The 72089-nt window shown below is 39.3% G+C and overlaps 1 long non-coding RNA gene across 1 annotated transcript; it reads right to left on the bottom strand.

Annotated features, from left to right (window-relative positions):
- Window positions 1-14985: 14985 nt before the first annotated feature.
- Window positions 14986-56107, bottom strand: LOC142361721 (uncharacterized). The gene is made up of 7 exons (XR_012764344.1): window positions 56055-56107; window positions 55387-55564; window positions 54789-54961; window positions 25130-25210; window positions 17639-17827; window positions 16705-16870; window positions 14986-15737 (listed from the first exon to the last, which is right to left on the bottom strand). It is a non-coding gene; the product is annotated as an uncharacterized LOC142361721 (long non-coding RNA).
- Window positions 56108-72089: the final 15982 nt, after the last annotated feature.

The following is a 72089-nucleotide window of genomic DNA, read 5'->3' as shown; positions in this document are numbered from 1 at the left end:
TTCAATATTTCTTACTTTCTGTATTAGTTTGTCAGCATAAGCAACCAAGGGCTTTACTCAGCCCACAGCTGATCCAATCTCTTTTACCTTCTCCATATTTAAATCAAATTATTAACTGCTTCAGAGATTTCTCCTACCCTCTGGTCTCCTCCCTGAACATGTTACAAAAAGCGTGAAGTTTGTCCACTGATGATATGAGCTCCAAATCAGAATACTCTGGTCAGCTAATGATGGGCAGGTGTTATCAAGGTCTTAACTGGATGATATCTTGACAGCAGATATGTCCTTTTGTCTGTCTCGCATCTAAAAAGCTACTATGCTGTTGAGGGCTTCGTCTTTTCTGAGCTGATTTCTGGACTTTGGCTTCAGAGACAATCAATTTAGAGACATTTTGTCAGAAACCTCATGGAAGTAAAAAATCTGGAGATGCTTATGCTGTAATCTCAGCTATCCTATATAAAAAACCTGCTAAGCAAAATAATTTTTAGAAACCTTGACAGTTGATCAGCATTTTGTCCCAAAATAAGTCTAGCCAATGGCTACTGAAATGTACAGACAGCAAGAAACCAAGAAATTCAAAGGAACAAAGATGTGGCAACAGATTAACATTATTACTTAAATTGCACAGGATTTTTCCCATTCAGGGGGGTATGTGAAGTTCACAAAGACCTGGGATACCACACCACCGTAGTGCAGCAATTGGCAAGAAGCACAACAAGAATTTCACGAACATTTCTGAAATATACTGAAAAATGCTTGGACTAGCCATCACGTCTGACAACCTGCTTATTTAGCATCTGCTATATACCAGCCTAAAGTCAATGAAACTTCATTTGGTTTTATGCCCACTGACTGAGCGTACAACTAGCAAATAACTTTCACGCTTAAACTATTCTGTGATTGAAAAGTAGTTCTAATTATTCATCAGCACTTGTGGTTTAGCCTCAGCTGGCAACACAGAGCCACGCAGTTGCTCTCTCACTCCTCCCTCCTCCTCAGTGGGATAGGGAGGAGAATCAGCAGGAAAAGGCAAAACTCATAGATTGTGATAAAAACACTTAAACAGAACAGCAAAGGGAGAAGAAAATAACAATACTGATAAAAAGAATATACAGCATGCAATGCTCTCACCACCTGATGCTCAGCTGGCTCCTGAGCAGCAAATCCCCCTCCTTCACCCAGCTCCCCACTTAAATACTGAGCCTGATGTCACATGGTATAGAACATCCTGTCTGATTGGCTGGTTTGGGTCAGCCAACCAGGTGCTTGTGAAAATTAACCCTATCCCAGGTGAACCAGGACAGCCCTGTAGCCACATCAGTATTTCTTCAGTTTCTATCTGTTGCAATAAAGTTACACCAGGTCAAACAAGCTACTGAATATACAGCAATTGTAATTCACTTTCACTTTTACTGGCTGTATTTTGAGGCCGTTCTGTATCAATCCAGTATTTTTGAGTAATTATTTCTCTGGTAATTCTCTAGTAAAAGTTTTCTAAGTTTTATGACAGACTGCTTATATCTGCACCTTATCTGACTTGTTTTATGCTTCTTACATTGCTTTACACTTATTTACACTGCTTTCAACCAGTTGCTCACCTTAAATACAATGCTTACAGTTACATCTTTGGGGAAAGTGGTGCTTCAGATGACAGATGAATCTGGTTATTTGAGAAAAGATATTGAAACAATGCTCATAACCAAGAAGATGAACGTCTCCACATGTCTATGTATTCCAACTAAAGAGTTACCTGAGGTCCACTTCAGTTGGTCTGTCAATCAAAAACAATTCTCACTACCCTTTCAATGTTTTAAAAAATACACCCCTGAAGACATTCTCCAATCCAAATTACAGTTGAGTTATGACGATTTGCCAAGTTACTTTTTTTGTTCAACCATACACAAGCCCTCCCCCGACAGTGAAATGTTTTGCTTTATCCTTTGTGTTTTTTAAACTAAAACCTGTTAACTAACGATTGCTAGCTAAAGGCTTTGTCATCAGATTCCATAGCTGACCTGCCAGGAATATGACCATACCTGGCATTGGACTAGACAAGAATTCCCCATTCTTTTTAAATCACACATCGGTAAAAAGACATGAATTACAGTTTTATTTCCACTGTATTTCTGCGTAACACAGGGTATCTTATCAGACTGACTCTGATGACTCCATTTAACAACAAGCTTAATCCTTGGTACATAGTAAGTTTAGAGTTTTCTAGACCTTGGAAATACGTTTGATGTTTGAAGCAGGAGTCTGAATTTAGGATAGCTAGATCGAGTTTATGATTTTGTTGCATAAATTTAAATCAACTTTTCCAGCATCTCTCAGTTTCCCTTCAGTACCCTGATGATAGTGAACACCCCAAACTTTTAAAGTGGATTTGAGATCCCTACACAATACGCCCTATAAACATAACATACTATTAATAATGCACTCTTATTTAATATGCATAATACATGTTTCACGATCCTGACATTGGTTCACACTCATCTAGCATTTAATTGGCACACAAAGTAAAATCACAGCACCAATTCACTAGGTGTAACAGTGCCTGATGATAGTAAATTCCCTTGTATTGGAACTAAACTGAAGTAAACAATTTAAAATACACCACAATTCCCTCCTGGACACTCGATTAGCAGGGAGACACTAAGTATCTTCCGTCCATCATGAAAACCCAGGCAGCTGTACACAATTAAGCTTTCAAACAAACTGAAGTGAAATCACATTGCAGTGCAAACATATTATGCAGTCATTAGCACACTTACTCCACAGAAATGTAAAAAAGCAGCTCTGATTAGCATGCTTTGATGCACTAAAAATCCTTTTATTTAATACTCTTTCACAGAGTAATGAACAACTGCACAAAAAAACACAGAACAACACATTCAGCTTCGCAAGCCATTGGGAGCAAGGGATGTGCACAAAGCGAGTTTCCAAAAAGTGCATAACCTAGCCTCCAAAGGTTAGTGACCATTTTAAACACTGAAAAGACAAGCATTTTTCTAAAGGACTGAGCTCCTAGGGAGAGTACTTGAAACTCTTTAATTGGTCTTGCTCCAAAACATGATAGACGATTTCTGTTTACATTTGCAGAAGATTTTGATTTACAAATTATGTTTTGTGTCTTCCTCCTCAAGGACTTAGCACATTTTCAGCCTCCATGGAAATAATCATCCTGAAGTAAATGAGATGTGCCAAGTATCTACCGAACTATATACAAAATACCTGGCTTTTATTCAACTGTTCCTTAAGTAATATTCCATTTCCTTAAGAAAAATTCTAAACCCTTCAATCTTATCCATGCAAGACAGTCAATAAAACAATGGTTACGCAATTAAGAAAGCACAGGAATCAAACTTTTTAAATGGCACAATGCAGAGCAGCATGAGCAGTTAATAGAAAGATCCAGAATACTAACTGTTGGCATAGCAGTGAGAAGAAACTGAAAAAAAAGAAAAATGCAGTATTATGCCTCTGAATTTGTTGTGTTTCATAGAGGACAAAATGGACCTTTTTCCTTTATAAGTGCTGAAAACAGAATTTGCTAAAATGCAACTGATTCCTGTTACCTAGCTTTCAGTGCTGGAAAAAATTAAAGGCTGTACTCAGAAAGAGTATCAAAATTAGCTATAAAGCACATTACACAAAGCAATGGTGGAGGAAGACTCCCAGCTTTAAAAAAGGTAGATAAACTATGGTATGGTGGCGTGTATTATTAGGTGAAGGCTGGAAGGCACCTGCATTACCACTAGCCTCACAGAAGTCCTATAAACTTCACAGCTTTACAAGTTCCACTGTCTGAAATCAGGTGCTGTGAGTATCTGTCTTTTCAATCATCAAATCAGTGCAAAACATATTAAATGAACCATATTGACTTTTAAGTACTGAAGCTCCAAAGTGGTAATTTTCCAGTGCTAATTAAATGCAGTTGAAAACAATTACAGAAATAAACAATATAAATGTGCTCTACAGAAAAGAGTTTGAACTGGAAAACTGTTGTCTCCATCAGTAGTGGCTACAGATGGTTCTTAGGTGCCGATATGGTCCATGAACAGGGCCAAAAGTCTTTTCAAGAAAAAGCTGTTTATAAATACACACTCTGTTTCAACTAAGCTTCTCATGCTTATTAGGAGCATTAATTATCCTGTGTTCTGCTAGTAACTGAAACTTACACAGATGTGATTATCTCTGAAGTACACAACCTGTTGATCCCTGTTCTGCAGAGACATTAATTATCAGGAACTGTCACAACAAGTCCAACTGGTGACACAGCTCATGCAGATTTCCTTCACACACTCTCCAGAGTACAGAGAACTCCTTTTCTCTTACCTGGTTTGCTATGGTAGTTAACAGCACTACAGAAAGAGAGAGATTAAGTATGAAGATTTTCCCAGAAGGGTTTACTTTGTAAACCCAAACACAAATCAAACAAAAAAAACTTCTTTTTTTGGCCTCCTCCACTTACAACAGTGCACCTACAGATACTGAGATTATGCAAACAACCAAAGCTGTAAAACCATTTTAACAGAGAGACTGCAGGTTCCTTTAAGTGAGCAGCAATATTTATCTACTGTGTTGACACAATATATTGTCTGCATTAATCTACTGTCTTATAGTGCATATAAACAGGTGTTTAGGGCTTCCTCTTTTCAAGAACGTTAATTACCTTGTTAGAAAACACATTCAGTCTTTAAAAAATTGCACTATTGTGCATGGTGCTGTTTTCAAAGTATCATCCTTCTAATCAGTTTAAAGAAGACACTCCAGGGAGTTTCTGACATTTACCACTTTGCAAATAGGACCCACTTAAGGCTCAAATCTGTTCCCAGTTAAGAGACCTAGAAGGTACTGTGGATGTCTATGTAATCAGGTCAGATCCTACAAGAAGTTTTTTTCTGTAGCTGTGTTCAGAACATACACCAGGACAGATTTGGTTGAAAGATAATGTTCTAGTTCATGGAAAGGCATCTGTTTTTTAAATTTTAATCTATCAAATAAAAATAATTCAAGGCAGGAGAAAATCCTGTAGAAATCCTGGGGAAATGGACATTCTGCTTCATTTAATCTTAATTACTTTCTTCTCAAGTCATTCCTGCTCCTGGAGACCACCCCTGGAGATTTTAAGATTTACTGATTCCTCAGTCCTGACAAGTCTAAAGACTTCCAAATTTCAGACCAACTCTACAGCAAGCATTGCAAAAACTTGACATTTCTAGAGCTTTTAGATGCTAGCTTCTTCATAAGGCTCCAGAAACACTGGGGCTTATGTTCTGATTCTAGCCCCTTTATGTCATGGACCTAGACGATTCCCAAATCTACCTGCAAGTAAAACTCTCAGTCTGACTCGGGACTTCTAAACTTCAGTACTTTGTTCATGACCACAAGCCTAGAAAGCTTACCATCACGACTGCTCCAGAGTCTCACACCAGAAGGTATGAGGGTCCTGCAGCAATCCACTTCAGTTTAGTGGTGTTTCGATGTAAAGCCTGTCTTTGATTCAGGGAAATCTTGGGATGTTGATACATATTTCCATTTACAAGTAATAATAAAATGTTTTAAAAGTAAATTTGCTTTGCTGAAAAATTTCTTTTGGCAATAGTTTGACACCAATTCTGCTTTAAACTGAGTTTATCCCTTTTAAAGCTTAACGTACGGATAAAGGAGGAAAATTAGAAAGAAGGTAAGGGATCCATTTTAGGTAAGAGAAGGGTGTAAAGCTACAAAAAAGTCACTATGGTGTCAAAGGAAATGGTAAATTTCACTTTACGCTCTTCTCTTAAACAGAGGTCTTCTAGCAGTACAAAGATAATCTTGTTACAATATACAGCAAATCCTTCAGCATTTTAAAAATCAAATACCTCCATTACTATGTTGAGTGCGATTCCAGTAAAAACCCATTACAAATGGTTACAATGAGAAGAATCGAATACATCTCTAATTTTAGTCCATGCCTGTCATTCTTTGACCTGTTTTCCAAATACCCATGTTATCTGTTCCACATCAGTTTCAGCAGACAGATTCTCTTCCCCTCCAGATCATCCTTATTTTGATTTACAATGTGTCCTTCCACTCTTAGTGATGGGGAAAATTCACAGAGTCATGACAGATGTTCTCTCAGTAGAAGCTACCTATTTTACATGCGCATGTATTATTGTCAAAGTTGTCTTTCATTTTTTCATTTGTCCTCTCTGAAAAAAAGTCTGTAAACTTTGTAAATATTTGGAAAGTGTGTGCCAATCTAGCCATGGAAAAGTCATGTTATGACCAGTAAGATGTAATGACAAAGCTCATGTAGCCACTGTATTTTAATAGATTGCAATCACGCTCAGACTTTAATATCACCCTTGTAACAACAGATTTGTGAAGTAAACATCATCATTAATCTTAGTCTCTACAGAATGCAGATTCATGTCTGAAAATCTCGTCATTATAATTCCACTTTAAATGACATTTCCAAATGCATCAAGAGTTTTCTGGGCTGAATCAACGTCAGCAGAACTGTAATTTTTCTCCAGAAAAACAATTCCTACAAAATGCCAATTTCTACCCTTTTCAAGTGAACATAGAATGACATTGTTTACCCTGTAGTAGCCAAATTTTGCCAAACTGTATAGTTTGGTTTAACATATTAAACAAACCAGAGGGCTGGAAAAGCATCAGAGCTCTAATGCAGATTGTCCAGATAACACTGGACAAAAAATATTCAAGGAAATTCAAGTGTGCTACAAGAACTTGGAAAGAAAACTCCATTTTGGAGTGGAAAGAATGTGCAGAAAACACTTCCATTACTGAACACAGACTTGTTTGAACAAATAAACAATATTGCTTACAGCAATCCAGTGTGACTTCTAGTCTGCTGTACAGCCTGATCAAGAGACCTCTCAATGCATGACTTCTGTAATTGCTCAGATCAAATTAATTTGCATTTTATTTCCTGCTGAATTCTTGTTTTCCAGCAGCTAATTTAAAAAACTGTCTTGCTTTCCTGTTTCCATTAGGCACACACACACTTAGCTTCTGAAACAGCAGGAATTCCACCAGTACAGTAAGACTGTGAGCAAAGGTAAAGGACTTTGACAACTAGACCTGATTTTGTTCTCTTTCCTTGTGTCAAGTCTTTTCAAAAAGTTCTGTTTTGCATATTCTCTGGAAGTACAGGGTCTACATCTAACACTTCTGAGGGTATCAGGTGTGTGTGAGACCAGAGCAGAAACACGACTGAAGTTTTGCTGCTGTGCCAGCGTGACCTGAAGTACACATGCTACACTGAGTTGTACTAATGGGGATCAAGCAGGTAGCGGTTCTCTGCCAGAGGTGACGCAGATCTGCAGTAAACTTGAATCTCCTTTATTCAGCCTAAAAAGAGTGTTTCGTATGTTCTTTAAAAAAGAAAAAGCCCAGATGGGCTTCAAGTCCTTTAATGGAATTAGAAAGGCATACTATCAAATTTAACAGATAGTTTCACTCAGTTATAGAAATTAAGACAATACTTTGAAAACAATGATGATTACAATATCAATATCTTTATTATTATAGACAATAGTAATTCTATATAATTTTAAAATATTTTCATAGATTTCACGGTCTTTTCCCTTTCAAATAGCCAGTTTCAAGGTTTTTTGCATTGCAAAGTCAATGTTAAAAATCAGCAACTTACTACTTTTATAAGCACTACCCAATAGTATATATTTACCTTAAACACATATGTATAAAATTAATAGGGCTGAAAGATGTTGCTAATCTTCTTGAAATGTTCTAGAGTGCTTTTTAATAAAAAGTAAATAAAAGAGGTCCATCATCAAAGCCAGAAGAAAAGTCAGTGCAATGTTTTACATGAACACAGCTCACATCTGATTGATCTTGCTCGGGAATGACACACCAGCTGAAAACAACGAGGTTATTTGAACTGTGATACCTCTTGCTCTGTTTGAACTGACGCAGAAGGAGATTATATGATTTTTTTTAACTCCCATTGGCAACTGCGCCACCATGTCACTGCAGATCAAACACGCCGGGATTTAGTTTCACGCCCCTAAGATAAATTTCACCTCTTATATGACAAAACAGTAAACCAGATAAATCAGCTGGCAGAGTATGTGACCTACGTGGCAAGCAGGCTAATTAAACTCAATCAAGTCTTTACTCAGACTGCATGCCAGCACTTACCTTAGCTCTGCTCACCCTCGTAGAATTCCTGGTAGCTTGCAGCTGGAATTATGGGACCTTACAATTTCTGTCTTAGTGTGCTGAGAATCCCCAAAGGTGCTAATAACATGTGTTTTCACAAGTTCTAGAAGAAAGTATTTTCTCTGGATTTGTCACTGTTGCTTACCTTGTGCCCAAGGTAATCCTTCAGCATTCAGGGGAAGGATAATATTTCATACTTAAACTACTTCATAGCTTGCATTGTGAAGATCTGCAAAGCAATTCTTCGTTTTGTCATGTCAATAGATAATTTTGTAATGCTTTCTGAAGTGATAAATACTCAACAGAGGAAAAAACCTTTCTTAGTGAGGTCCGGCTATAGTGTGTGAAGGACAGAATTACTCATTTTAATAGAGAAGGTTAGGAAATGGATATTTGTTCATTTTTCCAAGAATAATTTGAAAATGCTCACTAACTGAAGAAGTTACAGAAATAGGATAAAACCAAACAACCTATTTATGCAATATTACTTAAACAGTTTCAAAAGCACTTTTTCTATGTCCTGTTTGCTGTCCTGTGGGAATGGAGCAGGACACACCTTAAGGAAACTAAGACATGCAGAGGTCAGGTCTGTTTTCTGCCAAGCTGCAGACCCAGTCCTTGGAGAGAGTGGAGTTAGTGACTGCTTTGGAGATTAATCCTGGAGCTGGCATGGTAGAAATTTGTGCTTTGTTCACTATTTCAAACTGACAATCTCAAAATGATTGAAGAAGAGGCCTCATTATGATAAAACATTGCAGAAATTATTTTAATTTTTTAAAAAAAACCCAAAAACCTAAAAAACTTCACAGATGTTTATAGATGTGCACACATATATTCTGAAATGAAAAATTATTTTATAGTTTGCACACATTTAAGTAGCCTATATTAGGCTTAATTTCTTTAAGCCATCACTTTTTCTTCTGTTTTTTAATCCCCAGCTGTGGCGGGTTGATGCTGACCAGCAGCTAAACACCCACCCAGTTCCTTGCTCACTCCCTTTTCCCACAGGATGGGGGAAAAAAGTAGAAGGAAAGCAAGAAGACACATGGATCTAGAGGACAGTTTAAAAGGGAAAGCAAAAGCTGCTTGTGCAAGCAAAGCATAACGAACTTCTTCACGGCTTCCCCTTGGGAGGCAGATGTCCAGCCACTTCCTCGAAAGCAGGACCTCAGCACACGTAACAGCTGCTTGAGAAGACAAACACCATAACCACCGCCTTTCTCCTCCTTTCCCTGAGCTTTTATTGCCAAGCGCAATATTGTATGGTACGGAGTATTATTTGGTCAGTTCAGGTCAGCCATCCATCAGTGTCCCCTTCCAGCTGGCAAGGACCCCAGTGACTGGAGAAAAGGGAATATCATACCCGTTTTAAAAAGGCTAAAAAGGAAGACTGAGAACTACCCGCCAGTCAGCCTCACCTCAGTGTCCAGTAAGGCCCAGTGTCCTTTGACAATGGAATGGCTGCATCAGTGGACACGGGAAGAGCAATGGCTGTCATCTACCTGGACTTCCGTAAGGCCTTTGATATGGCCCCCCCACAACATTCTTTCCTCTAAACTGGCAAGCTATGGATTTGATGAACGGACTGTTAGATGGATAAGGAACTGGGTGAATGGCTGCATCCAGCAGAAATGGCTACCATCAGCAGAAAGGTCTAAAAGACCTATAATTATTTAATATTCTTCCATTTAGAAGAAAGAACTGTCACTAACATATATACAAATATGAGAAACATTACATATTGACAGCAAAGCTAAAAGTCCAGAATTCTGGTGGCAGCCTATTTTATAAACCAAAACGTGAAAAGCTAAAAAACCGAAACAAACCCAACACACAGCAATGAAACAAACCCTCCCTCCCAGAAAAATGAATAAACTTCTACGGTCTTTGTAAATTCAGTAGGGTGAGACTATCACCTCTGAAGCTGCAAAACAAACAGTTTTCAATAGACTTCTATTAAAATTAAGGAACACACAAGATATTATTACTGTAAGTTGCCTAGAGGAGTGGGAATGGGTGAGTTGTTTGGTTTATATTTCTTTCCTTTTCAGCAATTGGGAATAAGATTTTTTATGTCTGCATAAAATATAAATGAACTGTAACATTCTTATAAATAACAAAATTCTCAAAGGCCTCTCAACAAATTGCCTACAAAATGCAATTCTTAGAAACCGGTAGATTAGTAATATATGCCCAGTTCCTACGGGCTTTTCTGTTTGGTGGTTAATTTAAAGCATTTGTCGCCCCAAGAAAAAACAAGGAAAAAAAGTAAAAACATACCTAATATATCTCTGTTGTGCCTGGAAAACAGCTCTGCGAAGTTTGGAAACAACCTGATAGGAAAAAACCCTTGGCTTGAACAAGGACATCATATTATCAACACTACGTTAACGCAAGTGAGAAGTATAATAATTGCATTACAAGCTTTGGCAAAAAGCGGTATTTATCAGGCAGAGCATGTTACCAAAAAAACTGTGCAGAACACATTTTTGTCCAGAAAAGAAGGATGGCAAGAAGGAAGGAGGGAAGACAACTAAGGAGATACTGCTTGAAAGTCCCTTACAGTAGCCCTGAAGCAGTTAGATAAGGAGGAGGAGAGGAAGAAAACCACTTATTGCCTGTAAGAATAACAATTATGCACTCCTCCCCTCTCTATCCTCCCCAAAAGAAGGAAAAAAAAGGCAATAAAAAGAAATAGCTGATTAAGTGGGAGTATCACTTTACACACAGTTGTACCTAAACGTGTCAAGAAGCATGGACCAAGAAGCCAATTATAATTAATTACACTGTAAGGTGTATAATTTCAAAAGACCCTCAACATTAGTCTTGTCCTATTCCGTGCTGTTTTGAAATTATTTTGGCAATGTGTACTTACACCAAAAGTTGAATGATTTTTTAAAATCTCTATGTACAGTTAATTCTAGAACCATGATGTGAATATAATTTATTGTTAACTTACATCAGCATTTTTCTTTTGCAGTTAAACAGGCAGCAAGAAATTGCGTACTAGGAAATGAAGCCAGTAAAAGAAAGGTTTGCCTGGTAATTCAGACTCCATATTTTTTCATGATTAATAACCATATTGTTCCTGCTGATTTACCACCAGAATTAACCCCACACTAATGCAATGTTTCCTCAAAAGGGACACCTCACAAGATACCCTTTTTCGGAGCCATAAGAGTACAAAATACAACAGGGTTGGTAGATCACATAACTGTAAAGAAAAGTGAAAAACTGTGACTCTCATCCACGTCACCAGCAGGACTTTGGGCTCAGACCATTCTAAACAACACCTGACCCCCCAAAAAACAACAGCCACAATCTTTATCAGTTTAATGCACTATATGGGTATATTTTAGAAGAAGCAAAAATCTATACAAACATTCTCAGTTCATTCAAAACATGCTTTTCTACAGATTTTTGAAGTTAATAACTATTTTGTCATTATTTCCTTATTAATGCAGACATAAAAAATTATTGCTTCAGTCAGCAAAAATAGTTGGACCTGAGTGTTCTCTCAAAGCTTTAGGCAAGAGTACCCTACCAAAATTAAGCCAAACAGAGTACGTGGTGCATCTGAAATGGAAACCAACAGCTTCAAACAGCCATTTTGCCCTTTTCTTCATTACGCAACACGTGAGCGAGCTGGTTTTATAGCAGATCAAATGCAGGATTGACGACTTCAATGCAACTGTTTTAGAAAACAATGCTGGTGTAACCGTTATATCTGACAGCATACAGGATATCAAGAGAAGGATGGAAGCTCAATAAACAAATTCACCTGACCGACAACCTGCTCTGTGCCCGTGTCTGCAAGATCATGACCTGAAGGAGGCTAACTGAACTGCTCGGCACATGCCTAGCCTTTTCCGAGGGCAACAAGGAAGCATTTAAGGAATTCTATTTTTATAGGCAGCTACGCAGAACAAACTCAGCTCCTCCACGAAATACTAGATCTTCCTGGCATCATGCAGCAGGTCCTTTAACAGGAGGGAGATGACACTGCTCTGTAACACAGCTGTGCCTTGGGTGCCAGCTCACCAAGCGACATCTGCAGAAATGGATTCAAACACCCTCCGGCCGGTGCAGAAAGAAACACTGGTTACAGATTTGTTACACATAGGACTACTGCTAGGTTGATGCGATCACCAAAGAGCCAGAGAAGGGTTTCTTTCTCAGCCTTGAGACTTCAGCACACCGAGTGCTACTGCCTGTGAGGCTTGCCTGGGGATGGCAGGGCTTCCATCTGCAACCTCAGGTTACTGCAGGGTCGGACCACCGCTCGCACAGGACTCTGCTGCCTCAGGACCAAGTTTCTCCCCCCTCCTTACCCCAAGTTGCTTCGTCCTCCTTGGCTGCGCAGTCTTTATAGTGATGCTTAAATGAATCGTTGCACAGGAGACCTAATTAGAGAGGAAACTCAGCTTGGTCTCCATAATTTACAGACTGCTTTGCCAAAGGAGCCACGAACACGTATCTTTATACTGTGCTCATCCCCAGTGAATCTGAGGGCTATGCCGTGCTTTTAGTGCTCCTTTGGAATGTTACGCCGTTGCTACTCAAAGGAGCTCAAAACCATGCCTCCATTATTAAGGGGTGATTCCTATTTCTTTCCGTTCAGTCCACCAGGAGTTCATCTCTATTGTGAAAATCAAGATGTTAAGATTTCAAAATGCTCCTTTTGAGGACTGGGTCCTACTTTTCATGGGTATCTTGTAGGTTTCTATGTTTAGATAGCTGATACAACTACTCTTGACAATAATGTAAAATGAAGATGTCCCTTTGATTCATAAATAAGTTTAGAAATATGATTAAGTCCATGTTCACCTGATCTTCTACCTCCAGTGAAGTAAAAGGAAGGGTCCACAAGGCATCATACATATATGTTCTAACTAATAAGAAGCTTTATCATTTTACAGTGTTGCAAATTCAGCAGTGCTTGAGTAAACAAAGGCAATACTCGTTACTGAACTTGTTTCTGGATTAAAAATTATGACAGAAGAACAATAGAGTAATTTAGAAAAATTACAATGAAATAGAGTAGCAAATATATTTCTTCTTCAGTTGAATTACAAGAAAGCACATCAGTGAAACAGATGAACCGCCAATATTGTTTTAATAATACCATAGAGTTGTCTAGGGGAGACAGAAATCGACATGTTCATAAATATGTTCATCACAGAGTTAGTTAAATATCATCTGATATATCAGATACTGTATTCATAATGTTATAGCAAATGCTACAAAATCTGAAAATGTTGATCATTCTTACAAGATAAATAAGATCAAATTATGAACAATTTAGTCAAAATGGAAATCAGCCTTAAAAAAGTATTCAATATTAATCTGAACCTAACTCAGCCTAAAAGAAAAATATGACCTGGAGTGTTTGGGTTTGCTCTGAAAACCGGAAGGATAAAAATATGAAACCTTCACTTATTCTTGGGTGAAAACACAACTGTGCGGATGTTTGAAGCAAATGGATAATTCACTGTATGTATACTGGTAACGGAGTATTGAGTAAGGCCAGCATGAAAGAAAAACAAAAATTGAAATCAGGGAAGCGATCCTAATTCTGGGGTTCTAAGTATATTTAAGTACGAACTTTAGCAATATTTCATTATGCGCCAAGCTGCCTTACTAAGTCAGCAGCATGAATTTGCTCTAGAAGAGTAATAAACCACATGCAAGAAGCTAAATGCTGCTGGCTTTATTCTGGCAAGAAATAATTTTAACTTCATTGGAAATTACTTAAAGAAATCAGGTGGAATTCATAACCTAAAGTTAAATTTGAACATCCAAGGGGTAACCCAGTTCTTCTATCACACTGTAATTGCAGCACTGGACTCCAGAAAATACTAGAATGCAAAATGTATCTACAAAATCTGAAGATGGAGAACTGCAAATAGGAAATGTGGGAGGTGGGTTTTTTTGCCAAGAATAGCTGTAAAGATAGAATAGACTCTGATTTTATTTGACATATGTCAGTATCATAAAAATGCTCAAATAAAACAGACAGTCATCCCTGATGAAATGTCAGCCTGCTCCAGGCGTACTCTGTGAAAGGCCTCATTCACATGGGCCAGGAGTGAGTATTTACTTACGGTGAACTTCAGCTGAAAATATTTACAAATTACTTGAATGCCAAAAAAGAGTATGTAAATTCTCTCAAAAATCTATCTTGAGAAACGTCTTGTGCCCCGCCAAAATAGTTAAACCGTAGAAAAAGAAAACAGGAATAAAGTTAAATGTCTGAATAAATGAACTCTACCTTATGAAAAAGACTGGAAGAAATCATATAGCTCATAATCTCATTTAAAATATTGCTAAGTTATGAACAGTACAACATGGTATCTCGAAGAGTCTAAAAACCAAACTAATCCTCCAAATCTGAATATATACTCAGTGAGCCATTAACTGGTTGAACTTCACCTACTCTATTAAATCAACTACGAACTCCACAGCGCTGTACAAAAATCTGCAAAATCTGTATTCCCTTAAGTAAAAAATGCTCTCTGTCAGTGCCACTTCTTATCACTATGTTGGTGTTCAGACTCCATACGCTTCATCTGCTCACAGACTTGCAATCACCTTCAGAATTTGAATTAACTACTTAAAACTCATATAGCTATTACTATAGACCAAGATTAACTGTGGACTTTTTACTTCTATACCACTCTTGAACCAGCAATCAGGCATCAATCCCTTGTTTATCAAGAAGAAAAAATAATTGTGAATATTCTCACATTTAGACCAGGCCTAGATAGTCAAGCAATTAAAAATTCAATTTGAACAGACCTGACAACTAAAATTCTTTCCTCTGGATGTTTATTTCCAGTGGAATATGCAGGAAACCAATAAATAAATGTACTATTTGATAATGGGGACACCACATTTTGAGAGAGAGAGTTCTAGAGCATTTGGTCATTTTACTTAGGGCTTGTAAGTAAAGAAGATAGTCAAGGACGCCTTGAGATCATCAAGTAAATCTCTACGTGAGTTGTTACTGTCCTTTGATCTCTTGCAATCCAGGCTTTACCTGGTGGTATTGTCTTTCATTAATAGTCTGTGTCTGCAGATGGTACGTTATTTGTAGTCCTCCTGTTCTTTTCTCACTTTGTTTTCCATAAATCCCTTATTAGATTAAACCAATGTAATTATACAATAAACTACTGAATAATCTTTTCTACATTATCCACAAACTCTTATAGAACAGATCTATTTCTGCCACATCCAGTATCTCTCTGGAAATTACAAGGAGGAGTCTAAGTATCTGTCACGGCCCTTAAAGCACAGTGGGGAGTTAAAAAAAGAGAATAAAGAGAACAAGACAAAAGCAAGAACAGAAGAAAACACTTTATGGCAGATAGCATGCTGTTTTGGTGTTTTAAGAGGTGAGCCTGGAGGTCCCATTTCAATGGAGCGACCATAGTGCAGTTCCCAGCAGTATCTTTTAGGTCAGATATTCCAGACACAGAAAATAGGACAGGCTTTGCAGATCGCAATGTGTCAGGTAGGACAGTGGATTCTCTGAGCGACTTCTCCTGCAGGGGAGAAAACCAGAGGAAAATAAAATCCCACAATTTAATACAGATTAGCATGAGGTGACTCCGGTGAATACCACTGACACTTTCGCATTATTATTTCAAAGCACGCGTAAAAATCCACTCCGGGAAGAATACTGAAGAAGTCCCTGTGCACACAAACATTACTGTCTGTGATTGCTGGCACGGAACATTGAGTTAGAGGAGTAGGAATGAAACAAGCTGAGGAGCTAAAGCAACTCACTGGAAAAATGAAAGCTACTACTCCTGGTAGTTTAATTGTACTGTGTTTGCTTCAGAAGCTGAAATATCTCTAGCCTGAGGCACAATCACTGAAGATATCTAAATTGCTGACAGAATAGCTGAGACATCACAGTCTGCAGGTTTGGTACCTAAAGTAATAATCTAGAAAGATCTGCCTAAGGTTTAATTGATCATTCTGACTCCTGAATATAATGCAGCTTGACTGCTTCTGCACAAAGGATAAAACAATATAAACAGCACTAGTGCTGAAGATGAGAGGTGATAAAAGCAGCGATATAAAAGATTGTGTTTGCTAGCTGATCGGAGGAGGAGGAAAGGAATGTCAGCTCACTGATTTATGATGGAATTTGATGATCCAATGACATTCACAGAACGCCTCTGTGCCCTTAACACCTTGACCGTGCTGCTTCTTCTGCATATGAAATCAGAGTGATATAAAAATCTGCATATTTTGCTCATCATTGTAATGTTGAAGTTTTTTCCAATAGTGTGACAGTTTGTGTCACTGCCAAGCCTTTATAATCAACTTTTTGGTATGTGTGCCCCGTTTCGAGGGCTTACATTGTACAGATCTTCTGTAATGGCCCATTAATCCATTATGCACACATGAAGAAAACAGAAAGTAGAGTTGGAAAATGTTATACTCGAAAACTGACTATTGGCAAAAGGGAAAAAAAGCCTAGATATAAATCTAGGAATTTACTGTTTGTTCTGCATCGGCGCTCGCTGAGTCACTCTGCTCCGTTGCGGGCGTTCAGAGGACGGGTTGGAACCAGAGGAGTTCCTGGCCCAGCTACGGCTCAGGCCCGTTACCTCCATGGGCGCCTGCACCAAACCACCGCCAGTCTGCTCAAGTGCACCCATCACAGCTGGAGAAAAGAAAAAGGAAAAATAAAACAAATATTTCCTGGAATTTTTTTTCCATTTTCTGAAAATTGCTGAATAAAAGACTCATCGATCCAGAATCATATCCATATTTTTGTGTCAAATAATCTTCATCGAACCTTTCTTCCATAAAGTTCTCTAATCATTATATTGTCCTAGGTATACTGCTGGTATCCAAGGCACCTATAATAATGAAATCCAAAAGGTGTTCAAATATTGTTTCCTTTTTATTGATTTTAGAACTTGTATGCTACAGTTTCATTGGATGCTTCCTATTTATTACATTACAAGAAATACTGAATTCACCTTCTATTTGAGATTTTTTAAATGTCTTCATCATAGTCTTCTTGATACCTTTTCCAAGCAGAAGAATCTCAGTTTATTTAATGTATCCATTTGCAGAATGAAATAGATTAAATTTTGTACTTGCAGTCATATTTGTTCCTCTTCTACATTCATTATTTTTAGTTCTTTTATGCCCTTCTGGTTTTACACAGTGGAACAGTAATATCTTCTGTCTTGTTCGCTGTTCTTTTCCTAACTTTTAACATAATACTTGCTTTCCGAACCACCACAAAGCACCAGAGCTGACATTTTCACATAATTATTCACAATGATTTCAAGAGCACTTCTCTGAGTGCTAATACCAGTTTAAAACCTAGCACGTGCACAGGCAGAGCTGTTTTTCGCTTTTCTTTACATTAAGAAAATTTGTATCACTCAACCTTTGCCACCTCTACTGCCCACAGTACCTTCCACTCTCTGTGCAGAGGCCAGTCCAAGGAGCGGATTACACAGCAGGCTGATAACGGTGAATTACCATTTCAGACCTCGCAGGACTCCTCTGTGGACACCGTAAGGTATGGTGACTTGCTCAGATGTACTCCGCAGTTTGTTCTGAAATGAAAGCTCAGCTTTACCTCAGTCTTCGATCTAGTGCCCTGTCAAGAAGAGGCCAATGTAAGAGACAAGACGTGCGTATTTTGAAGCACATGTTTTCATTTCTAATATACTGCTATTTCACTGTATCAAGTTTATGCAGATGTATCCATTTATGTTTTACATTATTATTGATAAACAAATTGTTACTGCATTTTTACTTACTATCACAAAAGAAAAGTACTGATATTCTGGCTGTTGGTTTTTTTTCTTTTCCAATACCATAAACAAAGGAAATTTACCCTAAAATCTGAAAGCAGACTTGCGGGGTTTGTCCTGTATCATCACTTTTTTACCTGAGATTTCTATCCCTGTAGAAAGTGACAGATTCTAAAGCCATCTCACTGCTATTTTGCACCACTTGGTAGCCTAAAAGCGCTGTAGTACGTTTGCAAACACAGAATGCAGCCACCTCGATGTGATAAACTCCTGGCTGGCGAAGTGTAACAGTGCCAGCTCCCTCACGAGCTCCGGATGTCTGACGCTGCGCTCTGCCATCTGGGCTCACCATCCCCAACGCTGCCTGCAGCCATGCCCTGGGGCCAGGGGCTGCACCAGCCCCTCCTCCTCTCCTTCTGCACCAGAGGAAGGTCTGCTACTGGAGAGAGTTGTAATGGTGCTTTACATAGCAATGGAATCAGCATAGCTACACTTTTTCAGCTGAAACAAGAGAAGTTTTTACTTTCCCCGTAATCTTTAACAGGCCATCAAAATAGCAGCAGTACCTGTGCAGAACTGTTCCAGTCTCTACTCTAATTTGCTGCGCAGTTTCAAAACACAACCTCAGATGTATTTACAAATAGCATTTCTTGAATGGAACATCAATTATTCGTCTTTTATTTCATACTCACTGTTTAAGAACAGGTAAGTTTCTAATGAGATCTTCCTTGTTTCTCCTCTTCCTGTCTTCATATTGCATAATTTTACTTTTCACACCTGCTGTTCCTTTTATTCATTATTAATGTTTCTTATTTTCACCTTTATGCAGACTAAGGTAGCATTTTTTGTATTACTTAATAGTAGTTCATTCATCTAGGACGTGAACAATGTGATTATATTCACTTTTCAGCAACATCATTAGCTATTATCTGTATTATGTTTTCTCTTGGGTTTACTTGGATATTCTTCAGTAATTTCGCTGGTACTTCAAATTTCCATTTCTGTCAGCTTCAACGCTAGCTCGTACTATTGCTCCCTATTTGCTAAGATGAAAGTCATTAAAAATTATGATAATTTGTTGATCCTTCACTTGCTGTGAGTATGGCTGGACTGCGTGGCAGTGACAAATTCATGAGCCGTGCGACTCGTGCTTGGGAGGCCTCTGGGAATTTGTACTCTTGCAAGAAGGGACCTGCCACGCGTGGAAATCCTGCACAGGAGTGGTAGATGCCTGTGCCCAGCTTCCATTTATTATTTAACTGTCCCTTAGGGACCACAGTGACCTGGAACACTGTGATGAGGGGCTGCAGAGCAGGGCTCAGACAGGTCCTGTGGAGGGTCCCCAGGGTGCTGGTCAGGCTGCTGCCCGTGGCTGGTGCTTGCAGTCTGTGCAGCAGCTCTCATCTCTGCTTCTCAGTCTTTGGAAACTTCTGGTGGAATGTTCAGAGCCAGGCTGCTGCTGGGAGACTCTGACTCTCGGCCAGGGAATGACAAGAGTCCGTTAAGCTAATGCTAGAGAGAGACCGGGGGGAGGGGGAAGGAGAGAACTTCCCAGTCCTGAGCACAGCCCCCAGGAGCAGGATTTTGCAGGGCAGGTTGTACAGAAGGGCACACACAAGGCAGCTGCAAACTGCTGAAGGTAGTGTGGGACTGAGCAACATCAGTGGTGATACAAAACGGGGCATGGTCCCCAGCACTGACGGGAGCAACTGCTTCAGCAAGTCAGAGGCTTCTATTCATAATTTCCTGATAGAGGATGAACTTGGATCACTAGGAATGATGGAGCTGGGGGAAACTACAGCCTGCAGCTAAGTGAAGTAACCATCCACAAAGGTCAAAAGCAAAGAATACAGAGTGATGAGAAGAAAGAGGAATGAGAACAATCAAATAGGGCAAAGACGCATCCACCTCAAGTGTGCCCATATAGCTGGAGTGCTGCGATGGACAAGCTCTCCAGTAAAGACAAGCAGGGATGACCAGGAATGAGCAATGAGGCCCTCTTGTGTGGTTAGTAATCAGCCAGCGGAGCACGAGCCAGCAACGTGCCCTGGCGAGGGGCAGCAGCATCGTGGGTGGCATAAACAGAGGCATTAGCAGGAGAGCAAGGAGGGCGTTATCCTCCTCTGCTCAGCACTGTTAACGCAGATACTGCACCCAGTTTTAGGCCCCCCAGTACAGCAAAGGTATTGACAAACTAGAATGAAGTCAGTGAGGCCCACAGGGTGGTCAGGACCGGAGCACCTGCCTTCAGAAGAGAGGTCACAGGAGTGGGGCTTGGTCAGCCTGAAGCAGGGAGGGCTTCAGGGGGCCCCACAGCAACTGCCCGGCCTGTGGGGAGGGGATGGGGAAGAGGGAACCAGGCTCTTCACAGAGGTACATGGAGCAAGGATGGGACACAATGGACAAAAATTGAAGCAGAAGAGGTTGAGACTGGATGTGAGGAGAACCTTTTTCCCCACAAGGACAGTAGAGCAATGGAAGAGGCTGCCCAGTGAGATTGTGCCATCTCCATCCTCAGAGGTTTTCAAGCTCCAGCTGGGTCAAGCCCTGAGCAACGTGGTGTGATGCCAGTGCTGCGAGCAGGAGGTTAGACAGAGACCTCCTGCGGCCCCATCCAGCCTGCATCATCCTATAAGCCTGTGACATCTTTCATCTTAAAGCACACTGCAGCTATTAGAGAAATCTCATCACACTCCTATAGACAAGAAAATGAAATACGTTATGATGCCGTGAAAAGCCGGAATTGAAGACTCAATAGTCGGCAGACTATTAAGCAGGTATTCTTTATTGCGGCGCCGGGCACACGGGGGATCTCTCCTCCAAACGCGTGCACCGAAGAGACACAGTTACTAGGTATTTATGCTATGTTAACATACATATTAATTACATTTCCAAGAAATGTTTATCATAGTAATGGCTTTTCTGAGAATTCATTAATATATGGTAATGTCCATCGCACATGTTTGTTTGGCGTCTCTCGGCAGGGGTCTTCAGATTATCCTGCAGCCTCCTTATCTCTGTAGTTTGCATACCTGTTCTCCCAAGGCCCAGGGCCTAAAGGGATTATTCAGGAGTCCCTTGTCTTGCAACCGTCCGAATTATTCACAAAGTACCAAGACTTGTTTCTGACCACCTGAAGTGATAACATTCCCTACATGTTACATTTGTTACATTTACAGTTATCAGTTATGCTTAATACTTTCGACATTCTCCCTTTCTGTTTCAAGCAGAGATCTCTTTTTCCAGCTGACAAGAGATGGGTATGGATAAAGACATACACACACACACAAATTTCCTTCTGAATAGAAACTAGAAATTACAGATGTAGAAAATAAATTCTTTTTTTAGCAAATCACTCATCACCAGGAGGCCCAGAATACCAAGTTTTGGTATTATAAAACAAATTTGTAAATTGATTCATCAAATTAAACATCACGCCTAGTTTGATTTTTTTGGCTCTGATAGATTTTGAACATGATGTTGAATATTGTTTTCTGAGGATTTTTGTCCCTGTTATAAATAAACCAACACAAGAACAAGAGTCCAGGACACGAAAGGTTATTCCCATCTCGCCTGCTCTCACCAGGAGCATTTTTTGATAAATTCATTTCCTTGAGCCAGCAAAACTTTGCCTCTTCCCATAAATTCTATTGGAAGTTATCTGTAATCATGGGTTATGTGTCCAGCCATCTCTGATCTCCTTTCAAATACTGAATCCCTCAATAAAACCGCACATGTTTAATGATGACACCAATGGTGATATCATTAATCAAAATTATTTTTCAAGGTGTGATAAAATCAAGGTTAAAGCACCGGAGACCTGTACTTTCACAGCTTACAGAAGTAACCAACATTTTTATAAGTCACACTAAACACATCATACAAAATAATACAGAAGACAGAATACTCATTAAATTCCTTCAAACTCTTGTATTGATTAGTAATCAGACTGTCAGGGATCCGACCTATTCGCTCTCCCATATAACATCCTTCTGACATTTACTGTAAGAAGGAGAAATGTGGCGGCTACTCCTCCAGTAGTACCTTGGTAGCAAAAGAGGAAAAGAAGTGCAGGAGCAAAGAAAGTCGGAAACTGGGAGGAGTGATAGACATCTCATCAGTGTAAGCTAGTACCTATTTTATGTAAAACAGGCAGGTACTGGCTTCTGTTTCTGGCTTTACTGCATAGAAGAGTACGGTAGCATTCATATTCATTGTGAATGACAGTTTAGGAAATATAAAGACATACAAAGCAATTGTTCTTCAGATAAAGGATTTTTTTCTCACACTGCATTTCTCAGTGTCATGACCAGAGGGATGCATCTGGCTCTGTGCAGCGTACAATACCGAACAGTTTAACCGTGCATTTTCTTCTCTGTCAGGTCAGATATTTTTGCCCCAGCAAAGATGAAGCATAAAGGAAAAGCAGTGGGATTTCAGTTAACAGAGCACCCTCTCAATTGCACTATTCACTTTAAACAAGCACACCAATTGATGCAAAAGAACTGGCTAAGACCAATGAGTCATGCACTCCTGGGTATGGCATGAAATTGTTCTGTCTGTATCAGAGACTGGAGTATTCTCTCTGTACTGTACATGTAAAAGGACATTAAACTGGGTCTATTGTACTGTGACATTTCTATTCTAGACAATTGCAAGTTAAATCAATGAACATTGTACCGTGCCTTTGAATGTCTAGAAATAGTTTGCTGCACAGTACCTTGTCCAACCCTTTGGCGTGAATATTAACTCAGGAGAGCTCTGTAATTCTGCATAAGCTAATTTAGACTGTGGTGTAAAAAAAAAAAAAAAAAAAAAAAAATCTCTGCTTCGGAAACAATGCCATCCATACACTACTCTTGCTCCAGCCTGGGAGTAATCTAGGAACCCTCTCTAAGTCCTAGCAGCAAACACAAAAACAGAGTAAAGCTCTTCCCAGTCCTTAACTGACACAGGGCCTAGAAGGAGGTCTGCAGAGGACAGCACCAACTTCTGACAGCAGAACTGGATTCAAAATCTGAGCGGAACAAGAATCTGGGGCTTCACCATCCATTCACCTCAGTAATAAAGCAGAAACAGGACAGCAGTGAATTCCTTATCCTCATCACTACTTAGGCCTTAATCAGAATGGAAAAATATAACAAAGACAACAAAATCATGTTTCTCTAGTAAAGCCAAAACACTGAAATTACAGACAATGTCAAGCCCAAGATACCTGCAAAACGTATAGTTTATGGTAGTCCTTAGATGAATGCATTTTGTGTCTGAATTTAAAAACACCATCTAAACACATATCTAAAACATAACCCATGACAGCGACAAGGTTGGAAATAGGCTGTAAAAAGGAGAAATAACTGACTAGTTAACTAACAATCATCATGTAGCTAACCTAGGATTAAACAGAACTGGCTCTTGTTTTCCTATTTAACATTTCTTTGCCTGTTTGATATCACAGGACTAACTACAGCTTTTAAAAGTCAAATAGAACTCATTTATTAATTTATTCTTAGCACTTTAAGAATCATTAATGATAATTTTCTAGTTTTATGTTGCCAGTGTTTAATAGACAGCTATTAGAAAATCTGTGCATAATTACACCACTAAAGTATTAACTGTTCTAATAGCAACAGATACTGGTGAGAAAGCTTCTTGACTCATCAGAATTTGTTCACATCTAGCAATTAACTATGAAAGTTGTTAGTGAAATAGATTCTTTTTCTTTTTTGAGTAAATGGAAGTAATGTTTTTGGAGGAACATATTTGCTTTTTGACAGTACAGACATTCTCACATAATCCCTAATGGTCGGTGTCCTCATTTTGGCTGGGATAATTTTCCTCCCAGTAGCTGCTGTGTTTTGGATTTAGTAGGAGAAGAATGTTGATAACAGCGATGTTTTTAGTTGTTGCCAAGAAATCCAGGACTTTTTTGTTTCCCATGTTCAGCTCATGAGCGGGTGTGCAGGAGGTGGGAGGGAACACAGCCAGACAGGCAGCCAAGCTGGCCAGTGGAAATATTCCATGCCATGGATGTCATGCTCAGTTTATGAATGAGGGCTGGCCATGGGGTAGGAACCTCTCCTCCAGGACTTTCAACAACAGAATGAAAAGACATCAGATCTTGCTGCCAGTCACTCATGCTATCAATCACCTACTTATCTGTATGATAATTGAGCAATTTCCTCTCTTCTCCCCAGAAATTGTAACAACCCCCAAATGTTATATTGTAAGATTCAAGCAACCACTGTCTCAAAGCTGTTTCTTGGTCTCAACAGAGTATGAAGAATATCACAAAACTACACTAGCACAGTTGGATTCCAAGTACTCCTGTTCATTAACTTTGCACAAATACGCAAGTGCTAATAATGGACAGTGAATCACTGTTTTGGCAGTTTCTAGTAACAGAAGACAGAGACATTCTACAAAGGGCTTCCAAGGTATTTACAGGAATAACATACACTTCCAATACATTACACTCAACAAGTTCCATTAGTGGTTAATTCAGAAAGAAACATCATTTGACACTGTGCATAAAAAACCCCATAAATTCTTTTTACCTGGAGTTTTGACCACATCCAAGTCACATCAGTCAGCGAAGAAAGACAAGAGTATGAGAAATGCTACAAGCTCAAACCAGAAAGTAAGCCTTGATTTACCCTTAAAGATACTTAAACAGAAATAACTGATGTAACGAGTGCAGAATGGGGAGCAGCTAACTGAAACCAGTTCTTCAGCAAGGGATCCTTGGCTAATGAAAATATTTGTATGAGTCCGTTACTGTGTGACCTTGCTTGAAAATTAAAGTAAAAAACAGATCTATATAGGTTTCTCTGGGCTTCCTTTCCTAAGGTCTTCTTAATGGCTTTGTGGGCTTATTGTCAATCAAAGTTAAAATAAATCAATCACAGAACAGGATACCATAATGTCATGGTAGTGGAAAGGCAGACATCATACAGCAAATGGGAAGCTGAATACTAAATTCACACGAAACAGCTCTTCTCCACTCAGTCAGAACAAAGCCACAACAAAACAGCTGTAGAATATCTTGAGAAAATACAGCAGATGACAACAGTAATGATCAGAGGTCTGGAAACCATGACTCAAGAAAAATGACTGAAAAAAATACGAAATTTAAGGAAGTGGCTGACCTTTTAACAGTCCTCAGCTGCATTTGATGGAGGAAGGTGAATGCATTTTTCTGCATCCACATAGCCAGTACAAAAAGTAATCTAAAACGAGAAAGACACAGATCAGATATTACAGAAAAAAAGCCCACAATTATTTATTACAGAATGTCATTAGCAAGGAAATACTGCCCTATAATTGTGGACTCTCCACTACTAAACATACTAAAAGAATCTGTCAGGAATCACATAGATATTACTGATCCCAGTTTAGAGGAAAGAAATGAACTTGGTAACATCTTGAGATCCTTTCCAGCCTTGCTTTTTCATGACTCTATTACAACAAAAACTAGAGAACAGAAACATTATTAGCACATTTACTGGAAAGCTGATACGAAAATCCTAAATAACCTTATTTTCCTTGTAGGCCGGCACACCTCATTTTACTGGGATTAGTACAGATCAATTACAAGTGCACAGACTGCCCCACTTGAAAACACACATGCTCTCTCTTTCCAAATGTGTGGATTCGTACAAGATGGCAATTTCTTTGTGTCTTTTCTCAAGATATATTTGCACGTGTGTGTCACTACGTATGGTGTCTTGATGCTATTATAAAAAAATGGAAAAACCAGCTACATAGTCAAAGAGCAATTCAAGAAGAGTGAGACTGTATTTTCACTGGTCTGATTAATTAATTAGATTTGACCACTGTAAATGTGGTAAAAAATAGTTTACGTTAAAACGAACCGAAATTAACTATGAGACTTCAAAGCACAAACCCGTTCTTCAGGTTTATTCAGGAATAGAAAGGAACTCCAGGGAACAGACACACTGCAATGATCAGTAAGCAACCAGGAAGGAGTAAGTCTAAGTCCGCCTGAGCATGGTCCATTTTACGCGGTTCTCAGAGCACAGACTATCTTTCTGTTGTGTACTTCTACTGTGCCCAGCACAATGAATTCCTAAGTGAAGAAATCAGTTAGTAAGTAAATGCAAATGCAATTAGGTAGAAAACTAATGTGCTACTGTTGGATGTCTTTATTCTACAGGCTGATAAACTGCAGTATGAATAATGTATTTTCTCTTAATATTTTTTGGTCAGAAAGGACAAAATTTCCTTTAGTGCTTATTTTCCCTCAGTTGAATGACAGAAAAATTCTGATAATATGCTGTCCAAGTATTTCATGTCTCATTTAGCATTTCTGTACTGCAGTCAAGAGTCGTCTTTACCTACTGTCACTAAAAAGTGACACTTCCGAACACTGGATTTTCTAAATCTAGAATAAAATGCCAAGATTACTTAAAATAGAATAGATTTTTACACCCTTGACTTTTGAATGATGGCAGTAACTTTGAACTGTAATTCTCCTATTCCTTGTAAAGGGTAGAAATGCACAAATATTAATGTCTGAATAATCAGTAGGATGGCAGTATTCACAATGCTTTATCTTTGCTTTCTATCCACATGTATAAATGTTAGCTTTTCACTCCACTATTCAAGCATCTTAACCATTTTTCATCAGAGGAACAAACCCGTAATTTCCACTGAAAAAATTATAGTAATTCAATGGGGAGAATCAATAGTTAAAAAGATAACCTATCTGTCAGCATCCCCATCTTCGACCGTTGTAAAGCTTAAAACAGCTTCAGGAAGTTGCCAGAAGTCTGTCCTTAGACCTCAACAATGTGTGAGCAAAGCACGTATAAAGATTGGCTAGCACAGCTATGAACATAGACACATTTATAACTTGCTGCAGCAAAGCAAAAATACCTAACAAAAGCCTCATGAGTATTCTAAAAGGCACTTCTGATGAAGTTGATCATCATCACTGAAAGTACCCTCTCCAGTAACAATGAAGAAAAAATTGCATTTGAGGGAGCAACTTACAGTATTACAACAAGAACAATATAATCTTCCCGTTTACCCACAAAGGGGAAAAAGTAGTGAGCTACACAGAATAATTGCAGATTTTCTATTCTTTGTGGCAAAATAGATGCCACTTTATAAGTTACAGTGACAGTTTTCAATTTTCTTTTTATACTAGACATGATCATTTATAATATGTGATCCATAGTTCAAGCACCTGTGATTTTATGTTACTCCTAGTTCAAATCATACCCAGCTGAAACACTTGAACATTTTTATGGTTACAAGCCTTGATAACAGTCTTTTGTGCAATGCAGGAAAATTCTGAGATTCACGTCCTCTAAAAATCCCTGCACATAGAAGTCTTTGCAGGAAAACAACAACAAATGGTTCACTGATGAAAACCACCTGTTGCCTGCACACCCTTATTGGCCTAGTACAATATTCCTGCCTCACTGAAACGCTCCACTAAAGTCACTGGCAGTTTGAATGCCTGCAGACTGGTGGCTTGAGCCTCCATTGCATTCTCAGTTTTACAGCCTTTTTAAAAATTTCTTTGTGCTAGACCCTCAGAGAGCCTTTCTCTACAGTTTGAAATGTTAACTTCCTCAATAAATGTTGGATGATATACATGTGCAGTACTTGACATAAACAGAAGAGCAGTGATTGTTAAAAATAATATCAAGACATGTTAGTTGAAAATAAATAGCTTAGTTATCATTTTAATGGATCTAATCCATTACTAGCTATGGTACAACTTCTATCCATAAATGCTTTCAATTAGCAGTCCACTGAAGAAAAAAAGAAAAGACAAAAAGAGATCTGCTGGTGTTCATCTTTGCATATAGTTAAACCGCCAAACTCTTTCCCAGTTAATGCCGACCATGTTGTCAAAAACGCCTTACCTGAGAGTGATGGCCAGAACCCCTGCAAAGTGTATTTTTGCTCTTCGTTTACCTGGTTTACTCAGGAAATTGTGATCAGCACATTATTGGTCTGGAGACAGGCTGAAGGCTAACACTACAAAGCCATGGGTAGCTCTTGCCTCTCACAGTGCTGTAAAATGTTAACATATCTTCGTTCGGACCATCTTGTTAAAATACTCGGAGATGGTGGCTTTAATCTATTACTAGCAAGCAAGTATTGAACATTATTTTGCTCTAACAGCCTATTTAAAGGCTGATTTAAAAATTCTTTCTGTTCATAATTTCTAAGGTATAAGAATACTAAAAATAGTTTTTAAAGCCCTGGTTACTTCAGAAACCAATCTGCCTTTTAACCCATGCCTGGGCATGTTTATACAATACGCCTAGAACCGTAAAAATGGGCTTAACCCCATCACTGTTTTCAGAAAACTATTGCCTGGTCACCAGATCTGCTGCCACTGAGCATACCCATCAGCTACAATAATCTTTAATGTCCTGCATCAGAAGCTGTGCCATACATGTATCTACTAACACGTCTACTACGCATAGATTAGAAATAAATTTAACTCAAGGAAACTTCAGTAGTCAGATATCTGGGGTGACAGCTGGCAGTCTGGCATCTCCAGATTTTTTTCTTTTTGTCCCTGAACGCTGCTGTATCTATAAAAGAGTATCTATATCTAAAAACAGGTGGTACCTCACCACTAAACATACAGAAGATTGTGTATTGACAACTGCTCCTAATCATAGAAAACTATGTGTTTTTCTCAGTAGGATTAATACATTTATCTTCATTATTTTCAAAGGCTGAAAGTTAGGTTCTTTTAAAAACAAAATCAGTTCTGCTGTCAAAATTGCAGTAAATGACCGTGTACAAGATGAGATCCAGGCAAACAGACTTACTGGTCTTGTAAGATAACCTAAAAGAACTGTACAAAATTGAGAAGCGGATATACTTCAAGGATATCAGTAATGGAATTCTAGCTCAAACTGCTGAATGCCTTTTAATCATCAACAACAAAGTTTATAATTTCTACTCCTTTTAATTTAATTCCAGGGTTTTTTTCCACATAGATTCACTTTAACGAGAAAAACCTGGATATGATGCACTGTATTTTTACTTTCCTGTAACTGTGTTTATGATGTCACAACTGATTTTCCTCTGAGAAGCTGTTTTTGGAGAAACAGATTTCCAGTGTTTTTTTGCGCAGCGTATTTTCTATATCTTTTAGCTCTGGTGGTTTTGCCAACAGACCTTATTCCTGGCTAGTACTCTACTTTTCTTATCTCTTAAGTTCTCACTAATATTCAAAAGCTTACACTGTGTGTTGATAAGCAGACAAAAACACAAGTAAATACGTTCCTTTAAAATATATAACATGAAATTTTTGATCTTCTAAGAAAAAGAACAGTTTATCAAATCTTTCTTATTGTAGACACCCTAGTGCAATGGTAAATTTTCCTTGGAATCTTCCTTGCAGCAGCTGTGGTTCATCTACACTGAGTGGCACAAATCAAACGCAGACAGCAGGAATGGAAAATTTCAGTCTTTAACAAACCGAGCATTGTTTGCATCACTAGCCTCATACTGAGGCAGAAACAGAAGTACAGCACTTCATACAGGCCTTTAAACACACCACACCTTCGTGCATTATTATTCCCTTTAAGCCAACCTGAGCCCACACAGGACTATCCAAATGCAGAGATGCTAAGATGAACGACCTCACCACACCTGCATCATTTTCACATTTGACTCTTCTTCACTGCATTCCTTGAAAACATTTCCTTCTCATTGATGCGTATCACCAAGGAGGCTTACTGAGCCCCTCCAAAATGCCCATCAGCGACCGACTAAATGTCCAGAACATGGAACAGAGACAGTCAGCAAATTTCATAGGTCTTAATTCAGGATTGAAATTTGTAGGGCCACCCAAGTCACGGTGCTAACTATGATTTTCTCATTTCCTCATTCTGAAAGTTAGTAAGGTCAACAGACACCGAGCAACGGTTGGCATGGGGTATTTTTTGAGGCAGTAACCCAACACCAAAGTGAACACAGTTACCATCTGGGTTTTCCTCTGTGTATCCAGAAGGTAGGGCAGCTCAGAAGCACCCTGACTGACTCTGCATAGTAAGAGACACACTTTCTGCAGATTTTCCTCCAGAGCTTTGTAGAAACATTCTCAGAGCAAGTATTAAATTCATTTCATTATTATATTCTGATACATTAGCAAGGGCAAGTATTTCACATTCCTGAAAGTCATCAGCAGTTAATCATTGCTCAGGTGACAACAATGAATTATCTCTGCTTCACTCAAACTACCAAGCAATAAACTGGCTGCAATGATCTCATCATCTTACCAGGGACTAAGTCCTAGGCAGGTGACCTACACCACCGCTGTTAGCAGCTAGGGCATCAGAACAGAGCAGATGCTGTTGCAGCTAAACTTTATTCAACACACAGCTCAGACTGTACCTAGCAGTCCCTTGGAGAGTTTATAAAAATGGAGTATCTAGCTGGACACTCATGCTTGCTGCTTTTTGGGAGGCTTTTTTTGCTTTGGTTTGTTTTGTGTTTGGGTTTTTTTAAGTTAAGTATGATTAATGAATAAGCAGGAAAAAAAATCTGGATTTAGCACCTGAATAATATCAGTAAAAAATTTTTTGTCACGTAGTTTCTTGTTTTCTTCTACTTTCAGTCTTATGTCTTATTCAAATATAGCTGAAAAAAATCTTTGGATCAAAATTCAGAGAGCATTTTTGAGTCTTTGGATTAATCTTGGGATTACTGTTGTAATCATTACATGCGATTTTCTTTTGTTTTGTTCTTTTGGAATAGCAAAGTAATATCTTCAAAGGAAACAGACTACTGTGGCTGAGGTGGATACTTAATGGCAGGCAAATCTGGTGACTATGCAACATTTTTCCAAACACAACAATGGTATGACGTCAGAATCTAAAAGGTATGGACAAATTACACATTTATTCTAAATAAAGTGTGATATCAGAGCATATTGTTTAAATGTCATTAAATGTTTCCATGGGCAATTTACTTAGCAAAATTAAGGCCAATCTTCAATGATTTAATGCTATTTAGAAACAAATTCAGATTCACTTTATCTTCTTCTACAGAATAATTTTACAGTAATCCACTATTTACAGCAGAGGTGCACGCACACACACAAAATTCCAATCAAAGAGGTGCCAGTACTATTACGTCGTAATAAAACAGCTGTTATTAAATGCAAAGTAGGAATTTGGAAGTAATACTTCAGTCTGAAGAGTGCTATACCCAAAACATTTCCTAAGAGGAACCCAAAAGACTGCAACATGAATGTTCCCTTTTGTTTCTAAAAAAGACAACAAGAATTTCTCCTTTTTCCATAGGAGAAATGGATTTCACATACAGTGATTCTAACTTATTTCTCTTAGTCACCATTTGTAGACTTAAAAACACAACAAAAGTCTCTGAATTTAAGCACATCTTTCCTCTCTTTATTTGGTACTATCTGGAGTAGCGCATGATCAGTGACAGAAAACACTATATATGACACAAAATTATGTAAGTGTGAAGAATGCTAAAGAGAACACTTCACTGTGAATTTTGCATATATTTCCTTTCAGATCTCACATACTGTGTTAGCAAACAAAGGTGACGGTGATCTGTAGGGATGACGCTTAACAAGCGAAAAGAAAGCAGAAACTGGGTTCCCAGCCTGTCACACAAAGGGTGCCATCAAGCTGCACTGAAGGTAAAGCAGAAAAAGTCACGCTCAGGGAAAAGAAATTCAAAAACAAAAAAGCGCCAACGTTTGTTGGTGGTAACCACGTGAAAAGGCACTATTATTTGTCAATAGCAAATAATAACAATTTGACACCAGGACTTCACGAGTGTTAGTTTGAGATGGACTAACTTCCAGCCCACTAACTTCGGGAGAAACGTGGGCAAAGCAAACAGAAATAAGAAATCCTATTAGTGCTGACTTTCAGCCCACGTCACTCCTCACGGAAGTTTTAAAAGGAATGACCAAAAGAGGTGTCTGCATGCAGCCAGAGATCCCATCAACGGCTCAATGTCCCACCGGCAGCACCTCCTCAGCGCGGCAGTTCGCTCGCCTCGCTTCGTGCGGCCGGGCCCAGCCAGCAGCAGAGGACCACGGGGCCGCTCCCGGCCGGGGCGGGGGCAGACCGGGAGAGCCAGGCCAGAGCCACGGGCCGGAATGAGGGCAGTGTGGCAGCACGGCGGAGGGCACGAGCAGCAGCTACGCCGACACCGGCAACGACGAGGGAGTACGCAGGGCACCCCTCACCACCCGGCGCGCTGCCTGCAGAGACCCCCGCCCCAAGCCCAGCATCACATCACCGGGTACCCCGTACCCCGCTTGTCCGGCCAGTTCGGGTCAGCCAGAGGGGCTGTGTCCCCTCCTGGCATCTGCTGAAAACAACCCTGTCCCGCCCGAGCCCGGGACTCTTGGGATCAGCCCACCACGTTGTACCTCTCCCTCTGCCTCTCCACACCCACACGAGTTCGGTGCCCCACAGAGCTCCATCTCAGCAAGAAGCTACCCATCCTCTGGACTTCTGACGACCCTTCAGTGAGGGTCTGGTCTTGTTTGTTGATCTGGAACGTACAAAAATTGCCATTGGGCTGAACTGAGGGCTCAACCAGAAGGTTTCCTGAGCCCTTTTTTCTGCAGTGAGCCATCAGAAGAAGGAAACTCTAATAAAAATTGATTTTTAATCTTAAAAGGTTTAAGGTTCTACAACACACAAATGTTATAAATACCTTCTGTGAATGTTTATCTTTTTCTTCAGTATTAAGCAAGTGGTTTAGTTTAATAGAATGATTGATTGATTAATTAAAGGCAAAGTTGTATCACAGCAGAACCTAACACCTGGGAGACTTTTCCTACTAAATCTACATTAGCTTTGTACTACCATCAGAACTTTTGACAGTACTCTCAGTTTAATGCTCAGATATATTATTCCTCAGAAGGAGGAAAGCACAATGATGTTTTTAAGGCCGGGAGCTATTGTCAATATTGTATACTATGCTGTTAAAAACAAATTAAACTAGAAATGACAACTATTTTTTTCTTCCCCTAAGGGACAAAAAGGAACTACGTTTAAAATAAAAACATAAAGCTATGAAATATGGTTGAATTATCTCAATTAAATATTATGCACATTTTTTCTTATCAGAATGTTTTCATAATTGAGATACAGATATAGCATTAGCATATCAGTCATTCTCCTGTATCGATCTAAGATGATTTCAGAGCATGTATGATTCACTGCTATACTCCATATAATTCAATGCAAAATTTCCAATGACATTATAATAATGTGACACTACATTAAAAAACGCCCTTAGCTGTATTTCTTTTGTAATCTATATTATTAAGATGCTGATACACGCAATTACTATTGTTTGACTCTTAAACAAACAATTGACATCATAGTGGCTCCTACTGATACTGGGGATTCATACTACTTTCAGCAGCTTGATATAATTCTACATTAATGTTCTTTTGTGTTTCTGCCAAGTTTCCATCTGCCCAGTAGTAAAATCTCTTCTTGACTTGCATGGACATTTATTTAAGAGGCTAGAATTTCACAGGTATTATAGGATCAATTATTGCTAAAAGGCTATTCCCGAGAATTTAAATGGCCTACAATAGCAAAGAAAAGGTTGCTTAGGCCAACATACAGAGAAAATCCAATAAAACTGTAATTGATCTTAAATGTTATGAAAGTTTTACTTTAAGGTCATCTTTCAACTTAGGCTTCTTTAGTGACACTGATCTCACAGCAGCTTTTGCTCTCATCTCAAACTTACTGTTCCTAATCTTCACCCTCACACAGCACTATCATCAGAAAAAAAACTATGTCGAATCTAACTATTTAGTCTTTACTACACTATTTAAATGATTGGGTTTATTTGGTTTATGTGGCAAGGTTTCAGTAGCAGGGGGGCTGCAGTGGTCTCCCCCACGGCAGACAAAGCCAGTTCCAGTCAGGTCCAAGATGGACCTGCTGCTGGCCAGAACTGAGCCCATCCCTGATGCTGGTTAAGAGCACCAAGCTAGTAGAAAGCTCAGTGAACAATGATTTTTTTTCTTGGGTTCATTTTCTGCCAGATGAGTACCCTGAATAGCTCACTGAGAAGTCAAGTGGGCATCCATGCTGGAGGCATGCAGACTGTGCAGATGTTGCAGCATCAGCCAGGCCAGGGCAGAGGCCAGGGGTTTGTTGATACCAGTCAGTTCAAGTTGAAAATATTGCGAAATCACATAAATGAAAGTAATGTTTGAAGCACCAAAAAGAAAGGAAAACAAACACTATGAACAATAGGATTACCAATCTGTATATAAAACAGAAATGTGCAAGTGTACTCTCCAGCATAAAATTCAAAATTATATCGGCACACTTGTGTGTTCTGCTCAGACTTTTCAAGAAGTCCCAGATCTATTTCGGACTACTGTGTAGCTGAAAAAAAAATCAAATAATAAGTAATTTTGTTATGTCACAGGGAATAAAAAACAAGTAAATCTGGATCTCAGAAGACTTTCTCAAGATTTTTGAACTTGATAATGGTGAGCTAATCGTCTTGTCTCCGGTATCTTTCATGAAACCGTTACTGCTTCGTTATGTCTTTGAGCCCGAAGTATCAGTATTGATGTCTTTTAAGCCTAAGCCTACTCCTTGACTTCAATTTAAGTCTTAGTTCAGTGAAGGGAACTTAAAGATCTGGTAAATTAACTTGTGAGGCAGTTTAAGTTATTTAGAATGTACTAAAATGAAATGAGGACCATGAACTTAAACAAATGTGTTTAAAAGTATCTGAATATTTATGAAAAAACAGGTTCATGTTAGTGTAGATGCCTGCCTCGGACATTGTCCTAGGTTTGTAACTCATGACTGAACTAACAGTACCAGCTTGATTTCTAATTCATTCTTTGTGTTCAAGTTTTATAGTTTTGCAAGAAATTTTTCAGTGTTCCTCAGAGAAGCGATGTCTGCTGGCTTACCGAGTCCCCCATCACCTCATTTCACAGATAAAGACCCTAAGGATTGGGCACCGTGGTTGCCAGGAACTTCAAAAGCAGCTGTTTAGATCTTTCAGACTCTTAATCCATCCCTTGAGACACTCGAAATAGCAAACACTGGTCGACGGTAGCTTGTGTGAAGCAGAGCTTGCTACAGCAAGCAGAAACATCACAGTTGCATCATATATAATCAGAGGACAGTATCTGCTATAGAACTGTTTATGAGGTATCTGAAAAACACTTTGGGAGTAATGGAACAACAGCTGTTATTTCCTAAATGTAATTAAAAATGGTACTTAGCCAAAACCAAAGAAAAGAGACACCAAGTCTTTCTTGAAAAATATTGGTATCCTTGCACACACGTTTAACACAACTTTCATTCTTTGCAGGATATTTAATGTTTCTATAATGAAATTTTTTCTATATGTGCTGCATAAATGACAGAAGTTACCTCAAGACAAAGGACAACACCTTTTTATTCTCTGCCAGAGAAAGGAAAATAAAGACCTTTTTTCCCCCTGTGGGGTTTTTTTTTAATCTTTTAGTCTTCTTTTAGAACAGGAGTTGTATTCAACACATTCCTCTTACATAAACAGAGAAAAAAATACACACAATGAAATGTTAGGCAAAAGTGTTATGTTTTCTTCAATGCAGAAGAAATGGCCTGAATTCTGCTCAGATTTAATGTGCGTTCCATGGGTAGGAATAATCATTGATACTGTCCTCCAATAAAACGTTGCTTGAACTGTTCAGAATGTTTTCAGCAACAACAACAAGTATCAAACTGACTTCTAACAATAAAATAAACCAAAGCATTCTCCAGAGTCACACGATCCCATTCCATGCAATGACAATGGGATAATGCCATAGAGGTTCTGTTGTTGTGTACGACTCTACAAACGCCCCGAGAAAAATCTACTGTTTGCACTCTGGCCTAGGAAACTAAGAAAGTACACGGTGAGTTCATGCTACTCTTGTAAAAGACTGAAGAGAATATTCTGTGTTCCCTTTTTACAAAATACCTGGGAACTCTACACCAGTGCAACTGGGACCACTGCTATAGAGACAACTTCAACCTTTTTGCTAGCTACCAGAGTGTCTGACCTGAGGCCAGTAATCTTTTAGAATCCAGCACAAATGTCATTTATGACATGGCATAAACCCCATCAACCATCCATTCAGAAACAAACAAACAGAAAAAACCCCTGACAATCAAAGACTTCCCTGTGCAACGATGAGTTTCAGTGTAAAACATTAATATATAACTGTATATACAAATATATATAAAATAACATCAATTGACTTTTCAAATGTGTCTCAACAGCAGCCCAGCAATACAGACATAATTTACATAACAGCTTGAATGTATCAAGAAAACAAATTCAAGTACCACATAAGCAATTAAAATTACTGTATTCTTCTCTGAGGCGTAAAGCAAGACCACCCACTAAAGTAATCCAACTCATACTAGTTCAACTGCAAAGGGACACCCCTAATTCACTTCGCAACATGAAACAGAATTTTTCAAAACTTGTGTTTGTGGTGTCTCTCTACCCGTCTGCCACCAAACCAATCTCAAGCCCAGCAAAGCAGCAATCGCATATGGTGGGTACCATGGACTAATCTCCCTTTGTCCACAACTTCTCTAGTTCTCTTCCCTTTCGTGGAAGTATGGGGACAGGGATCTAGGAATAGGAAAACAGAGTTTCTAGTAGTATGTATTTCAAGCTATTTCCAATTTGATTAGAAGCAGAAATATGAGAAAATCTACATACAGATCCTCGTGCAACTTTTCCTCTTTTTTCCTCGCTGAGGTTACCATTTAGAGAAAGCATTGGAATTAACAACTGGTTGTAAAACTGCAAGGATCAGATGCAGCAAACTATTCAGGACCATAGATTGGAGTGCTGATGGCATCTAGTAAGGTCCCAATAATTCTAACATCTTCTAAACAGCTTCTTACTGTTTTAGCTATTATTTTGTAGTTTCAATAAAAAAAGACAATTGTTTACTATTGTACTAATTCATCCAAAGACTAAAAAATACTCTCTGAATTTTGTTCAAATCTTTATCAGCTAGGAATAAAAGAGTACTAAACACATTTTAAGCACCACTTCAGTTTGCACAGCCAGATATTGGCACAGCTCCAGACACTTGCTGTAGGGATTTGTAATAAAGATGGATTATCACCTCCTCATATTCCCTATGTCTTTCAGAGTACCGTTAATACAAACAGACGCATCTAGGCATTGCAGTGAATTAAGTGGTATTTTTTTAATTGCAAATCCCATAAATTAGAATGACTGTAGAACTGGTCATTGAAAGGAATGAAACCACAGTCAAAAAAGAAATTAAAACTGTGCAATACAGCCACTGGATTTAAGAAGTTAATTTCATTCAATAAAAGCATTAGATCTGGTCTAAAACCACTGTGATTTGTGAGTCAGCTGGAATTTTATGGGTTTCTTACTTTAATTCAGCTATATTATAACCAAATTATTTTTCAAATGGCAAAAACTCATTCGTCATGTTTATAAATGATAGAGAATATTCCAACTCACATTTCTGTTTTTCTTCAAATTTTGGATGAAATCTGTGAAAATACAACAGTCTGACAAGTCAGAGGATATCATGTAAGTCATAATATATCCTGCATGCTCACAATAAAAAGTATCTTCTTCATAAACTGAAGAACTTGTTTACTCTCATATTAAGGTAATTATTTCATTTAACTTCAATTGCTTTAGGAAAAGCTCATAAAAACCATGAGGTGTACCAAAGATATGACAGGCCAAAGAACTGTGCATTTCCTAACAAAAACCAGAACCTAACAGCAAGTACCTCAGGCCACCAAGGAGTCCTTCCAGCTACTGTCCGTGGGTCTGCCTTCAGCTGGGAGTGTTACACAGCAAGCTCCTTCCTAATTCAGGGACCAAGGCCTCTGAGTTTAGTCTTCTTTAGTTTAATATTTTCTCTACGGGCATATGACAGGTCATCTGCTTGGTTTCCTGATCGTTCTGGTTGACTGTCTTTTTTGGAGTGCTTTGCTGCAACTCTCTGGCTCATGTGTCCATGTCTTCTCCCACCATCCCAGCAAAACGTGGCCAGAGTGCAAACACAGGGACCAGGATTTCAGAAACCAGCACACAGAACTTCTGTCTTAAAAGATATAAGCAGTTATAATCACTGTAACTTTCCTAACAGATCTTAAGTTATTAGTAAGATACTAAAAAGCACTTTTGGAGGCCTACACAAAACAGACTCTAAGATAGTTCAGTATTAAATATTTGCTACATTGTGCATGTGGCTAGGCACACTGACCTAACAGCATACCATCTACACAAGGGATACGAAAAGGAAGATGTTAGGTTGTCTGTATCCTTTATTTCCTAATACAGGACTCAAAGACAATGCAACCCAAAGGCAACGCAAACTATAGAAGAGGATAAGGCTCACCACAACAATATATAGCAAAGCTCTGCCTCCCACCAGCACTGTCCTGCTACTTTACTTGGAGAACAAACAATGCAAAATATACAGCAGGAAGAAAGGAATAAAGAGAAAAACCAATCAGCTGGACGCATTAAAAAAATCTTTGTTAAACTAATGATTTATCTGTGGTGCTATCCACTACCTGTAGTGAAGCTAGGTCCCTGCTATTTTAATCGCGATGTATTTTTTGTACTTTTTTCACAGTTATCCTTTATATGAAAAACAGATGTTACTATACTCTCAGTGTTCACCTTGCTATGATAATACTGCATATACAAGGTTGTGATCTCTCAAAACCTTTACTTAAGTGTTGCTACAACTTTCTGTAATCATGAGCTGCAGATCCTCACAGGCAAAGAGATCAATAAAAAAACCCACCACAGTTTGTATCCTTTAATGGCCTTCACCCATTTCATGGCTATTTGTGCTACAGAAAGAAAAGGGGTCATATTAGCTTCAGTAATAGCGGCATGAAATTCAGAAATAACTGAACTTAGATTTTGACTTAGTTTCAGCAAATAACAGTACTGCTGCTGGGTGAAATTAGATAAACTGTTTCAGCCTAAAACAGTGGGTATTTTTGTGTAGGATTTTTTGGTTGAGTTGCCAATTTCAGATAACAGAGGCTTGGTAATGAAAATGCTGAAATAACAGCCCAAATGGCACCACTGCAATAAACTGCAGCATAAAATTTCAAATGCTCTTAGAGCTTATAAGCTTGGCTTAAATTGAGCAAAGACTTACTTAAGTATCATCTTTCTATTTGTCTGAATTTACAAACAGAAATGTAAGACAATATGAAAAAATGATTGTGAGGTACTGAGTCCTCTTTCTTTACTTTCAAAACAGATTGTGAAATGGAGCTCATACTTAAAAAAATCTCCATGCAATAATGGAGTAATAGAGCCACCCATAAAGTAATACATTACCAGAATCAGTTCTTTTAATGTGTTTGATTTTTTTCTCTCCCCCAAGTCTCCCACATAATGAGATCCAGCAGAGTGAACGCGCTAAGAATCCTGGTATGTCCAGCACGAGGACTAACATCTTATCCCACAGAGAATCCCTCTGTCCCTTACACCAAACAGCTGTGGCATAAGCACAGCTGTAACAACGCACACCTACTCCGAACCTACCTAACTGATCTCAGAAAGGACATACTGGAAGCTGCCATCCTACTCGGTCTTGAGTAGGATACAACACTTTCGTAGGTGTTAGATTAAAAATACACCCAGTTAATAGTTAGTCTAAATTCCTGAGGAAGTAAAGATATTCTTCTAATAATGGAATTATTCCAGCAAATAAATTTTCTTTGTTTATTGATTTTTTTATTATTATGGAGGGTTTAATTTTACTTTCCTTCTCTGAATTTCACACTCCAGTAATTTAAAATTTGACCCACTTTACCATTTTATCTCTCTTTTCTTAGCAACATCCGTGATATGCAAATAAATTGTAATTAATGTATGATACCCTAAAGGCAGTCCAGGAATGCAAGGATTCAAAGATGCTGGCTAGACTATTGTATCCCAATTTTTATCTGTTACAGAAGAATCAGGATGAATGGCCATGCTTTTTTCCTCATTTAGGTTCAGCTGTACAGATCTGTATTTTCTAGTTTCTGGAGGAAGTTAATAGATTTATATAAGAAGTAAAAAACCTGAAAATTCAGATCTAAAGCAATCTACTTCCCCACCCAAGACAACTCTTGTTGTGCTACTCTGTCATATCCAGATGGTATTAAGACTATAATAAAAGACATAATTTCATACACTTTAAATCGTTACTTCTGTTCTTTCATGTTAGACATGTCTTCTTACATTTACAGTTATGCGTTAGAATAGGAGTGCATTGGCTAATCTAATACCAGAACTACAGCTCTTTCAGTTTTTTTAGATATCTTTGCCTACCTTCTTTTCTTCAAAAAAAAACAAACAAAACTGAGACACAATTTTTTTTCTTTTTTTCAAAGACATGTCTCTACTTTACATCCTGGATGTGAGAAACAAAGCCATCAACTCTGGAAAATGCTCTCATTCAGATTGTAAAGAGGACTTCAGGGACTTCTGCAACCAAAATGAAAGCTGTAATAACTGAGTTCCTGAATAAATTTATCTGACAAATCCTTGTTCTAAGCTATGATATTTCAGACTCGCCTGCATCATGATCTAGATTTCCTCATGCTTTGTGTTGTGATACTTTATACTACCACAAAACCTTATTTGGTCATCAAAAAATTATTCTTAAGTAAATCCCATGCACTGTCTCTTAGTTTGCGAAGTAAACAAACCATCATTGTTAGCACATCACACTAGATGTGCTAGAGTTAACATAAAACTTCACATCATTGTTTTAATATAATTCCTGCTAATGACAATAAGACAGAGAGACAGAGAGACAAAGCAAGAGATGGACAGAAAAATGGAGGAAGAAAATGCTAGTTGATTGTTATGTTAGATAAACAGCCATTTGTGGTGTGACATTGCAGCTCTATTGTACAGACAAAACCTGAACCTAAATGGGGTTTGTGCAAAAGGGAAAGGAAAAGGAGGGTGAGTAACTGTATACGCCAGAAACGTGCACCCCACCTGCCAGCACTACAGAGGGCAGCAGGGGAGGGAAAGGGTTACCCCTTAGCTCTACCATTAAATCTACTGTGCTACAGAAAGACAGCTACATATCGTTATTTAAACTTTCTGATGCTGCTTCTGTTACGGTTAGGTTACTGGTGGGAGTGTGTGTGTACTGCAACAGCCTGTTTGGGTTTAACCGATATTCCTGGACCTCAGTGAGAAAGTTTCCCTCTGCTCTTGGTCTCCAAAAGCAGCACAGACTCCCTACAACACAGAAATGCCTACGAAGACACACTGACCAACCTTACAAGAACGTGTACAACCGTACGCTTAGCCAGTGCAGTCTCTCTTCAGAGATAAACAACCTTGTTAGCAATCAGCAGACCCCGAGGATTTAGTGAAGCTGGGATACAGCTATAACAGCTGCTCGTCTTTAGGGATAAATTCATCCCATCGTTAAATTGTTCACGAAACAGACTGAACAAGTAACAGCTCTAGTGACAGACCAGTAAGCCAGCTGAGCTCTGCAGAAAGAGAGAAACGGCTAAAAGCAGACAAGAACAGATCAAAATTTCTGATGGAGACACGTGTGCAGATACATGTGTGGAGGAGAGTACTGCTTCTGCCTTTTGTAGTATACTTATGCAAGGACACAAAGGTAAGGCAGTTTGAAAAGATAAACTAACACAGCGGATAAGGGAGCAGGGAAACAAAAGCAACACAGAGAAAGCTTTTAATGGAAAAGACAGTTCCTGAGCGGCTCTAAGGGTACTTAAGACTATGAAAAAATACATTACAGAATCACAGAATGGTAGGGGTTGGAAGGGACCTCTGTGGGTCATCTAGTCCAACCCTCCTGCCAAAGCAGTGTCACCTCTCTCCTGCTTTTTAATCCATCTTTGATAAAACAACAAATTACTATCCTCATGCGTATACTTTACCCTAGCATATCCTGATAGCCATTTCCAGGTCGTGTATCTTAATTTTTTGCCCATATTCTAGAAGAAAATTTTATGAAGGATTTGCAGGTATTAATGTAACACTAGGGTATTTCTGCACAGAACCTGACATTTATACACAAGAAGTTTCTCTCCAATGTAAATTGAGAAGTAAGAGTTTAAAGAAAAATGTCCAATATTCCCAATGTCACTATAACTACAAGCTGCTGTAGCACATCAGGTAACGTCAGGCTGAGAAAAACCATCACATGTGCTCTGCTCTTCTTCTGTGAGTATTGGGGAACCGCACCCATCTCCAGGGAGGACTTTGCCTCTGCTTGTCTGGAGCAGCCCATTCTGCAACAAGGGCTAAATGGCCTGAGTAAGGTCCTTCAACTACTGTGTGAGAGCCAGGAATTGGCATGCTATTTATTTGTTTCCATTCCCATTATTTGTTAATAATCAGCTGTGAATTTCTGTGTTTGACTAACTTGTCTCTGTAATAACACTCGGTTGGAATTTTTGCAGTTGAGATATACAAAAGGATATCTGCTCATAGATCTGGTGCGGTATGTTTTATACACCTGATTTTCTTTTCCAAAATCATAATGAAGAATCATAATACTGTGAACTCGTTATCTGCAGGGAAAGAAGGAATAACTGGATCAGGTCAATTAAAGCATTAAATTTGTCAAGTCACTCAAAACATTACATCTGTACAAGTACAGAAACTCCTAACTACTTATCCTTTCATTTGCTGTAAGATACAGTTAATACGTTCCTCCATGAGTAAACTTTTTTCTAGGTCTAATGAATTGTTTTAGCTTAGTGGTACCTGGACACTTCTAGATACTACTTTTGTACTTTCAAAGCGCTGTATAAGCATTAACTATGTCCTGTTAGCAGAATCAGCGTGGCAAGCTTGCACTGAGCTGCTTATCAGATAGTAGTATAAGATGCCGTTTTACAGAACTCACCAAGAGAGATATTTTGCCTCAGCATCTTGCAAAGTAAAAGGATAAGAACGAAGCCTGACAGCAAGTACAACCTTTGCAACATGGCAGATTTGACCGTCAACAGCTTTCAAAACAGAAAGATATTCTCATCAACTTAAACAGAAAGGAAAAAAAATGCAATGAATTGGCATATTGAATAATAACCCCATTAGCCACACAGAGGTGCAAAACTGTCAATCCAGTGAGAGTTACAAGTGACAGCAACTTCTAATCCGGCATTTGCCAGGCTATGGTTGTACATATCTATATTGTCCCTATCTTTTGGTTTTTTACCAGCTTCTTAAATGATGTCATTATTCCAGACTGTATCCCTAAAAGAAAGTAAAGAATATATTTACAAATTGTTTCCAAAAGGGAACTCTGTAGCACACGGGGCACAGTAGACAAGAAAGCAGATAAACCTACAGCTCATCGCTGCAAGGTCTGAGCAACTTGCAATCTCTGCTCTCTTTTGCCAGGTTCCGCTCAGCCAGTGTTTATTGCTATTATTTTACAGCTATTGAAGGAGTATGGGGGCAAAGGAGAAATGTTATATTATACACACAAACTGAAGGTAATTTTTTTGCCAATGGCTCTTGAATAACACAGTATATACCCATTAATCCCATTCTCATTTTATCTTAACTGCTAACTGCTTAACTAAGATTGATCCCTCTCAGGTGAAGATAATGTTCTTGGGATTTCAAGTAACAAAACCCCCACATTACAGTAAATTAAATTTGTACAACTTGAAATTAATGGATTATTTTATTACACTAAGCACAGCATCTATTTAGTCCAGTTTCTGAAACATATTATTATATAGTTGCTGGTAGTATCCACTGCAGGAATATTCTCACAGGAGGTACATTACCAGAACTTCTCTTCCTTGTTGTGCAGTGAGTGAAGTAGAAGCTGCAGCTGGCCAGCTGAACAGCCCTTCAGATGAAGAGAGCTCTGAATTGTTACACAAATTTTAATCAGCTTCTTTACTACTAATTTCTGATCATACATGCAGACAAAGGAGCATAATCTGGAGAACGCAGGAGATTTTTAGGTCATTGAAGCTCCTTTTTGTTCTGCAACCCTTCTTGAATGGCACAAAGATGGTCCTATTTTGAACAAAACGTACTCCATCAGCAGCCAGATGCTTCAGGACAAGAGGTCTTTGAATTAGATGGTCTCTTTTTTGCCAGGGCCCTGAAAGCACCCTCCTGCCAGATGTGTAACAGGCTTAGCAACTCACCTCCCTGTGCTCTAGGATCTGTGTTGATACTGAGAGCATAGCATATATTGGTACCTAGTTTTGCAAACTATCACAAAAAAAATTACTTTACAATGTTGAATCATAGTACATTTTTATGCTTTCTTCCTTCCCTGTTTTTCAGCCAGACTGGCTGACCAACATTTCAGTAAGGACTTAAGGTTATTTTACCTAAGACTGTAATTATAAATCCACTACAAATTCTGAATTTTCAGACAAAGAAAATACACAAGCTCAAAAGCAATGCAAGCAAAAATGGAGATAAGTCTATGCACAGAGCTGACCAAAGCAATGCAACGACATTACGGTTACTTCTATCACACTGGGTAAAACTGGCAAGGAATGAATGAGACTCAGCTGCCATGAATATTGCCTGAAATAGCGAGGAGTGACTTGAAGTAAGGTGGATCCAGATTTCCTGTGATGAGGACAGTGATTGCAGCACAGAGGATGATCAGCGTATTGTACAGCTGTGCCTGGATCAGATGAGGCAGATCTGAGGTAACAGGAATGGGGTGAAGTATCATTCTGCCAAACTGCACACTTCAGGACCAGCGGAAAGGATTTCTGACACAAGCTCATCAGAGAAAAGAGGGATTTATGCTTTAGCCCATTAAGCAGAATTAAGAATCCCACTACCATTAACGGCCATATCAAAGGAGGTATGACCCTAATAAACAGCTGGTGTGTAATTTCTGGTAGGAATACAGAAACAATGATCTGCCGTACAAGGGAAAATTTAATAATCTTTAATACTGATTCTAGTTTTGTCACTAATTTTCAAGGAACAGAACTTCAAGGTGAACATGAACACAAATCACTAATACAGATGAGTTAATTAATAAGCCTTTCCTAGCAGAAATGTGTGATTGGGAGCAAAGATTACCCTATAAATTCATCAAAGGATAAATATCATAGATGAAGACTATATATAAGCACAATACTGGCCCAAGTAAACACGCATATTAATTGGTTTTGAATAATTTAGGCTGGAGCTTGTTAAAAAGATTTTTATCAGCTTGAGGAGGCTTTTAAACAATCTTCCAAGGTATAATACATTTTGGAAGTATACAGAGAGTTTTATTCATTTGAGGGAGGTCGGTAGGATACGATATGGTGACCCAGTCAGTGACTGGGAAGGCATATCCACTCCTATGCTTTTAAGAAATTAGAATAGAGAAGCTTGATTATATCCAATGCTATATTTGGTTTTGCAGATTTCATCATGTGAAAGTCATCAACCAGGTGCACCAAAATCCTAATGTTTTTTTCAAATAACCTTATTTTTGAATTCTACATATGTTGGATGATTTCTGACGTTTTTCTGAGCTATAATTTTATTTAGGTCATGCTTTCAAAGTTTTTTTATTTGTTTCTGTCAGATCTTAGAGGGATGAAAATCCTGTGGTATTACACGAAGAACACAAAAAAGATTACACAAAAACTTGTCAGAAGTCATATTCACAAGCCTATATAACTCTAGGGTTAATTTTCATAATAAATAGCAATATTCTGTAAATATGTGTTGTGGTTTAGCCCCAGCCAACAACAAAGAACCATGCAGTTGCTCACCCACTCCTCCCGCCCTGGTAGGATGGGGAGAACTGGAAGAAAAAACAAAACTCATGGGCTGGGATGAAGACAGTTTAACAGAACAGCAAAGGAAGAGAAAAATAACAACAGTAATACTGCAAAAAAAAATACACAGAATGCTTGCTACCCGACAGAGTTTTCTCAGCACCCGATACCCAGCTTGCTCCTGAACAGCGATCACCCTCCCCTGGCCAGCTCTCCCACTACATGCTGAGCATGACGTCACATGCTATAAAATCACCCATTTCTTTGGCTGGTTTGGGTCAGCCGTCCCAGCTGTGTCCCCTCCCAGTTTGTTGTGCAAATTAACCTTACCCCAGCTGAACTCGGGCCAGTAAGCAGGCAGAATTACCACTGTTTGTATTAAAACAAGTATAAGCAACATAGTGGTTCTTCACATTATTTTTAACTGACAGTTTTTGAAACATTTCTTTTAATATTAGTATACAGAAGCTTTAAAAACTTTTTTCCAATATTAAATGTTTTATTTCCAAAAGGTAATGTTTTCCTCACACACTTCTGTATTACTCATTCATTATATGTATTTTTTCTTGCATAAGTTGCGTGACTTCATAAAAAATACAGAAACCAATGAATGGCCACACTCCTATATTTATCTAAAAGTGCAAAACTGTTGTAACTACTTCCTGACCAGCAGCCTTTTTACATGCTACTGATCCTTTTCGTCCTTCCTCCTTTCCATTTTCTCCCACTTGTTCCCCCTGCATCAAATTTGATTCATTCTTTCTCTGCCTTTGGCTCGTCTGCTAAACATCCCATAATAAGTTTTGTTTATACCCACCATCCCTTAAAACATCCCATAAGAAGTTTTACACACTCCCACCCAACATCCCGTGACAAGTTCTCTTTTCCATGTTTTTCTCCTTCTTACCTGCTGCAAAGCTTTGTCTGAGAGGTCCCTTCCAGCCCAGACCCGAGGGAGCTCAGACCTTCAACCCTACCACCATCGTTCTCCTGTTAGTTGGAGTTTGCACATCTAAACGCCATTTTTCCCATGTTTCTTGTCTTTCTTTTTATCCTGAACAGCCGCTAACCAGAGGCCCTCACAAATCAGATGTCCTTGCATTCCAAGTATCAGCATGTCCTTTACATTCCACATATTTTTTACCTTCCTCACATCCCACATAGCCTTAAAAAGGTGATATATACAAAAAACGGGAAAAAAAAAGTAAAGTCCTGGACACTTTCTTGTAACACTGTGGGTTTCAAGTAGGGCCCAGGCAACTGACCTCCTCGGGAAATCTCCTGCATCGTGTCACCAATAACACCGACATCCTCTTTTACTAAGAGGCTGCCCAGTGACCTTTTTAGAATGTACTTGTTTTCATTAAGTGTAATTTCTGTGAGACTCGAAATGAATCCTGAATTAGGCTGGCTAATTCTGCAAATCTTTTTTTGTAAACCTAACCACTCATTTAAGAAGAGTTGCAATTAGGAGCACTTAAGAGCTTTCATGATTAGGGATGCTGTTTGAAAATTCAGTGTAAGCTTATTATGTTACTGCACATCATTATATTTATAGGCATAAGAGAGGCCATTGTATGTTAGTTGTTGTACAATTGACTAATCCATCCTCATTCACCACACTAAAGAGAATAATCAGGTTTACAGCTGCCATGTCCAGGATTCAGAAGTAACTTTTGGTTCCAGCCAGTGAATCCGTAGGAGCAGCAGAAGGGATTCTCACTGTAGCAGGGAGCTGATTATTGAAGTAATCAGCCCTGATATTGTATCAACACGGCTTTTCTGAAGAAGAAGATAGTTTGGATTGAGATATGCTATGAGAGCAGGATGCAGCTGGGTAAAAGTGATGCATCCAGATGCATGACGGACAGCCCGTTTCAAAATGCAGCAGCAGTGAAAAAGTATTTAAGGTACCAAATAAAGGAGGAGTTGAACAGTTCTAAATATACTATAAGGTCATTAAGTGACCTTATAATACTATACTAACATAATATACTACTGTACAAATGTATACTCCATAAGGCAGACACCACTAACACAAAAATTAGGTTAATAAGAGTTACATGACAGCACCAAGGTTCCTGACTACAGATCTAGCTCTGAGCTAAAAGAATTCATAATTATCTTAGTTTTCTGAATCTTCATTTGATACCTGGCTCTCTTTCCCCATTTTGCAGTTCACAGTATCCATTTTCCAATTACTACTGAAGATTCTATTTTTTTTTCTCTATTTTTAAGTAATAGATTTTTCACCAATATCTTCCAGCTTTTGCCTAAGCACATATTGAGTCTTCATGTGTTTGTTTTTTTCTCTGCACATAGCTAAATATAATTTTCAGATGAACTTGCCCAAGAAGTATCAGCTGAAAAGCTCTGAAAAGTATTAAGTTAATATAACCATTACCAACCACTTTTGTAAGCTACTTTAGGACTCTTCATGTAAGTAAATAGGTGTCTTCTTTTTTTTCTTATTTTAAAGCAAGTGCAAGATGAAATAAGACACGGAGAGGGTTGTTTGGTATTTGCCTCTATAGCTGCTGACACAGAAGAGCAAAATGCTGACCTAGATAATATCTAGAGAGTCTGATATTTGACTGAACATAGTCTCTGAGTATATATTTTGCTAAGCAAAACCAGCTAATGGTTGGATACAGTATTTCCACTTCACTTCATCCATGTTGAAGGTGGGTTGGTTTTTTGTCTGAAATTGACCATTTTTACAAGCTTACATCAGCATGCAGAAAAGTCACTGCAAGAAACCCCTTTGTTTTCATGGTAAAAATCAAAGGCCCTCATTTCTAAGGTTCATTGTCTTGAGCAAGCTATGACATCTGAATGCTTCTGTTCTCAGGCCACTAGGATAACCACGGCTCCTCTGCCAAAGGTCTCGGCTGCTCCCCACCAGCAGCCCGGCAGCCTGCCGGCACTGCCAGCCCTGCAGCAAGACCGGGTCCTCTGCAGGCAGCTCTGTAATTAGGGGTTCCCAGGGAACACTGCAAATAAAGGTCTTCAAAACAGACTCTTAAGATGCCCAAACTACTTTTTACATATCTGAAGTATGTGACTCAGAACTTGGAAATTCTGCCCATAGTTCAAAATCTGAAGTCTTCCCATACTCTTCTATGCATTTTCCTAATTCTGAGGACTACCTTGGCAAAAAAAACTCCCCTTCTTCAAAACACAGTATTTTCTTCTAAAGAAAGTATGTCCACAAACTCTTTTACATGGAACAATTTTAATATTTATTCCAATTCAGGAAAAAACCTCACTTTTTTGAAATTTGATTTTTCACTGAAGTGCAGAAAGCGCTGAAATGCAAGTGCTCCAAGGAAAAGAGAAACTAAGGAAGAATGAGCAGTGACATGCCTTAAGAACAGGGGAAATAAAGATATTTTAAAAGTTTGTTGTATTCAAGCCTTAGGTATAACAAGATCTACTGCATCATCAAAAAAACCCAGGTGTTATGTTAGGCTGATCATTACCATTGCTTTGGAGCAGTATAATCATGTACAAAGTTGAATGTAAATTGCTTAGTAGCATTTGTAAATTAATTTTGGTTGGGAACGTCAATCTTTTGCATATTAAGTATTTTCTCAGTTGGAAAACTAGTAATTTTTTTCTCATTTTGGATCTTTATTCATAAAGGCAGGCAATTGTTCACCTTAAGACAGAGTGGCAGAATTGGGCAATACAATGAAAATGTTCTTATTCTACTTGATACTACTATCTCAAAATTTTTACTGCTGTTGTTCATGTTTCAAACCATAATATCAGCTGCTACACTGAAGAATTATATCTGAAGGCGTCACCAAGCTTTCGGAGAGATTTTCTGATACTTGGAATCATTAGATTGCAGCTAATGGAGCACGATGCCAAAGCGCATTAAATAGATTATTTCCAGTGAATCCCCCTAGTAAAACTTTTTTTTCCTAAAGAAGGGTCAAACATTTAAGTTCAACATAAATTATGTTCTACTTTCAGATAATAATTGTGAGTGAGGAGTTGGGAGTACAGATTATGTATTACATACGCAAGATGCCATTAGTGCTTGTGGTTTGTTGGGTGAACTTTGTATAGAATTTCGGAGAACAGAGTCCTTGAAAATGAAACGCTACTGTTATAGAAGAAATAGGTGGATCTGAGTTCAAGGATGCTTATCACCAATGTACTATTCAAAACCTAGGGATATTGTTGTCTCGCTATTTTATAATTATGCATTGTTACAGAATTATGTTTTAAAATCTGAAAATCCAGCACAGAAGAACAAAACTGATGATAAGAGATAATTAATTCAGGGAAGCACATACTGAAACTCATTAAAAGGCAACAGACTGACGACATCTGTTAAAGCGTTAAATATATATCCCCAAAGCAATAATGTTGGTCTTTGATCTTCTACTTTCCAGCCAAAAGCAACAGATTTTTCATAGACCTTTAAAGTATTTTTTTTCCCATTCAGATTAGTAAGAAGTAGACTAAAATGTCCTGGTATTTGCTCATAAATAGGATATACTTGTCTTCCTCATCAACGTGAGGAAGATAAAGTGGTAACATAAAATGCAAAAGTTGAGCTTAAAAACAGTTATTCTAAGTCACAAATTAAGCTATATGGAAAGTAGGCCCTCTAAGGACCTAAGCTGAAATTGATGAATTTAACAGTAGAATTGCAAATGACATTACCACACATTAGGTATGACCTTTTGTCACAGACATTTAAGTACGACCTGTAAGTATAATCCTCACAGATCTCTCTCTGAAACATAAATCTCAATATTTTCCTGCTACAAATCCTTTAAGAATGTGCTACACTATCTTCCACAACAACCTTACAGAGAAACTGATGACGTATGAGCTAGGCAAGTGGGCAGTGATGTGGGCTGAAAACTACCTGAGCTGCCAGTCTCACAGAGTTGCCATAAATGACAAGAAGTTCAGCTGGAAACCAGTCCCTAGTGGTGTACCCCCCTGGTCAGTCCTGGGATAAAATTGTCCAGCATCTTCGCTAATGACCTCAGTGACGGGGCTGAATGCACCTTCAGCCAGTCTGCAGATGACACAGAACCAGGAGGACCATCTGTTACACAATACGGCTATGCTGACATTCAGAGAAACCTGGACAGGCTGGAGAAACAGGACAACATGAACCTCACGGAATTCAACAGCGAGAAATGCCAAGCCTTGCACCTGTGAAGGAACCACTCCAGGCACTGCTACAGGCTGGCAAACATTTGGCTGTAGAACAGCTTTGCAGAGGAAGACCTGGTGGCGCTGGTGGACAAGCAGCGGAACAGGAGGTGAACAGCAGGTTGAGGGGGTGATCCTTCCCCTCCACTCAGAGCTGTTGAAACAACTGTGGAATGCTGAGCTCGGGCAGTAAGAGATGGACTTACTGGAGCCAATTCAGCAAAGAGATGGCTGAACGACTGGGGCATCTTTCCTATGAACAGTGGCTGAGGGAGCCGGGACTGTTCAGCCTGGAGGAGAAAGGTTCATGGAAATCTTATCAATCTGTATATACGCTTGATCATAAGGGGGGTGATGTTAAAGAGACGGAGCCACAGTTATCGCTGTTTGCCAGCAACAGAAGCAATGGGTACAAACTAAAAGTCAGGAAATTCCACCTGAGCATAAGAAACCCTTTTTCCTGCTGTGAGGCTGGTCAAACACTGGAATTGTGTCTGAATATCTCCAGTCTGTGGAGACATTAACAGTCTGACTGGCCACGGTCTGGGCAATCTGCTCTAGGTGACCCTGCCTGAGGAGTGGGATTGGGCTAGATGTGCCAGTTTTTCTGTCGATCTATGCTTCGTTCTCATGTGCCCAGAAATTACTCTAATGCAGCACTCTGTGAAGCTACAAGGGTACGATTCAGACTAAAGCACTTGTAGAATCCATCCGTTATGTCATCATGTCCCAGTCCATGAGCATGGGTATTAGCTGCTGGGAGCTTCAGTGCAAAACACTGGAACTTGCACGAAAAGTGTCAGGTACTGACTTGAAGACAGAAATCTGTAGCGTACATTTAACAGTGAATTCCCTGTATGATTTATTATATTTAAGTTTGCCATATTTATGTATTGTTTGTTCAATGCAATATTAATATTTTAAAGTTACGTTAAGCATAAAAAAATCAAGGGAAATTGATAATTTGAAGACTTACGTTCACTAAGATCTTGGAGACTGTAAGAGAAAAATTGTATCAGAGAGTGAAGAACTGGGTTATGGGAATGGCCATAGTAGAGAATGGTCCATCATCTCCCATGGCCAAACTGTGGCATGGCCAAACCGTAACTACAGACATTCAAGTTAAGTCATACGAAACACTTTCTCTCAAGAAGAACATGAACAACGAGAACAGAGTATAGCTTGAGTAAAGTTCAGAAACCCCCAATGAAATCTGTTTTGTATGAATAGCGGTGCTTGTAGCAGTTTTACATTTTTCAAGGACCTGAAAGTCTATCTCAGCTCTGCTTTGCACTGGGGATTTTCTGACTGGCTATTATTATTTGCATATAACAGCAAGAACAAAGCAAAATACATAATAGACTGTCCCTGGATTTTTTTTCTCCAATATAGCACATACAAGGAAATTATCTGCATGTCATGTAAGTAAAACCTCTAATACTTAGAGTGTTAATGAAAGACAATATACCTACCACCTTGAAAACTTTGAAATATTTTGTCCTTATTAAAACTGCCATTTAGGAAAAAGTAAAACAAAAAAATTTTGCACACTGAACATTTTATATGTTAAAAAATAAGTTCATTGTTTTCAAAAGATATTCAGTGGAAGTACTATGTATATTGTTTAGCTAATATTATTGGTATCTTTATAGGTATATGGCGGTACGCTGTGGTCTCTACATTTTTTAACAGATAAGAAAAAGCAGGATCCCACAAAAATCATTATGCAGGTAGGGAATACACCTTACAGAGGGATTTTTAAGGAGCTCGCTCTATTCATATTATCAAAACCTAGACTGAGAAATTTCCATGTACAAAACAAATAATAGCTGGTAGTTAAAGCCAAACAAAGTATAATTACAAATTAACTATGTATAACATTGACATACAAATGAACACAGTACAGACACTTAAAAAGCTGGTGGACATGCACGCGCTTGCACATATAAAGAAGAAATCTGTTAACGACAGCAGATACACGGTCCTTTCCACTAGGTCTATTTAGTATTAAAATTAGACATTTTTCCAATGGAAAACCTGTCCTACTGCTAACAATCATTATCAATATTATTTATATTTATACCATCCATAAACACTATGGTATACTGATGGGAAAAAAAGTCTCCCATGCAGAAGGAATTTTAGAACTGATACTAATACAGTCACAGGCAGGAAGAGTTTGGATGACAGTTATTCTATAATAGGTTGTCTACAGCCTCTTAAATTCACTTTTTCTGTTCTTTACGTTGTGTGGCTGACAACTCTAGCTGATGTTATTAATGAATTGCATATCCTACTTGTTAGAGAAAAAAAACATTTGAAATGGAAATAGCAATATTTCAAAGAATGATGATTAAATAGCTGTTTTCTGATATAATCAACCAATCAGCTACACTAGTATTAAAAGACTTCTGTTTACTATTATCTTCACACGTCATTTAATGTTGCCCCTTTTTTTATATTGCAAGAAAGTGAAAAAGTGTCCTTGTTTTAGAATTTGAAATTTCATACATCATACTTCATTTCTTTCTTAACCTACCTAAAAACTACGTAAGCCTATTGCTTTTTCCTCCCATAAATGAGAAGGTTTCCATGCTCTTCAGCATGATTTTTCTCTTCCTTAACATCATAGCCCCTGAAGTGATGTGATTCTCTTCATTTACTGCAATAATTACAGCGTTGCTAAATACTTTGGAATTTTTAAACAGCTCAGTGGGTTTGCTCCTGGCACTGACCTACGGGCACTTTATGTCTGAAGCTGCATTTGTTAAGAGTATTTGTTTTCAAACAAAAAGCACAGGCACATTCTTAAAGCGATGCGAACATTGTTGACTACTAATCAGGTCCTAATAGCGGATACAGTACAGCCCACGATGGCACGTCAGTCTGCTGGCTGCGCAGGGGTCAGCGGCTACGAAGCCACGGAGGGACGCAGGTCCTCAAGGAGCTTCACGCTACCGCTGCTCTCTGGAGACAGCCATCACTTCAGCAGAATTGGGGGGGGGCTTAAATCCCAGACTCCTGTTTGGGAGTAACCTGCACTGCACTCGACAGCCAACCGCACATTTCTTCTTCGCTTCAGTCTTAAACCCATTAAGTTATACGGGTTCAGACGATACTCCGACACTGGAGGACCCGCGCAGTTATACAACATGCCGTAGTGCTCTGCAAACAGTTTCACACTGAATCACTTCCTGCGACTTTGATCAAGGCATACATCACCAGTTTCCTAAGAGCACACTTGCCTGGGATGACACTCGAGATTATTAAGAAAACCTGCATGTGCCCACTGTAAATAAAAGAAAGCGTGTTTCCACTGGAGGTCTTAAAACTGCAATCATCTAACTCTAACATAAATTTTAATGCTACTTTAAAAATTCACATAACAGAAAGTCTCAGTAAGTATTTGCTCATCTGGTGTCAAAACTGGCAACTTCTGAGACAGAAGGGGGAGAAAAAAATCCATAAAATGCCATCATTACTAGTTACCAGGTGTTGTCAGAAACTGTCACGTTGTGATTTACATAGCGTTAACGGGATGCCATCACTGACACGGAGGTATCTAACAGCATTACAGAACAGTGCTACCAGTAAATTGCAAAATCTTGCCATCCAACATCAAAATGACAATTTTAATATTAGCATCTGAATTTTAATGCCCTAAAATTAGTCCTCTTTCCAACAGTTTCCAGTGCGCTGTGTTATCAAGGAAAGGAGACGGCAATTAGCCATCGCTACGACTTGCACAGTATCACAGTACAAACATTACCCCTCCTCATGCTTACGACGCAGCGTGCCATGCATTCATACTTACTTTAAGCTGTAATTCACTTCTTTTTTTGTTTTCTTCCCATCAGCGAAGGCAGCCCTCCACCTCCTGAGGAGGCCAGCTACTTTTCCATTGCAAGGTAATGATGCAGGAGAGGGGTATTTTATCACGACAGACAATGAAACGCAGCTCTCTGTCAGCGAGAGAACACTTCACAACTATTAAAAAAAGAAAAAAAAAGAAGGAACTGAGGGGCACTCCGTGTCGTGGTTGGCGACAAGGCACCACGAGGCCCCTCTGTCGCCCCGCCCCCCCCCGGGGCAGGCAGCAGAAGCGCAGGAACAAGGCGAAGCCGGCGGGTCGCGACAGGGGCGGTGTCACGGCACGGCAGAGGCGGCCGACAGCAACGGCGGTGACCCCGACAGGCAGAACACGAGGGTCGAGCCGAGCAGCCTCCGGACACTCCGGGCCGCCCCGACCCCCCGCCCCGGGCCGTCCGGCCCCGGGGAGCCGGCCCGGGGGTGCGCTGCGGGCCCGCCCAGGGGGGAGCCCGGGCCCGGCCCTGGGCTGTAGCACAGGCCCAGACCCGCTCCTGGCAGGTGCCGGAATAAATCACCAATTAGCGCCGGGATAGATAACTAACCAATTAATTAGTGCCGGGAGGAAGCTTGCGGCCGAGGCTCGGGTCCGGTAGCCAGGACTCTGCCGGCCTCGGGACGCGGTGTCTGTCGGGGGAAGCAGGCCGATGGCTGTGCTTGTTCATGTTTGAAAAACATTGTCACTTGGTTATAAATATGTACAGGAAATGCTTTCTTCTCCTGCTAAAAAGGTAACAACAGCTATCGCAAAGTTCCTGTTCATGAGAAAAATCTTTCCAAAAGGTTTCTAAAAAAGAGACGACGAGCACTTTATTTCTAGTAGCCTGACACTTCCACGTTCACGTTCAGATACGAGACGGACCTCTCTCTCTCCCTCCTCCTGCCTGTAGTTAACGACCTGTAGAGCTCAGCACAGACGGGCAGCAGCTCAGTCGAGACCACCACAGCACGGCTCTGGGCAGCACCGGCCTTGCCGCCACTCAGCCGGTGTCCCTCACGGCCACGGACCGTCGCACCCCGGCCTCTCCCCCTGCCCCTCCCAGCCACTCTCTCCTCCTCTCCCGCTCTTTTTTTGAAACCAAGCCTAGTAATCCGAATGCCTAGAATTTTGAAAATCCAGTTCATGACAGGTCACAGTATAATTTTCATTTAAAAAGGAGCAATTTCCCAGTCCAGAGAGACATACGTCCTGGTTTCTCGCATCCACACATACCTGTTGCTCAGTCTTCATGTCCCACATCATCAGCTTTCACGTCGATGGGTTCTGCATTACCAAAGGGTAGAAAAAAATCCAACAATTAAAACTGACTTTGGAGTCACGCTCTGTTTTAACAGTGTTTTTCACATAGCGTCGACCTTGAGCTGAAGAAACGTCAGTCATAACCAGTCGTGCTGCAAGTGGCAATGGCCTCTGTCCCACTGAAAATTTTACACAGAAACCTGTCCCATGAAGCACCAGTTCAGAAAGAGGTGATCTGGGGGCCCTTACGCTGGGGTGTGCCTTTCCAGCCACAGCTGAAGAACTAACACAGCGTCTGCCATACCCATCGCTGGCAAACACCGGTCTTACCAGGCGGCACAGCAAGAAATTGATTTTGTTTAACAGCGCATTTTTATAGCTTCTGTGAACCCCCCCCCAAAAAAAAAAAAAAACCAAACAGAAAAAACCAAACCACCCAACCAAAAATACCCGTAAATCCAAAATACTTCTTTCACCAATAATACATTTTGTTCAGCAATAGTGTGACTTGCTGATGTGAGAGCATCCCTGAAGGGGGCAATTTTAAAAGGTGTTTTCCCACCTGCAGTTGATCTGTGGGCATATTACAGAGCTCAGAGAGCCTGACGGCACGGTGATCCTCAGGATATCTCTACATCAGGTGCCAGAAAAATTTCCATTTGCTTTACATCATCATTTCTTTACGATGATTATGAAAGCACAGCAGTGTTCTCCTGCAGTGAATCATTGGTAGCAATACCACCAAGCTACTCAAGACAGCAGACGCAATAAAATGTACTTTTTTCCTCCTTGGAAAAACTGTGAAATCTTCTGTGTGACTTCAGCATTGGAAGCACTGGAAGTGCAGTTCATTGTAAAAGAAATCTAAATACGCAGGGCTAATGGCAAATCGTTGTTAGTGCTAGCTTGAGGTGATTGTGCTCTGTTGTGGCACCATTGAACAGTCGTGTGCCTGTGATTAATGCAAAAGAATGACATGGGTCCAAGACTGAACTGACTGACGATAGCCAGCTGAACAAAACAACAAAACTAAAAATATTTCCTTCTGCATAATCCTGAATCTGTAGTTTAGAAACATACATTTGGAAAATTAAAACATGTCTACATACAAAAGCATGATTTAGAGGATCTGTAGAATTTAGTTTAACTGCAGTGAACTCGCTATTACATAACAATTTATGATATTCAGTTTAGTCAGGTGCATAAATATAAAGCGGAAAACGCTAGGCTAGTATGAAGTTTGACAGAAAAAACGCAGAAGGAATCCCAAAAGATCATAAGACATGCATAAGATATATGTGTTTGCCTTCTATGAATTCTACTAGGCTTTTGTCTTAGGAAAGTTAAACTTATTAAAGTCAGAATAGTTCTCACCTACCCCTCCTTCCTCTCGTATTGTATATACTTCATGTGGTAATATCCCTGAATGCATGTGATTATACAAAAAAGGAGCATGGGGTTGGGGGGCGGGATAAGAAAAACACTTGAAAAACATTTGCTGGCTAATGGAACAGAAATTTCTTGTCCAACATGCAGTCTTACATGAGCACAGTTATGTGCCATTTGGAATATCTTGTATGATATGTAAAATATTTAAACATATTGCTTTTCTGGCATATTTCATCCACATGATTTATAAAATAATGAAATAGTTGCAGATGAAACAATTTACAATTTCATTAAGATGTTAATTTAGTTAAATGTTCTTTACTTCTGCCCCCACCTCTGAAAAAAATGAAATTAAATGAAATTATTGGTAACAAATTCTTACCTTGTAAAAAAATATTATTAGAGCTCAGGCAGAGACAATGACTATATCATATAAAATAATCTAAGAAATAGACATTGATACATTTGCTGTCACTTCTGGTCCGTAAAATATGAATCCAGTTTGTGCTCATGAGCTAATGAAAGCAGTGAGGACTTTGAATCCACTACTTTTTTCACCCTTATTACTTAATAGACTTTCCACATCTATATTCCCATTCGGCAGACAAAGTACATTTCAGCTCTAAACTCTCATGCTTTGGGATTATGTACTTCTTCATTATCTCTTTAAAGCCCTTCTATGCTATTATTCTCCTAATGCTAAATGTGCAATGAACATTCAATTCAGTGTCTTTTTGCCAAGTGGCCCCTCTCTCCTCTTTCACATAATTCATTAAACCCACGTCTTCCAGGAATCCTTCCTACTTTGTTTTTTCTAATCATTAATCTCTTCATGCTTTTCACTACTTAAACCCTGTTCAAATCCCCCGCTCCCTCCCTACCATTAGGTGAAGCAGACTGCTTCTTGTAGCTGTGATTAAGGATAAAACGTAAATCCCTCACCATGTGGAGCCTTTGTTTAAACAACCAGGAGGAAAAATCAGAGATAGTTTTTCTGAAGTTGCAAAGTGAAAATATCTGGTCAGAGGAGTTCAGACAGACAGAAGGACCCCTGCCGATGGCTTCCCCAGCCTTGGCTTCATGGGGGAATTATTTATTGCTAGTGTAGTATTTATCATCTGTCAAACTCCGAATGATTTGGCATTGCAAATTCCCCAGGAATCCCTTAGAAGCACATTGACTGGAGCAGTAAATAGTTTTACTTCCTGGTTACATGCCCAGGTTTTCCACGCATGGAACTGTTATTACACTCAAAATTTTGTGAGAATTCAAATTTTCCTACAAGCAAAATTCTACAAATTTTATTTGTAGAGCTAAAAAATGACTGTTAGTCCAATTAATGTTTAGACTGCCTAAAAATTCAGCAGCTTTTATTTGTAGTTCAATACTGTGTATTAGTTATTAGTACAGTTAAAGTTGATGCGTAAGAAGTTCCTGGCATCTGCCTCTTTTCTCTGGTGTTGCGCTCACCTTTCCAGTGCTCCTCAGAGCCCAGGGGCCACCACTTCCATCTTCCTCGAGGAGAATGCAGTGGGACAGGACGTGGAGGCTGTGAGCAGTCAGAACACCAAGCTCTCCTCTGGGAGGAAGTATGGTGGTGGTGACGGTTACTTCCTCCTCAGCCATGGGTGTGCTTGGGTTTAGACACTTTATTTACACGTTCTGCTGGTTTTTCATTGACTTGCAGCTAAAGTCTGAAAGCTGCCAAGTAGTCTTCCCCAGCCCAGTATAACACAGAGGGCTATCATTGGTTACCCAATGACAACCTGGTTGTGCCTTTTACTGTATGTGGTATTGGCAAAGCTGAACTGGATGGGCAATTGCCACTCGGCCATCAGCAAAGGGTCATTACCACAGCTAAAAAATATTAAAGACAACTCAGCTGAAGGCAAGCCCAGACAAGTCCAGCATCCCCACTGTCTGGTCAATACAAAACCTGTGACCTGTTATGAGTCAGAGGAAAAATCAGAATCACCAGGTTATATCCTATCCACTTGTCAATCTCATAGTGATGGAAAAAAAGAGGATTTATACACATGTTCAGAACTTCCACTCTTGACAATAGCAATGGGACACCTCAATTTGGATCTTTGTCTGTTCTGCACATACACACGATCCTCATATATCTAGGACACGTGTTCTCAACCATATATGAGGGACACAGTAACTCTGAAGATGTCAGTTCCTTACTACATGTTTCTCTTGTCTTCCACAGGATTCTCCTTCCCACAGCAATTCAAGAGAGGGAGAGAGATGTACTCTGCATTGTAACTGCTCAGCATTTAGTGGGCGAGGAGTTCAGGTGAGCATGGTTCTGCTCCGCTGCAGTCCTGTTCCTTGGCAAGCTGACATCAGTGGCATTGACTAAAGAAGTCCGTGTCCCTCACACCTTCATGTATCACTGAGCCAGGTGTAAGGCCATCAAGTCAAACAGTGAACTGGAAGAAAATAATATTTAAATAAAAGGTTTGATAAGCTGGACATGTCTGAGCCTCATTTATGGAAAAGAGGCAGGAAAAATGGGAAGGACTGCAGTAATATCTCTCACATACTATGGATGTAAAATGACAAATATCATTGATTTTTAACCCAGACTGGGTCATCCCCTTCACACTGAAAAACAGTATTACTTATTCCACTAGATATTGTTGCTTATTCCATCATGCTGCTCTCATTTGAATAAACCTGTTCACCTGCAGCCCTCATCTCTTTTTGCTTTAATCCCCTTAATACTAGCAATGTCTCCCCACCTCCAGTGATTTAATCACCCTGAACTATCTTTTATGACAAGTTCAACAATGAGGTTATTGTTTGCATACTTGATGGTTTTGATGCTATACTAGTGCTAAATATTGGTCAAAATAGTGGGTTTTTAAGGTGCTTTACATCCACAAATAATTACTAAACTGCTGTCAGTGGCAAGATAAAAACAGCACATATTGTTGACAACAGCTACATAATTTATAAATTTTCACTTTAGAAACTCCTTAAGCTACTCTTAACATTTTGTACTACATGAGAAACTTTTACTACAATTAATTTCTTGGATTTTTCCTTCTAAAATTTCCTATCTTTTCGCACAAGAAATCACAAAGCCTACGTATTTAATGATGTTTATCACACAGCCTATGTATTTAGAGATGTTTCCAGCATGTCCTAGCCACAAATGAACATCACTGAAATTAGAGCTGTGTTTCTTATAATGCCTCCTGTTACCTTCCCTCCTTTGTCTGGTTTTGTACCACTTAAATTTTATGGCTGTTAAGTTCTTTTCAGCAGCCTATTAAGATAAAGAAAATTGCTCTGTTTATGACCCTAGGACCTACGATACTCCATTAGTGACCTCCATCTTTATGAAATTGCTTCAAATGCTGAATATTGCAATGCTTTAATACATAACATAGTAAATTTTAGAAGCCTCTTTCGCCACTGAAGCTCTTTAAGTGGCTCTGTGGAGAAGTCAGTGGTGGGGTTCCTTGGGGCACCTGCTCTGTCTGCTCCACACCAGTGGTCAGAGCTGCTCCTGAGGTCGGTGGAGGGACCCAGGGATCTCCCCAGCGTGGTTCGTTTTGCGTCACTGGGGCGAGGGTGGATTTGAGCCTCACTCAGGGCTAAATCTGAACCCCATGTAACATCAAATAGCTTCAAATAAGTAAATTTGGTACTAAATACTAAACCTCCACATGTGAAATATCTAATGAAACCCTTCAGAGAGTACTGGACTCTGGTAATTACAGGTTCTCATATCTGGTAGCATTTTGCTCTTTTCATGCTTTCCTTTTACGGTACCTCACCACAACTGGCTTGGCTGCTCAAGCTTCTTCAAAGTCCTCACATCTTCAGTCTCCCAGGATGTTTGTTTTGAAATAACAGTTGTATACAAACTCTTGGCAACAACATCCTGGTCTACTATTATGGTCTATTAAATTCAAACTCAATATTTTAATTTCTTAATTCTTCTTCTAGGAAATTTTTTTTTATTACTGATAATCATAGGGGAAACCAAGCAGCATGAACCAAGTGTTAGCATCATTGTACCTCGCATTCAGCTGATGACAAAACCATTTTCTGGCATCTGCCAATCTTTCACAGTTCCATTCTTTGTTGAAAGACACATTTAATTCGTCATCTTTTTCAACTTGCAGCCTTTACTAACATGCACATTTGAATTTTTCAGCACACTTTTCACATCACTATCCAAACATAAAAGAAACTTCATCAGGAGCTCTTTAGTACATAGTAACTACTCATATAAAAAACAACAAACAGCATTAACAATCCCAGATCTTGCCAAACAACTCCCTTGTAAGATAAGACATCTTAGTGGACAAGAGACCTACAGTTGTATAAAAGAAATTTCTTGTCTTGAAAGGTAACAGAACTCAGACACTCAGTGATGATATTTACCCAAATCATTTTTAATATGCTTTTTGAAAATGTGCGACTGAACGCATTTTAGTAGCAAAATTTAAAATTTTAAGCAAGGTCTAAGTTTGCCTATCCTGTATAAAAATAATCACAACTTCACAATCCCAGCTGAGTTCTAGGCTATCTATTGGTAGCTCCCAGTTCACAGGTTAACCATGCATTTAACTTTAGTTTCATCAGCTGAGTAATTTATATATATATATGATTTCTGTACAAATAATTTTCAATTACTTATATATAAAACCTGATGTTTGTGAGGCCACCTCTCTACTCTGTCCCTGACTTTTAAAGGATAAGAAAATGAAAATAGCACGTATGTATAAAGGTTTGCTAATCTTTGCAGTACTAACATCTTCATTAAAAAAGGAGAGTCACATGCAATGCCCTTCCTTTCTAGAACTTCCTAAAACAGGCCAGCATTGTGGAAAAAAAGAAAAAAAAAAGGAGGAAAAAAGGAAAACCTTCTGACAACAAAATGAGGTAGCAAAAATTTAGACAGACAAAACCAACAGCCTTTAAGCCATGCCCGGTGTTCTTGAAAATTTATACATAATCTGCAACTTCTGAGGGATTAAAATTAAGATTAAAAGATGTGAATTAAAATTGAGCTGTACAGACACTTTCCAGACTTGCAAGATATAAGAGAGAAAATCAATGTGTTGGATGTTTACTCGAGGCGATGTTGTCAAACCTCTCCCCGGTCTCCCATGTACGAGGTGGTGCCTAACTGCACAATTCCACCTTTGCTCCTAAGTGCAAAGGGATTAGTTTCTCTCCCTCCTTCCTGAACACGGCACATGCTTCAGTCCATGCTGCCTCTGATGTTCTAGCACACTCAGCAAGAAGCTAAAATACTATTTTTCTCTTTGTTGATTCATCTTGGAGGAAGAACATCTAGTACAACCTGTGACTGAGACACAGGGCAGGCTACAGGGGACTGCACAGAGCGCAGTCGCATCAGGCATTAGCCACAGTCTGGTGTTTATTTTTTGTTTCCTTTCCACACTAAAGATTAGCAATAATTATAATTTTGTTGTTCTTGTTCCATGTGAGCCAACATGCACATGCAAAACCTGCATCGTAATTGAAAGTGATTTTTCTGTCTGGCCCTGGTAATTATTATTTCATTAAAGAAAGGAATTGTCTTGTTAATTACACTGGAACAAGCCTCAAAACCAAACTTAATGGATTAATGTCCCAGCATTATCAATTTTTTCCCATTGTTTAATATTAAAGCAATTTTTGTGGAAGGAAAGCATCTCCTTCTTCCTTCAATCCTGCTTCTCCTACTACTTAATCCCGCAAGAAAAATCAATTTTTCTGTTGGCAGTATCAGTTTTCTGTTGGCCGTATCAGTCTGTTGGCATATGAGAAATAAAAAGGGAGATAATGTTAGCAGTTTCCCATAGAAATTTTCTGTAACTTCTGTAACTGTCCAGGAGAAGATAATTGTGATGCCCTTCCACAAACAATTCTCAGGTAGGTGACCTCTCAACTACATCTGAGGGAGCTGGGCTTGTTCAGCCTGAAGAAGAGAAGGCTGAGAGGGGACCTTAGAAATGCTTACAAATATCTGCAGGGTGGGTGTCAAGAGGATGGGGCCAAGCTCTTTTCAGTGGTGCCCAGTGACAGGACAAGGGGCAACGGGCACAAACTGAAGCACAGGAAGTTCTGTCTGAACATGAGGAAGAACTTCTTCCCTCTGAGGGTGACGGAGCCCTGGCACAGGCTGCCCAGGGAGGTTGTGGGGTCTCCTTCTCTCGAGATATTCAAGACCTGCCTGGACAATGTCCTCTACAACCTACTGTAGGTGACCCTGCTTCAGCAGGAGGGTTGGACTAGATGACCCACAGAGGTCCCTTCCAACCCCTATCATTCTGTGATCTGCCCCAGTCTAACTCATTGCAAGATACTGGCGTGTACTGGGAAGACAGCAAAACAGAGATAATTGCAATAGTGAAGCTTGCCCAAAAGCTCTGGACTATATTTGGCATGATTTAGGGGTGTGCTGGAAAGAAACAGATGTGCAGGACTGTTAATTTTAAACCCTTCTAACACTTTAGGAGAACACTAGACAGTAATAGCAATCCAGGTAGAAAGCTGGTGAAATAGTGAAATGGTGGAAACAGCAAATCCTCTTGGGGAATATCCACCCATACATGGTTTTCTGACATCTTTTTAGTGTCTGAGCCTGCAGTGGGACCGTTACATTCAGACGCCAGGCCACCAGCAAGGATTGGACATGTCAAGCAGTTGGATGTGAATGCCCTGGTCCCCTGGGTCCACGATGCTGGTCCTAACTGGGCTGAAGGAGCAGAGCCTGGGGTGGTGTGCGGACTGCATGAAGGTTAGGGAATAGAAATCTTAGAATACAAATTGTTATGCACCTGCAGTAACCCACCCTGCTTCACAAATAAAATATAAATGAGTTGTTCTTACAGCAGTTTCAACCATGACAAAAGTAAAAATCGTTTTTTAAACAGCGATGAGTCTGACAATGATGGAAAAGGGAAATTTATGTATGAAAGTTGAAAGGATTAAGTAGGTATGTACAGAAGTTGAAAGTTATAACGCCTGTGAAAATCTCTTTTAGAAGGCCAACGGAAGCACTACTGTGGAAGCAGGATCTGTAAGTTCATAGTCAGTGCTTACTGTGAACTTTATGTTGACCATCTGCCACAACTAATCAGATACAATTGGAAACTTTAGTTAGAAGGGAAACATACTCATGATTTGAGATTCCTCCCGGAAAGGAGGCAAGTATTTAAAAGTTCATCTGCACACAATACCTCATTTGAATTTGTTTACCTATAAGGAAATCAAGATTAGGAATGAAGCATGTATTCCAGCAAACCACTGAATTAGTTCCAGGTGATAGCACTGGAAACAATTTCCATTGGTAAAAATAAGTCAGTGAAACAAATTCAGATTATGTTGAATAAGCAGGTTCTTTCCTAGCTGCAATATTGTGCTGCTTAACTTGGAGGGCAGGTAGAAAAGACTTAATCTCTTTTTCCTAACACTAGTTCAGGGTCTTACCTCCAGGAGTGTCAGAAATTCTATACTGAAACTAAATACCAAACAGCATGGTGGTGATTCACCATTTTTCTGCTTCTATATTCTGGGATTAGGCTCTGAAAGGCAAAGGTGGTAAGTGAAAAGCTTCTCTGATTCCGTAATTAGAACACTATGCCCGGCTTATATAACGTTTTCCTACTCACATTTTAAAAGACCGCATTAATCTTTTATCATGAGCACTATTTACTGCACTTGTATTTTATTTATTACCTATAAGGCAGTTGTATGTATTCACAAAAATGTGGTATTTTAATCACACAGATAATAGGTGTGGCATTTAGATTATTATTTCTTAGTTACTTACCTTTGTAAGTAACTTGACCTTCTTTCTGTCAGATGCAGGTCTTATTTTGTCACAATATACTTGATAATTTTTCTGTGGGAGGCTGGTCGTCTTGTGGGGGTTTTTGGTGGTTTTTTTCTATTGTTCTTTTTTTTCTGTAAAAAAGCAAGTATTTTAAAGACCAAAAAATGTGCACAAACGTTTTGGAAAGTGATCCTCTGACTGGAACTGCAACTCAGCAGCTTCCTTCAGGGAAGGTGTCTGTCATGCATTTCTCCTTGTGAGGTTAGCTGTGATACAAAAAAGTAGAAAAAGAGAGAAAGAAACCGAATTTCTGGGGGAAAAGGCAGGTTTAGTCAGTGAGAAAGAGAAGAGCCTGAAACAGATTAATTCTTTCTACATAGAGAATATAAAGTAAAAAAAATTTTACAAATCCGCTCAGAGTTGCTTTACAAGCCAGCCAATGATTGTTGGGCTCCAAGTGCATTGCTGTTGGTTTTCCTACAACCTGCTGTTTGCAGATTTTCAACTTATTTATTTATTTATTTGGATGTTGGGTATTATTGGAGAGAAGAGGTGAACTGGGATGAAAATAACAGTGTGAGACTGCATTGCTTCCACAAGAGCAGCAATCTGAAATACTATAGCTTCATCCTTTTACCAGTGCTGCTCTTTTAGGAATACTTCCCCTGGCCAGAGGCAGCTCCTCAGCTCATGGAAAAGATACAGTTTATAGCTGCAGCAAACCCTGAAGAGTTGCACTTACCACACCATGTTTTTAAATTTCTTTACGTAAACTTCTTGGAGAATATCAGCATCACATCTGATAAGACACCACAGTCTTCTTTCGTCATGTAGGGGAAAGAACTGTCTATGTTTAAAGGTAGGGAAGGCTAAGATATGAGCTGTGGTTACCTTTTTTTTGTTGTTTTCCAGAAAACAAGTATTTGGGGGGGTAAAAAAATACCTAACATTTTTCATTGTTTTATTTCTTCTTATTCTGAATGGCATTTTGGGGCTGAATTAAGATGAAAACTTCATGAAAGACTACTGGAATCGAATGACCGTGTATTGTTCACTAAGCATATTTATTTTCTCAAAAGGATGTCCTAACATTTGTAATCAGACAAAGCTTTTAAAAAACAAAAAAATCCAACAACAGCAAAAAAGTAAGGTTTTCCTAATGAAGGATTGTTACTTTTAAGTGGAGGCACTAGAGGTTTAGAATTTACAAATGCATATTGATGCCCTAAAAGTTATTTGTAAAAGAAAAGGAATAGAAGGTAGTAAACACTGAGGATTGACAGGTTTTAATTGTATTTAATTTTGTTTTGACGTGTTTGGAATGCAGAAAATATTTTAGAAGTCTAGAGCATATTAGAACAAATTCCAATTAAGAGAAGACCAGAAAGACAGAAAATAGCATACAAGCCTCCAATCTAGATGAAGACATTTTAGTTTAGTTTTTTAAGCACAGCCCTTGAGGGAGTATGTTCTAGTCTGTGCTACTTTTCAAATAAGTGAATTTCCATATTTGAACTCAATATTTTGTCACAAAAGCATGAACAAACAGATCTTTTTGAATGGCGTGGAAGTATGAGAAAACAATGCCTAAATAATTATTGCCAAGTCCAATTTGCTGCCAAATGTTAATCTTGACCAAAGAGATGCGATTAAGAAAAGGCAATTAAAAAATCCAGCAATGTAGGTTAATATTACCAGGAAAAATACTAATATAGTTGTTAAAAACTGCTGAAGCTTTTTAAGCACTGTATCTGGGGGACAAAAACCCCAGAAGGAATGCGCCATCCTTTCCTTAACAACTGTCATGAGGGAGTGTGCTGGCAGGATTTTCAATATCACTAATATAATATCTAGATCAAGACTGCCATTCTAGTGCAATGGCTATTAAGGAGAGAGGTGAAAAAACCAGATGCATCTCTATTCATCTGTCAGGGGCAGTATTTCCTCAAAAGCTGTGGTGAGGGAGCAGAAGCAGGCATCAGCCAGCAGGATCAGCCTGCTCCTCCTCGTGCCCTTTGCCTGCACCAGCAGGATCAAGCAGATAGCCCCACAGCCTTGACCTTCACCCCCAGAGCCTTGTAGTCACTCCTGATGCACTCAGGGTCCCTCCACCAGCAGTACCCTCTGCAGAACCAGAGGCAGAGAAGGAGATTTACACGTGTTACCAAAAGCAGGGAGTCTCCAGCCCCCCACATCTCAGGAGTTCCCATTTGTCAGCAGTCCCCTGCTTTCCTCCTTCATAGCAACACAGGGTTCAAGTTCTTGGCCCCGTTGATCTTCTTCTTCATCCTCCCCAGTGATTGCTGCTTCTCACAGCTCCTTCGCCTGGTGGCTCAGCACCTTGAGCAGAGCACACCTCCCCCAGCAGATGAAGCCAGCCAACATGTCCTGCAGCCAAGCCCTGGACATCCACATCCTCTCTCAGGAGCTCTTTCTGTGAAGTGCTAAGGACACGCCGCGTCTCCAGCTCACGCTGCCCACAACACACGGCACGTAGTTGTGCTACGCAGCCTTCCGTGGGGAAGGTGCAGGCTCTCTCTACCCAGCGAGCAACGAGTCAGGCTCTTGTCTTGCTCAGCACGCTGCAGAAGCCAGCCCTCACCCCCGGCAGCCACCAGAAGTCCCTGTAGAAGCAGCCTGGAAACTCTGCAACAACTGCTGTGGCTCTGTGTGATGCTCCCAGACTTAATGATCAGACTTAATGATCTTCCTAAAATATTGCATGTGAGATGCCTGTCTTATTAATCAATGTTTAACAAAGGCAAAAAGTGCTGCTCACTGAATATAAATACTTGCACAGAAAGATTTAACATTTGTTTAGTGAGCTTAATTAAAAAGCTCTACTTGATGTGAGTGGTGCCCTTTTAAGGATCTAAACTTGATAAAGAAATAAGCTGTTTTCTGTCACTTAGAGCTTCCTTTTCTTTGCAAATGATGAGTGGTTTCAAAGATCAAAAGGTAAATTCTCATCTGCTATCTTAATTTAGAAGCTATTTTAACATTCTGATAAGCCTAGCAGTTTTGGAAGGCTTCATTTTGTTTATCTCACCAGTCAATGAACAAACTTCAGGTAATTAACTGCAGTTAGATATCTCAGTAACAGCCATAGTCTCTGCATTTAGCACAGGAACATGAAAATTTACACAGGAGAGACTGCATCCACTAATGATTAAACTGCTTTGTTTACTGTTTAATACAACGGACTAATTTCAGTGAAGGTCAAGGTTGAGAGGAAGGCATTGTACTGCATTTAGATTTAATCGTGTAGAATTATAAAAATGGAAAGCATAATCAATAATCGAATGATGTGGAATTAAACTCTTCAGGTAGAAGAGAATTTGATGACATTTTCCCACAGCTGCAGCTAAGGAAGATCCTAAACTTGTGTGCACAAAGACCAATTGCCTACACTAAGCAAAAAGTTTCCGAGTCTTTCTGACCTTGCACTGTTTTGTATAAACACAAACCCCACCCCTGTCTAGTCCAAGCCTGTGGTACACACCACCACCACCAGAAAAAAAGAGAAGGAAACATTCCTTTTATGTCATGCGAATGAATTGTCCCATAGCGTCAGTCCTCTGACACTTTTACTTCAGGAATAAAGTTACAGGATATTAACGTCCAGGATTAAAGGGAACAATGTCTTTGGTATTAAAAAATTCCTAAATTTATGGGATAAATGAGAAGCTAAAACTCCGTAAGATTTACATTGGCAAGACGTTTTATCATGAGTTTACACATGCAGACATGGCTTTAATTTTGACATCCTATTAGAAACATTTCAAAACGCTTTTTGGAGACACTGATGACTTGTGAAAGGTGAAAGAAAGTAAAAAAAATCCGAAACTGTAAAGTATACAGACTGAACAACTGCAAAAGAAATTATGCCTTTAAAATGTTCTAAGTATTGACACAGTTATTACTATAAGATCATAATAAAATAATAAACAGTAATATAGTACTGCAGTAAAATAAATTAGTTTAAATCTGTATAAATACACTGTATTTCAAAATTATGAAGAGAACATTTAGATTTAGCAAAGTTTACCTTCTCCCCACTGATGGGTAATTGATTTATTTTTTGATTATGGAGTCTTGCTATGAGAAAAAAACACCTTTGAATCCTCAAATTTTCCTGGAATAGAAAATTGTTTTAATCTGACCTTAATTGGTTTTCTTTTTTTAACTTAAGCTGCCAGCAGCATTTGGGGCTTCTTCTTTTCATCAGGAAAAAGAATTTATGACAGTCAGGTATTTGGCATGAGTCCATTCAATTAGAAATAATGCACAAAATTCCTATTTGTCTTAACACCAGAATAAAATAATACTAGATAGTCCTTCCGTGCAAAATTCAAAGTCCTGACGAAGTCCTTGTTACACCATCACTTAGCTGCATGGAAGCTGACTAGCAACCCAAAAGGATTTTATGACCCATTGGTCAAATTCAAGGTTGCTCAGTGTCAGCTGACGACCTCTGCAAGGCGAGGGACAGTCACACCCACAGACTAAAACCTCGATCCAAAGCCAACTGAAGACACGGTATTTTCCATCTCCGGAGTGGACCTGGGAGATGATTCCTGCAATATTACTGGGGACGACTCTTAACATCCACTATTTTAAACCAGTTTTTATCACAGAAAATAGTATCCACGCAGCTGAATCCAGAGAACCATGAACAAGTCTGTGGCTTTGTTTTCCAAATAGCTGCGTCACGGCAGCTCTAAACTCACAGAGATTCCCTTTTCCAAAGAACGTATATAGAACAGACACTCTGAACTAAAAGTGAGTAATCATCAGTATTATTCCTGAAGCTGTAGAAATGTGGCCTGGTTAAATTTCTTCAGGAATTTCATCCAAGCTTATACTGGAATCTGAACTAAGAACTATGATTTTTCACTCATACTGTTTGTCACATCAATACACTCCCCCTTCCCTAACAGTTATTTCAGACGACAGATGATATTTTGGAGACATTCAGATTACTGGAAATCATAACTGCCAGTTTTACCGACTACAGCAGTAGAAGCTTTTCTTTTTCTTGGTTTTCTGCCCTCAGAAAGCCAGCTATCCTCTCACAGCACACTCGGATTAATTTCTGTGTTTTATTGTCAGGGTTCATTCTTGCTGGCGAATGTTTTTTACCTTTTTAGCTTCCTGAGAAAAAGGCTGAATAAATAGGGATGGATCTATTCTTTTGGTGCTATCTTCAGTCTCAAAGTTGTACTGAACAATACGAAATTCCAAACATAGACACCTAATTTATTCCTGCCCCCTTAAAGACAACCAGGCTAGTCAAGTTTTAATTTATAGTTGATTAAAAATGATGAATCAAAATGCAGAGAGCCCTAACCCTACACCATCCCAGTTGCAGTTAGGATAGCATCCTTCCCTGATTGAAACAGAACATTTTAGTCCACTGCTGCTGAAAACAATGAACTTATTAACTCTCTTCCACTGGCTGATTGTGGCTGCAGTAGCTGCTCATTGGGACTGGAGGTGGCAGAGGAAGGAGTGCTGGCAAGTCTACAGCTTCACGTAGTCAGGTCAATTACAGCATGCATCACTTGGAAGATATGTTTTATTTTCCTGGTCACATAGCTCACAAATACCAGTTTATTTTTTATATTATTCTAGTGCATCTTAAATGCCACCCAGCATGACAATACCTTCCTTCTCATACCATAACAAGAGATCTGTAAGAATCCACGGACTTCAGGCCGCCCACAGAACACAGATGTTCACTCCTCCTCAGCCAGCTCACAAGCAGCCTCTGCAGGCAGATTGTACAAATTCTGACATAGCACTAGCTCCCAAAACAGCACCAAAACTTTTCTTGCATGTAAAAGGTACCCCTTTATGCCTTCTTTCAATGTGCTGCCTAGTAGTTTTACTTAATGGTCCCCATTCTGGTATCAAGATAATTATATTTTTCTCTATTTTTTTGTCTGATATTTTTTTCCTATAGTTTTCCTTCCATTTTTTTTTTTTCTTTTCTTAGCCAAAGACACTAGTTTCTTTGACTGCTGTCTATGGATATCATTCAGTATCTTTGTCAACTCTCCTCATTCTTCTCTTCTAGTTTTACTATAGCTTTCCAAGATGGGAAACCACTATCTTGCAGATCCATGTGTTAGCACCATGCAAACAATGCAGGCAAACGGCCACACCCCGGCCTGAGTTTTAGCTAACGGAGCAGACATTGGAAGCAACTGCCACTGACGTGAAGAATTGCTGCGCACAGCAGATAACAGAGGGAGAGACTCCCAGGAATTACGAAGAGCACCACGAGAGATGGCCAGATAGCGTGGGTGGTGGAGGGGGACTATGTATGGGAGTGACAGCCAAGCTTCACAGACAATTCGAGGGAGCACTGGGAGCCCTTCAGGAGTACAATCTTGCAAGGCCAGCAGCTCCTGGGTACCTGTACCAGTGATACCATATAAGGCCAAGATGACCTTGGTAACAGTATCGTAAATACCAAATTTCAATGTGCCAAAACTGGGATTAAATGGGAAAAAGTAATTAACAGGCATGACAGAGGAGACAAGGCTGGGGAAAGACAGAGCTGACAGTCAATGGGAGGAAGCCAAAGCATGGGTAGATGGAGAGAAGAGGTGTGAGAGGGGCTGGTGCCATGTGGGCCAGCACAGGTCAACATGCTTGTCTGGCTGAGCCCTGCACCTCATCACTGCCCTCTGCCCTGTCTTCTTGTTAAATCCTATCCCTAAATGTTTCCTGCGTGACCTCACTTTTTACCTGGGGAGGGGGAAGAGGTCTCGGTGCCAGCTGCACAGGTCTTGGGCGCT

This window comes from Opisthocomus hoazin, chromosome 6 (assembly GCF_030867145.1).
Source record: "Opisthocomus hoazin isolate bOpiHoa1 chromosome 6, bOpiHoa1.hap1, whole genome shotgun sequence".
Lineage (NCBI taxonomy): Eukaryota > Metazoa > Chordata > Aves > Opisthocomiformes > Opisthocomidae > Opisthocomus > Opisthocomus hoazin.
The sequence above is the reverse complement of the archived record's forward strand: the minus strand, read 5'-3'. Positions and strand labels throughout refer to the sequence as shown.